The sequence below is a fragment of the Pieris brassicae genome, chromosome 5 (genome assembly GCF_905147105.1).
Source record: "Pieris brassicae chromosome 5, ilPieBrab1.1, whole genome shotgun sequence".
NCBI lineage: Eukaryota > Metazoa > Arthropoda > Insecta > Lepidoptera > Pieridae > Pieris > Pieris brassicae.
The window spans coordinates 12,315,172-12,387,260 of record NC_059669.1 but is presented as its reverse complement, the minus strand read 5'-3'; the positions used below and the strand labels follow the sequence as shown (position 1 = coordinate 12,387,260).

Sequence of the window (72,089 nt, the reverse complement as noted above, 5' to 3'; positions counted from 1 at the left end):
TACACTCTTTAATTAATTAATATTGTAATGAATATAGCGATCTTACGCTAGACAGTTTCATATCCTAAATGGTTCAAATACACACACTCATATAAATGAGGGTTTATTATGCAGTTCTATAAATAAAGGATTACTCGGCTTTATAAGTAACAAAACACATTGTATAATCGTCTTACTAAAGTAGAATTTCGTCCGGCTATTTTAGCTTTGACTTTGCTTTTAATTAGCAACAATAATCAGTCTCTGCTGAAATTCATAAACGGCTTAACGTGAAAAGTTAAATTGTGAGTGATGAGTAAACAATATTTCGAAACAAAATTATACGCTTAAGTATAATATTAGAACCCTTTTTTAATTAATATCATAATAATTATGATCAATAATAAGATCTTAAGAGTATTACAAGTTATGTAAATAGTTACTTTTACTTTTAAGATTATTGTATGCACGGCTATCGTTTTATTGTCATTATTTTAAGAACAACTTCTACGTAATATTAATCTAAAGTATTATGCTCATGTAAGTGTCATTTTTGTCTTTTTTGAGAAATAGTCTTTAAACCTAAACCTAAATTATCAAAGGCTCGATGTTTAAACTGTAATATAGCATTGAAATAATTAATAACTAAAAAATCTATAAACTGCTCAAATATAAATGTCTTTTGATTTTGTTCCCTTTGGAGTAACGACCTTGGGCCGTGTTCAGTGCACAGGCGCTAATTAAAGATTTACGTTGGCGTCTGGTAGATATTACGATGCTACGAGCATCAAAGGTGCACTGCCACAGGGATTCAAGGTTTTTTTATATTATTATAATTGAAGTGAAACTTCTATATCGGCGTTGAAAATAATTGCGTTGCGGTTTGGAGAAAGTTATACTAGTGTGGAGAGAATTTTTTATAATTTTTTTTGACAACTGTAATATAAATATAAAGTTGTTTTAAATTCATTAAGTTTGTTTCTCAATATTTAGGTAAGGTGAAAGTTAATTATACTGGAACAGTATTTTGATTATTTTAATTTGCAATACTTGAATGTTCGTTAATTTGGTTTTGGCGGCGCTGCTCATACTTCAAATATAAAAGTAAATGCGGCTTGACCAACGAGTTATAGATGGTGTAACGTATCTGTCGTGGGATACACTGAGCAATGTTTAGAAGTGATCCCATAAGTGAATAGAGCTTAGATCTGATGTGCTCAATTTGTGTATTTACAATATAACATTCTTTTTTAATTTTTCTAAGATAAATTTCTAGTTCGTAAAGAATCTAATAAAAATATAAATATCAATATAAAATAAAATAAAACTAAGTGTAGCTAAAATGTGAGAAAGAAATAATTCACAAAAACAAGGTATCTTTACATCAATAGCACCAAAGCCCTCTGAACCAGAAACTCTGCTAACCACAATTGACTCGTCTTCACTAAATTTACGTTCCTGAGCGACCTCACGGCATACACTTCACTAATTGGTCGGTAAATTGCCGAATCTCCAGCCAAAGTTCACCATGGAATTTATATTCATGCTCTATCTAGAAATCGAGTACTAGATCAGAAGTGATTTCTGAGAATTCGAAATATTTATTGATTGAGTGTTTATTTATATTAAGCAAAATAAGTGCTAAGTTTGGGATAGCGGAATAGATGCTGAATAATAAGATAAAGAAAATATTGCGAGGAAACCAGCACTTAGGGTAAATTTAGTACGTTTTTGACATTTCTTTACTCAGCCGATTTCATTGTTTCGCTTGGGTTACGCTAGACACATTTTGAATTTGATTATATTTTTATTCTCATTATATTGAATTATTTCTGAGTGAGTGTTTGTGCGCATTTTGAACTAGTTCAAGCCAAAGTATTTGTTACTATATTATTAGTCTAACCCCCCTTATTCTTTCTATACTAAATTGCTCCCTGGGAAAACGTCCCACCAGAATTCAATGCCGCTAGCGGAAGTTTCTTTGCTACAAACAAATTGTATAATACAAATTCTTGCACTTTTTTACTAACATATATTTGTTTAATAATATAGTCTCTATTTTATGTACACTTTTTGTATAGTAGTTAATTTTCATAAACTTGGATTAGTTTGAGCACGAGTCATGTAAATAATTACATAAAAACTACACAATAAAATACTCATATATTATATTTGGTTTTTATCTAAAATATTTGTATAAATTTGAAAACAAATAAAAGACAGCGAAGATCGCGAATGTAGTTCAATTCAACGTCTTATAGAACTGTCGCAATTTTTCAACGACTGTCAAATGTCAAGAGACGTCATTTGTCAAATTGTCACCGGCGACGCGGACACTATCTACTTCCTGTCACATGGCAAATGGAAATGGACGTTAATGTTTGTTAAGAAAATAGAACGGAAACACTTGGCAATATTCACGATGTGATGTGATAAATTATCAGAATGTTATACAAAGAAAACTATCTATTTTACATATAAATGTTTATATTAAAATACTACACAAGGAGTGTTTTCCCTTTAACAGAAACTGTAAGTAGTTTTATTAGACACTTTCTTATGTTAAATATCCTTTTTAGTAAATTAGGTTAGTTTCTAATTATTAATTTGTCTTAAGTTAGGCTAGATCGTAATGTCAAATTGTGTTTTTTTGCAGAGGTAATTTATAAAAAATAATAATAATGAACACGATGCACAGCCGGGGATCGAACCTACGACCGCAGGGATGAAGGTTCGAAGGCCAACACTGCCCTAAATTAATAAACTAATTTTATTCAAGATATGAATAAATTTTCCCACACTTCTAAGAATCCTTCACTAAACTAGGTCGAGATCTATATAAATTGTTTTAGGCCCTTGTTTACTTCATTAGCCTGCAGCATTTTTCTTAAACTAAAACGTCCTATTCAAACAGTTTGTTGGGAGACTGCAACTGGCACTTTTCATGCATTCATGAGAGTAGCAAAGGAAAATGGGTGAAGCTTAATAGGAAATAGGCCATGTCTGACACAACAGAACTGTGTCAGTTTTGGTTGGTAACACGTGAATGATTAATACTGGCTTTAATCAAAGCTCAGCTACTTACAGCTGAATACTGATGCGAAACCTTGAATAGACAAACGGTGTTTGGATTTCTGTTTTAGTGGTCAAGTAGGCTTTCTAGGAAATTGTGCTTGTTTCTATGATTTAAGTGTGTGTTGTGTACTCATATTTATCACCTCCTTGGATATGTGATCAATGCAGTTCTGGGTTTTATTTTCGACGAAATATTAAATGTTAAGGTAGCTCTTCCGTATCTTAAACAGCCTTACATTAAATCAATTAAAGCACATGATTAATAAACACTTATTTATACGTTTTTGAGTATTAATAGTTATATAATAAATAACATGCGGTAGCTATACTGATAAAGAGTAAGAAAATACGTCGTAGTTGCTGAGGGGCTACATAGTTGTATAACATATAATTAATTTCTAAAGTGCTGAGCGAAAACTGTATGAAAATTCTTCTAATCCAAAAAAGGGGAACATATCATATGTCATTGAAAGAAAACACTTTAGTACACTAAGCACTTTACGCGTGCTTTACAGTCACGGTGACAAGAAACGTTGGATAAAAGTAGAATTTTGTACAATAATTATAAGTTTATAATAATTCATAGCTTCAATCCGGTAAAAAAAAGAGTTTTCTTTCAATGTGAAAAAGTTATGTTAACAAAAAACAATACTATCATATGTCATTGCAATACCTCGCAATTGTTTGCACTTTCGTAGTGCAAACAGTTGCGAAACCTACATATGTTTATTATTTTATTAGATGGAAAAGACCTTGTTGGTTCCCTGTAAAGACACTAAGTTTTTAACCCGTATTTAGATTTATTTAGTCATTTAAAGTTAATCGTATTATCACCATTCGATCACAAACAAATCATGAAAATGGTTCTTGCTGTCATAAACTAAATCACGCTAATCAATACCTTCTCTCGGATATAATACGAGTATATTAAAAAGAAAAATTCAAAACATACAGTTTATTGGACGTAGTTTTTACTTCTGTGGTTCGATGGATTTTAAGAAAAAGTAGCTACGTGTTTCTACTTCTAACTCAAAGTATACTTTAGTAAGTTGAGATTGAACGTTACTTAAAGGATTGAAGTGTAAGTCGATGCGGACTTCAAAACTCGTAACTTTTAAGTACGTTTCTTATCTTAAAGTCAAGTTAGCTTAGAATTATAAATACAGGGTGTTAGGAACAAAATTAAATTTTGGATTAAGTAAATATATAATAGCCGATATTAAATTTTTGTTCTCGCAATACTCGCAATAAAATAGTCTAGAAGTTATTCAAAAAAGTATGATTTACAGTTCAAATTATTTGTTTTATTTGATAGAAGTGTATTTTTTTAATTTGTAAGTAAATGTATTTAATATAAAACAGTCAAAAACGTAATAAAGGAAAGGGTGGGAGAAAGGGAAGTGTTTAGGTATTAGATGCCTCGTGATATCGTATTATCAATGTGATGATTACCAATTAGGTCTTAAATAATATAAGTAACAGTATATATAAATGGCTAAAATATTAGAGTCTTTCCTCCAATATTTATTTTTTTCCCTTGAGTAGAGACCATGGGCCATGTTGTGTAGTGTACCTTCAATATTGGCAGCATTTCCAGCAACAACGACCAAACTTTTAGAACTCGTTTAAGAGTATTATTATTACTACGTAGGTTATCATAACATGACATTATATAACATTTTCAAATGTAAAACGATAATAAGGAATTATATCTAATTATAACTCATAAATTATTAATCTAACTATAAAAATGTCGATAGTAATCTATATTTGTCTGCAGATAAAAATGCATTAGTGGTTGTGTTATTATAAAAAATGGGTGTAAAAATATTGTCATTTTTATTTCTGAATTTTAGCCTAGTCTGGTGCGGGAAACACGATATTTACAAAGGGTATATTTTGTTATTTCCAAATTTATATCTTATCTAGTAATTGCAAAAGTGGCGTAACAATTACATTCTTCTTAGATGAGACCTTTGATTTCGTTACATATGTCATTTAACAGTTTATTGTACCTAAAAATAACGAATCTAGAAACAAATTTCCAACAAACAAACGGCCGGGCTACATTAGCCTCTAAATAAATTTAACATTTTCAGATGTTCCGTGTACAGTGTTTTATTGCGTAATACAGATGATCTACATACACTGTATAAGCTGGAGGTGGAAAGCAATCTGGATATATGGCAGCATGGCCTTCCAGGAGTCAGAGAGGCGGTCGTGATGCCCACACCCGAGAACAGAGATGTCTTCTTTGAAGGGATGGAGAGGAATGGCATCGGATTTTATGAAAAGATACATGATGTCGCTCAGTAAGTTTTAGATTCTCTCTTAGGCAAAGAGTTCTTTATATAACTTCTATTATAGATAATGGACGGAAGTGGTCAGCGTAGAACAGCTGCTGCGCTTGGTGAAGAATAAGAAGAAGTATGAGGAGCTGACCGCCAACCTCCAGTACTGGAGAGGCACTACAAGAAGAAGATAACTTTTTATATGTAATGCAGCATTACATATATCACCTTTACTTATACTGGGGCTAAAGGATTATATATATATATTAAAGGAAATCTTATTAAAATATTTTATAGTACAAGAAACATTTGTGCCCATAATATATATACACCTCATTCATTAATATTAACTTTTTATAGACACAATAAAATTCACGTCTCTGTCCATCTATAAAGGTCCAGTTGCTAACGGCAATGAAACCTACGCGTTTCAATCCCGGTGATGAATCTGTTGATATTTGTTTCTATTTGCGCAATTTACACTCGCTCATACTGTTAGTAAATATCATGCGAAATTCAATGTTGTCAGGCACAGCAAGCTGGTAAAGAAAAGTGAATGCAACTTATGCAATCTGACGTTATTATTCATGTTGTAAGTGGGGACAACATTGAGAACAGTGGCACCTTGTAGGTCTAGTCGTGATCGTTTGGTTCTGTAATTCACAAGCCAACTGCCCGACACACGTTGCTTCCTCACGATATTTTCCATCAAATAAAACGACCCAGGGATTAGATTCACACATTAAAGCCACCAGACCAACACTGTATTCATTAAATTACAGCATCTTAATACATATGCGGAGGCTTATTGAATATATTTTCAGAGCACTGAAGAAAAACGAAAATGACCAGTTGGAAAGAAAGATGAAGAGAAATAATGCTGTACCGTTTAGTAAATACCCCAGATATGCAGAGGTAGATGTTTACACATGTAATAAGTACTGTATGTAAAAGAACTCTATCCAAGTATATTTTTTTTTAATTCCTAAAATATATTCATTTCATTAGAATGAACCACATGTAACGAATTTAGTTAACATACAAGTTAAATTACAAATCTTATATTACCTTATTTATTTACAAAAATTTATGTAACGGTTTAACACAAATTGGTTACTACTTCTACGTCCACCGAAGCCGACACATGCAATGCAATAATATTATAATAATTTAGTAAAATGGAGTTAACTAATGAATCAAAGATAAAGAGATGGAAATAAACAAAACATAATCGGTTTACAATGTTCAGTTGGCTGGTTAGAGAGATACATTTCATGAATGTAAATGTAGATGGAATCAAATAGAGAGTGATACGCTAGATATATCATACGTGTATTTTAATGTATATTTTTGTAAATTGATGTTTAGGTTGACGAGTACTTAGAGAGAATAGCCAGAGAATATCCCGATATCGTTACATTGGTAAATGCTGGTCCCAGTTTTGAAGGTCGGGCCGTTAAATATTTGAAGGTAATGTTTGAAATACATGTGTAATTTCAAAGCTATATATATTCAGGCATGTAATTTAATTTATTTATAGACTCACCAAACCAAATATATAAATATTAGCACACGCGAGCCCGTCTGCCTCCTTGAACCTACCTCCATGGATACTCTCAATGCCAGAGGGCGTGCCGGTTAAGAACTGGTACGCTCTTTACCCAAATGGTTTGGAAATACTTCACTGATTAGCTGGTTCTCAGTTGTGGAACGGCGGACTTTGAGGTGATACAAGTGAAATTTTCAAAGTTAAATCCGCGCATAGAAAAAAAATCTTGTGATGCACACCCAGTGTTTGACGCAAGGCATTGATAATTAAAGTATGGCATTCATAAGTTCTTGTATTTATCTGATAAAATTTTCATTTTCAGATATCAACATCTAACTTTACTGACCCGAAAAAACCTATTTACTTCATGGACGCGACAATACATGCTCGTGAGTGGGTGACAACTCCGGTCGCTCTCTATTCCATACATAGATTGGTAGAAGATCTACAGAACGATGAAAGAGATCTCTTACAGGATATTGACTGGATCATACTCCCAATTGTTAACCCTGATGGCTACGAGTATTCACATACTGACGTTCGTATCCTTTAGTTTAACTTAGTAGATTTCCTACTCAGAAGATGGAAAAAAATATTATCAAAAATATTCTCTGGCGCATATGGGGTTAATTACCCCAAATAAAACATAACATAATTTAATAAAAAAAGATTAATACGAAATAAATTTACGGTTTTTTTACGTAAAAGTGGGCAACGGACAGGAAGCTCATCATATGTTAAGTTGTACCGCCCATGGACATTTAAAGGCTCACAAGTGCGTTGCCAGCCTTTTAACAATTGGTACGCTCAGAGTATTGGAATCAAACTTGCCATATACCAGTGCTTGGTAGTGGGAATGTAAAATGAAAGAATCTGTTGAATTGTGATTAGTCAACAGCATCTTTAGTCCAAAATGCGTTGACACGTGATGAGATATTATGTTATTGTCCAATAAAAAACGCTTCGTTTTGTCTTCCGTTTTTTGTATAACATTCTCACCCCTGTAAATTCTCTTAATACCAATATATATGTAACACATAAAAAGGGGCTAAGTTAGCTTTTTGTAGAAATTTACGAAATTGCCACTCGTTGCAGGATCGTCTTTGGCGCCGCACGCGTTCTTATCGTCCAGAAATTAGCGAGACATGCTACGGCGTAGACGGAAACAGAAATTTCGATATCAACTTTAACACCTTGGGTATATCCTCTGATCCTTGCTCCAACGTCTACCCAGGCCCTGAACCCTTCTCGGAACCTGAGACCCAGTACGTAAGAGATATTCTACAAGATGACAGGATCCAGTTATATTTGAATATACACAGCCATGGGAATTATATTCTTTACGGTTTTGGTAATGCAACTCTGCCACATAATGTTTTATCATTACATCAAGTCGGTGCTTCTATGGGAGCAAGTATAGACACAAAGAAGTTGGATAAAGCTGGATTTTACGCTGTGGGCAACAGCAATTTAGTTTTATATGGAAGTTCGGGAAGCGCACAGGATTATGGACAGGTGACATTTAATTCAATGACAATCTCTTTCTTTCTTTCCAACTTGTCTGAAATTCCGACTGCATAGATTTGCAGAGAAAATTATTTATTTATTGTAAAATATAACAGTTATATCGTCCCGTGGCGGGTGGATATTTTCTACGTTTCTTAATTTTCTCTTGGTTCTTGTATTTATGAAAGTTGTTTAGTCTCTTTTATGTTGACAAATATTTCATTTTTAGGATAGTATTAATTGTATATAATTAGTAGTATCTTTAAATTGAAAATGCAATGTACGTAAGTTTTTATCTTGAAAGTCTTAGTAAGAAATTCACGATTTACCTTCTGTCGTACACATTTTTAACGTAAAAAAAATTATATATTGAAATGGAATTAAGAAATGGTTTGTTTTCGTCTTTCGAATTTAACAATTAAAAATTGATATTAATAACTTCATTTCTGTAATTCCTGTAAAACAAGATATTATACTTAAAATTTATTTGCAGCTCGTGGTTCCATTCTCGTACACTCTAGAACTACCAGGTTACGAGTATAGTTTCGAAGTTCCTGACGACTACATTGACCAGATAAACGTGGAGACCTGGGCTGGTATTGTAGACTCAGCTCGTCTTGTAAAGCTGTTTTACGCAGAAAGAATCAATTCTGAGAGTTAATAAAATTTTATAAATATTGTAAGTCGAATTATTCCAATAAGTAAAAATAAAAATGCTGTTGTTAAAAAGGTATTTTAATTTTTTCTAAAACAAATTTATTAAATTCAAAGTCAATTCGATTTTGAGCATACTCTTAGGCTGTGAATTTTTCGCATTAAATAGTTTGCGTGTAGTAGAAATGCGTAGTAGTTCAACGAAGAAATATAAAACTTATATGACAAATTATTGCCAAAATTATTTTCGAATTTGAACAAAAACACTAATACAGAATGTCTTTCTACGAATAACAGATGTTACTGTGACCCTTTTCCAAGATAATCCTTTCCATTGCAAAGTGTCGGAGCTAAACCCGAATTGGATAGACCAAGCCCTTCACAAATAACCTTTTAAAGTATATTAAAATAAGTTATCTTCCTTTCTTTATTATCTCGGAATAATTACAGTTCTCATATTTTTTAAACTATTCATATTTATATAATACATTGTTGTGATGATGTGACAAAATCATCACATACTTTATTGGTTTATTAATTAATCTATTTAAAAAACACACAAATTCACATGACGGTGGTAAAAAAATTGGCCATAATTCAAACTCTTACACTTCTTAAACAAGTACACTTATGAACGTCAAAAACAAGTTAAATTCATTGTAAATTTACATTTACTACCAGTTCGCAAGTCAAGGACGTAGAGCGGGCAAAAAGAACTGGCAAGAAGCTTTCCGCCACTCTTTTTAATCATTAGATTAGGATCATTTAAGTAAGTATTCGTCAAATTTATAAAAAGCTTTATTGATTAATTTATGTTTAACGAGGGCTTTGAATTCATTTAGTGATAATTTCTCCGTGCACCAAAGCGTCGACATTCATTACATTAATAATAATTGCTTTACAATGTTAAGGTGATAGGTATACAAGTGTACAAGTAAATATTCAATAATGAAGAAACAAACAAAGAAAAGATAATTACCAATACTTTTTTATAGTTTCATCAATGTTAGCCAGGACTTTCGCACAACGGACGTCTATGAGCGTCTTAGTACGGAATTTGAGTCCACAATACATACATACTCGTAATTTGATCAATGTAGTAGTTTTTAAGATAAATAATGATCTATTCATGAAAGCTTTAGTTAGAATAAATAACACACTATTGGTAATGACTTGCAAAGCCTTGGTGCATACAGACGCATTGTGGTGTTGATGGGAGTCAGTGACCTTATTCAACATACGGGTTTAGAGATTCGGTCGGTGCCGGGATCCGCGGAAAGGCTTAATTTAGCTTATTAAGCATAAGCTGTTTCAGCATGTAATGACCTATTTACTATTGCGCAAAGGCTGTTATAAAATTAATAACCTATATCTATTCTCAGGGTCATCTTTATACCAAATGGAATTTTTTTTTTGAATATAAATGACGCGACATAAATAAGGAATAAAATAATATTTTTTGTAACAGTGCAGGGGTTTCTTATTTATTTATAAACACGTTTATAACGTATTAAATTACGTCTGTTGTGGTGATTAATCACTTGAGAATAAAACGAAGATGGGACGTATTATTAGTCTTTTTGGTGTCTTTGTAGATTTCTTTCTAAATTCTCATATTATAATTCAACAGAAATGTAATAAGGGATAGTAAAAATGTTATTGGCAGATTGGGATCCCTGCCAGTTTCGCTACTGGAAGTTTACAAATCAAAGGCGTAGAACGGGCAGGGACTGCCAAGAAAATGTCTACTACACTCTCACTGATGTTTTGTGGTCAGGTTGCACTGATTTTACTTGTCTATTCAGAATATCCCAGACATGCTCAAGATTGCCGATAGGACTTCGAGCTGACCATCTCGAGTAGAAGTTAGCTTGTAAGCAGGAGCACACATTTGGCTGCCAATATTCGGAGGCACGAAGTCCTAAATTACACTTATCACCTTTACCACATCGCAAAAGAATTTATAAAAATTAATACAATTTGACAGAATGCACTTCGCAATTTACACGAAATATACAGACTACGTCAGACCCTTAAATTTAATTTTAACTGAAAGCGACAATTTCCTTACGTGGCCATTTCTTTTGCAAAAGAGTTTATTTGAATTGATATATATAGAATCAATGAGTTAAAATAATCAAAGAACAAATACATCAGCAGCCAAGTATGCAGGTTAACTAAAACTGTTTATAACAATAAATACATTTATTTTTATAAATTTGTTAAAATAACTGTTGTATATTTACACATTCTTACGGCACGTGCCTTCTTGATCCAAGTTGCCCATTTTTAGGTGCACAGCCGAGTCTTGAACTTGCGAGATAATCGAACACAAGCTGTAGCCTGTTACTGCTTGATACAAATTCAGGGAAATGCTCCAATTATCAGGAAATGTTCTGATCGATTCAATTACCGTTAATTTTTATTGTTGGTTTGGTTGAAATTCCTTCTATTTGTTTTAATAAGAATAATTTAATTTGATTCGAGTTGTTTTGTTTTTATTCACCGTTGCTATATACTTGCTTCTATATATCGAGAGATCCAACACGGCTGAGGGTCTCGTGCTCCATGACGATGTATGCAAAAAGTTGTTATGCCATGGCTATAAAACTACTAGATCACCTTCTTAGAAGTTATAGATCACTGCCATCTAATACTTTCAAGGGGAAGGTGATAAAATTTGTGAATGCAAGGTGCCTTTATAGCTTAGGCGAGTATTTGGACCATAACTTTGACACCAATTGTACATAACTTAACTTTGACATTATTTTTTGTTCTTATTATAAGACATAGTATCAATTGATATGACATTTGCATGCCTATTTATATATGGCTGATTGTGTGGATATTTGTAGTTGATCGATCTAATTGTCTATCTTGGCAAATAAACGATTTATTATTATTATTCTTATAAAATTGTCTCTTAATTTAGAATCATTATTTAACGAATAAAAGTACAAGCCGAGGAGACATCTTGACTTTGCACAGTTCGTTCAGGGAATGCAGGGCAATACCGACTGAGTATTCAGTGGATCATTGTGGTGTTGGGTCTATGTGATATGTGGTCGAGTAGATTGTGATTAAAAGTCAGATTGGTGCCTCGAACCCGCTGCTTGTTATAATTTCATCTAAAATTTTTATTTGTAATGATAAAATAAATCACTGTACGATAATTATTTCTGTCTTATGTGCTTCCACTTTACCCACATGACGCCCACTAACCCCGCTAATGACGATGTCTATATCGATAGAGTGATGATATATCTCCATATATCTAGAATTTCACAGCGTCAAAGTTTTATATCTCAGCCAATACAGATTGCATAATATTTTTACATCTGTTTTCCAATTATGCTGGGAAAAGTTCTATGAATATCTGCAAATCAGTGCGATTTATCAGTAAAACTTTTTGCTAACTTGGCTAAAGCTTCGAAGTTTAATAGAATTCAATAGAACCTCCTTGCTGAGTACCATAAATAACCATAGACAGTAAACTTTGTACAGATAACACGAGTATTTGTCGTACAAGCAGAGACATATTTTTCCGCGCGAAAAAGAACGTTGCATTGGGTAAAATAAATTTACAATTGTATTTGGTGCAGTGCCATCTTTTGATATTTTTGAAAATTTATCAATTATTTAAAATTAAAACGGATGTAAATGGAAGTTTCTTACCTAAAACTAAGCGGTCGAGTTGGAAATTCAAGTTATTACTAATCTAAACTAATCACTAACTAATTGGTAAATATCATAAGTTAGGATTAGTAATATGTATATTCTATATAAATAAGAATAAATAATAGTTAGAGCTGGTGCATTCCTCGCTCAACCAATAAGTATCGCTATACAGCGAGAAATGCTGAACGCGGTAAATTCGTAAAATTGATTGTTATGTTTATTCTTTTATTACCACTTCGTGCATTACAATATCAACATTGAACATAATTAAATGAAAGGAGGAGAACTTATCGATTTCAAACAATCTCTTCTAGGCAACCACTGCGAGAAAAATGTATAAAATTAGATAAGGTATTATTTAGGGTGCATTAATACATATTACATCTGACATATAAAACTAAACAGGAACAAAAAACCGAATTAAACTAAAAAAGGATACATGAAAAATAAAAAGTCAATCTTTCTCGCGTCAGTTAGTAGTTATTACGAAAGTTAGGGATACGATGTGGACAGGTAATGTTTGTACGGAAGAAATTTAAACGAAGACAGAGAAGGAGCTAAGCGAATAGGGACGAGCAGTGAATTCCAAAGCCTTTTAGTTTTTATACTGGACAAACTCAGAAACATTCTAAACACAAAATATTTAAAGAGTCTTCGTTTAAAATGTTCGTGTAAATGCTTATATCCCGTTCAATATATATCTTCGCCAGAGAAAAAGGCTCTTATTAACTTTGATGTATCGCATTTCCCGATTTTCTTTATGGCTCAACCTAAGTGCGTTGTGTGTGGGTGTGTAGTATGAGTTGGTTAATAGGCTTAGCAATCAGTTATAAGGCTGTGTACTCACAATTCATTTTACGCCTTAAACATTTCACCTTATAAGGATAATATTAGGTCCTTACATATGAAATTGGAGTTTTGTATGGGAGGAACAAAAAGTCGAATATTTTAAAATATAATTTATTTAATTAATCAAAGTATGAACCATTGTTTTCTATGCACTTTTACCATCTCATAGGTAGTTCATTGACCCCTTTACTAAAAAAACCAGTCGGACGGGAATCAATAAAATCTGTGAAGGCGATTTGGACTGCCCCATCAGAGTTAAATTTTTTCCCTTGCAAGAAGTTTTCCAAATTTCGAAAAAAAATGGTAATCTGTTGGAGCAAGGTCCGGGAAGTACGGAGGATGTCTTAGACATTCCAATTGAAGCTCTTCTAATTTGGTAGCCGTCTGTTGTGCAGTCTGTGGTCTAGCGTTGTCGTGAAGTAGCAGTGGCGTGGAGCGATTGACCAGCCTAGGTTGTTTAGCCGCTAGCTTTTCCATCATGGTTTGCAATTGCTGACAATAGACATCAGCCGTAATAGTCTGGCCAGATTTGAGAAAACTGCAATGAACTTAACTTATGAGTAACTTTTTTGGGATTAATTTTCGCTTGATCCAGCCATTGCGCTGAGCGCTTCCGATTATTGTAAAGAATCCATTTTTCATCACAGGTAATGATTCTAGATTCTAGTACTGTCGAATTACTGGCCTTGCTATGTAACTATTTTATGAAATATATCACTAGCGCGAATATTGGCGTACTCTAAGCTCGTTGTAGCCAACAGACCAAGAACAAATAAGGTTGGATAAAAGCTTTAAGGAGAGGAAAGAGAAGATGGTACCCCAAAAAAAGGTGGATAGAAGAAATAGAAGCGTCCAGAGTCAGTTGGAAAAAGCTGGAGAAGGCCTTTACCCGTGAACTATCGAACGATCGACGGTACCTAAAGTAGCCAGGATATTGAATATAAATAATGTATAAAATTTAAAAAAAAACCAAGCTGTATATTTGTCATGTTTGGAAATTAAACGGGCTTTATTATTATTATTATTAAAGTCAAAACCATTTACAACGACATCGTCTAGAAAGACATACCTGTTATATTGATCAGAATCAAAGGTCCGGCTGAATTCTATTGTATTACTGTAATTTAGGTACTTAATAACAACGTCTTCAGCTCTTACGAATGTCAATTTTTACGACTAAAATATGAGTAGTCCCTGCGATGTCCTTATAGATGTTGACTGTATTATTATGACATGAGTTGGTAAAAATTTGAGGCCAAGAGGGTTGTGGCGTACTGAATTATTATTTAATAAAATATTAACAATAATTTCATAGAAAACCAATACATGTGAAATTGTATTTGAGGTATGAAGCTGGCATGTAGTGACGTACGATGCATACGTTATGCATACAGTTTGCTCTCAGGCTCTTCTGAATTGCTAAGAAAATCTGCGTGGTTTACAAATGTATACAAATAACAACGTAACTCTAAGCTAAGCCGATCTCTTATTGAATTTGTCTAAAGATTCAGTTTAATATTATAATACATACAAATAATTTTTTTAACTTTTTTATAACTTAATAAAATAAGCAGCTCGCTATTTTTTTAAAGTTTTTCTTTCCACTCGTTGGTTGAGAGAAGGAAATGTCTTGTAAAGCGAATTGTGGAAGATTTCCAACCAGAAAGGTGGTGCGGACGGATTGGCTTATTTTGGCTCGTGCAGTGACGGATGTGGGAGCGGGGATCAACCTAAATTTACCAGAGCATTCTACGTGGTAAACTTATTTCCAAACGAGTACGTATCGTAATTTTTTTTTGTTGGTACTGTAACTTTGAGTCGGGCGTGTACAACATACATAGTGTATGCAAAATGTTGTCTTAATTTTAATGTTTATTCTATAAATAGTTAACTTAGTAATACATTTACTTGTTTTTATTTATTTATATCAGGCAGAGATCATGGATCTCCACTTGGTACGGTACTGACATACCTCTCTCGCTTCATCCGCTTTCATTATATTCACCATACTCATCAGTTATAGTACTTTTAGTTTGTCCCTTCTCTAGTACCTCCTGGATTTGGTTCAGGAATGTAAGACAAGGCCTACCGAACCCGACTTCACCAACCACGGTTGCTTTGTGTATTCTACTTGATTACCGCTTTAATTATATATAATCTTTAAATATTTATAAAATCTTAAATTTGTTAGTGGTAATATTTTCAACGCCAACAATAGATCCCAACAAACAACTTCTCTTCTATAATTTATTATAGAAGATTCTTAAAGTTTGATTATGTAAACCTAATTTCCCTGCTAATTTTGCATATGTTACTTATATATTAAGTCACTATCAAATACATACAATTCGTAGGAAGAACTTCTAATAAATGTTACGTATGTGTTAAATGAAAATTAATCTGACATACATTTTTAAATATCGTATCGAATATTGATTACTAACATTGATTAAAACAAAATAGATATGACTGGTTAGAGATTAAAACTACAATTTATTATTATCTAAATTATATGGTAAATGAATTTTTGTTTATATATTTCTTTAAGTTCAAAATATTTGTTTTAACTTCTCAAAATATGTTACAATCCGTCCCCTGGGACACTCGCAGTATGAGACTATTACGAGTTGGTTATTTATTTTTTAAGAATTGCTATATACTTGTTTATAGAAGGTATAGGAACGATAACAACGACGACAGGGAGGCCAGGTGGACGAAGACGAAATTGCGTTGAGGGCGGGAAAAAGATCGCTGGAGATAGCAAAATATAGAAAACTTTGTAATGCCTTACTGTTCATGTTAAGACATAAGACGATATAAGTATCGTATTCGTGTTTGCATTTTTACGCAATAAAATAAAGCTATATTATTATTATGTAAATAAGAAAATTCCCAGGAGCTTCCATTCAGATTGATAAACTTGTATTCTAAAGATTAACACGACGGTGCGCCCAGGTGTGGATAATCAGCATTTACAAAGTAATGTAGGTTAAATTAATGATTTTGAAACGTAAACTTACGTTTGTATAACTAAACATACAGAAATAAAAAATAAGAATAACCAATATGAGTTACGACAAGTACAGCCGCAATTTGGACCGGAAACTGGACAATGAGTCGTGGCAATTGCAAGCTCTTTCATCTTGGACGACAAGTTTTAGAACGTTTACGTTTCACTCGATTACAAAGGTTGACCCAGTATTGCACAATTTATTGACCAGTGTATTGTGCCAGTAAAACCAAACAAGCTGCTTATCAGGCCTGGTCGTGCCAGTAAAGCCTCCGACTTTCGAATCAAAGAGAAATTTAATCTTTTAAAATTTAATAAGAGAAATAAATTTAATTTAATCTTTTTAATGAAGTCGTAAGGGTAGCCCAATTTAATAACATCAGGCGTGTTGGGAACTAACTTGCTTCGTATCCTTCTAGAAGTAAAGTTGGTCCCTGGCCAAAGCCATCGAGTTGAGCTTCTGTAACCCATCATTGCCACTATTACTAAGAACTGATCACTTGCTCATGCCGCAAAATGTAAGGCTGACATGTTTGCTATGATGTTTGGAGTCAAATGAATTATTGCCATCCATACTTCAATATTGTGGTAACATTCAAGGGAAGTTACCCTGAGTCTGGTATCAAAGGTCGGTCAGAAGTAAGTGACTTGAAAGCAGTAATGAGAGCGCCACCTGAAAAAGGTTAATGACTTTGTAAGAAACAGATTTTGTGGTCGCTTCTGTTTACAATTTATCTAAATGGTGGAAGATTTTATAGTCGAACACACTGCCTTAATCCACGCCTTAGCTATTGCGATAACATAAATTAAAAATTTTGCAAATTACAATTGAGGTCTCTGACATTTTGATACAATCTCATTTTCTTTGTTCTCCAAACCCTGACCCCTAAAAGTCTGCTGATTAGTGTAAAAGATGAAGAGTGCCTATATTAAAGTCATACTTATTCCAATAATATGTGTGTAGATTTATTTTTAGTCGCAAGCTTTACCCTCATTTTCATGCGGTGCAAAAGTTATCTAACGCACAAGTCTACGTTAAAAAGTCTTGAGTAAATATAGTTTCTTTGGAGGGTTCCAGTATCAAGCATAATTTCTTCCTTTTCTACCACATTCTGCGTATTTTTTTCAATTTTCTACGTGTACATAGCCTTATCTTAATATGTAAAGTCGTTGACCTCGATCGAGTTAGGAATGTTAACGTTCGACCAAATTAACTTTTGCCAATACTTGTACGCCTTTATTAACCACAGGGGCAAGCATGTTATTGAAACTATATTGATTTTATCGTAGATGTAACATACTTTTGAAACAGAATTCATGAAAATTCATAGTTTGTCATTCAGATCAAACCTGTAAAATGAGGTTTAGAAAAGTTTATAAAGCAACAAACGTGCAAAGGTGATTGTGAATTTTCTTTTGTCATAAAAATCATAGCTTCAACATAAGTATACAGTGTTCTTATAGTAGTAACACTTATTCTTATTTTTTTATTTATCATATACTTTTACACACAAATCTTCCAAGAGTTCTTTACTTACACGTTAATATTTAGTGTTAATATTTATTTTTTGATTATTATTTTGTGTTTATGTGTTTGTTTCGTTAGTAATAAATGTTATGTCGGTGTTTATTTACAATATTCTTAACCTTGACTTAATAATAATGGTTAAAAACTGATTGTTAGAAAATTTAAACAAATTTTAAAGTTTCGTCCCTGTGGCAGTGAAACATTTACATTGTACATTTCCTCGCTGTATTGTGATACTTATTCGTAAGTAATGTAAAATTCTAATCTTAAATGAGCGGAGATAATATCAAGTTCGTATACGTATACTCATTTCAGAGATTACTGTTTGATAACATATGTTTATCAACTCATTGATAGAGAATGGGGTCGGTTAGAATGGACGGCAGGTTTTTTTTAATATTGTTTCTCATCAATTGTGTGTTTGCCAAACATGAACAATATATTGGGTAAGTGTCTTATACATGTAAACCCATGAAAATAAATGTTTTAGGTACGTTCCATGACAAGTAACAAACGTCGGCTCATTTCAAGTATTTTTCATTCTCGAATACGTTCAAAGCAATTGTAATTACTTTACATTAAGTGTAACAGAGAAGAAAGGGACAAAATTTGATTATAGCTGTATAAAAAACGAAATACATAATACAATCGCTTAACCCAGCAACATTAATTTTTAATACATTTGCATAACTGTAATCTTATTCTAAAACCTGTTTTGTAACTCATAAAAAATCAGTGGCGCTACAACCTTCTTAGGTCGGGGCCTCAGTGAGATTTCTATTTCATGATAATTTTTCAATGTAGGAGGCAAGTAGGTGATTAGCATCCTGTGCCTGACACACGCTGTCGACTTAAACCTCAAACATTTAGTTTATGATCTAATTCAGTCAATTTTCAGTTACACAGTTCACGGTGTGGGACTTCGAAACCAAGATGATATAGTCTTCCTCACTCAGCTCCAGGTGGAGTTGGACCTGGATGTTTGGAGTGTTGGTATGGTTGGAGGTAGAGACGCCAGTATAATGGTCAAACCAGCGTTGAGAGACCAGTTCTTGAATGCGCTGGACAAACGTGGTCTGCGGCATTATGTTGAACGGGATAATGTATATAGGTATGTAAAATATATGTTTCCGATTAAAAATCCCCTTTGATGGGAAAAATTAACCGTAAATCAATGGTATATAAAGCGTTATATGGGGTCTCACAAGTGCGTTATGCAATAATGCTCCTACAAGGAGGGACTGTATTTCGTACTATTGCATTATAGATTATTTAAACAAAGTATGTATTCAAAGCTATATGTAATATTCGCTTGCTTGCATTGTATTCTAGAATCAGACTAAAATGTTGTTTCAAGAAGTTAGGCATATGTGTCCGTACTCGAAATTCGTCGCTTGAGATATGAATTGGAGTTTTGAGTTGACGATAAATGATTAATAACTAAATGATTCAATTAAGAATTTGTTTGTTTTTGCAATTTTTTAGGTTATAATATCTTGGTTTTGATGTAAGCAAAAATTTCACGTTATATTTTTTTTAAAGGTACACGTACATTTGTTTCCAGCCCACAAATATACAGTATTTACAATATTCTTAACCTTTTATAGGTTAAGAATAGGCTAATAATGAAAATTAAAACAAATTTAAAAAGTTTGGTCCAGTGTGGTATGGCAATGTAAGTACCTAGTATAGCCATAAATACTGAAACAGAGTAAAAAAAAATCTATTGCAATTAACATTTGTTAGTTTAATACATTAATATAAAACAATTTAAAACGTAAAAAGCTTATTCGAAGTTGTCTCCATTGGCTGCAATATAGTCCTTTAAACGTTGAGGCCAGATATCAATAGGAGCACGCACTCTTTCCATGGGATTGTGTTATGGACTCCAAATTATCATGGTGTTTAGAGCAAGCCGTACTTTGATATCTTTTTCATAAAAGTATGTCTCAGTTACTTCTTCATATATCCCACTAAACTATCACTGAAGTCAAATAGTGCCCACGTTGGACTCTGTCGACTAATTGGAAAGCTTCATCTTCATCTCCCGAGATAAAATCTTTAGCTTTCGGACAGGATAAAATCTTTAGCTACGAATTCTTTCCCTTACTGCTTTGACCACCTTTTTCGTACGAACACTACATGGACGGCCAGATCTTTTCTGTCACAAACAGAGGATGTCTCGTTGTACCTATTAATAGCCCGGTACACAAACATTTCAATACTAAGCGTATAAAGAGTTTTCAACATTGCATTTGGTTCTATACTTACTTTGTGTAATGTAATCACAGCGTATAATGTATTGGCGCCAAAATGAGAAAACCCAATGAAAAATGACAGATTCTAAATTCAAATGTAATATTTTTTTAGTTTTGCAACAGTATTTATGGACAGACTAAGTATATTTATTAATTGAAAACATTGCTGTATTTCTCGTAAGAGCCATAAACAAGAGTTAACTCTCTTTATGACCCTTTCATGGTTGACTTTGACTTTACGAGATCATACAGTTTACGACTCTCAAATTGATGTTCAGATTCTCGCACCGACAATATAGCGTTCTCTAGCTTGCAAAAAGGAAGAACTAAAAATATATCACTTGTAAATGCTACTAGCTAAGTCTAGTGCTTGGAAATGAGTCGTCCGGAATGTCACTTGAAATAAAACAATTAAGAACTGTATTAATGATATAAATAAGTTTTGATTTTATTTCATTATTTATTTACTTTTATCATCGGACGGTAGAATGCAAACAACCATCGGTATCACCTCGACGTCCGTCGTTCCACGACTGAGCGTTTCCTAAGGCAGTTTTTGCCGCGCAACCATACTTTGTGGAACTTGCTGTCTACTGAAGCATTGCCGAACCAATTCGGTTTAGTGTTTAATTCGTTTTCTTTCATGAAAAGAGATCTTGCAAGCCTTTTGTCATTGTCTTTGAGCGGCGGTATGAATTAACATCAATAATTCGTTTATTTGGTACATATACAGATATACCGTGGTGTACTAAGATGTATGTATGTACTATGTTGATACTATAAAAGGTTCTATAATCACTACACTCGAGTTATGTAACCTAACATTAGTTAAGTTACAAATATATTTTAGTTAATAATTAGAAGCGTAAACCAAATGTTAGTAATCATCGCATAATTGAAGCCAAAATGAGCCCTTTAGTTATTCCCACACTCGTAATATAACATTCTTGTATCCGATAATGTCCAAAAAGATTCAATACACTCTGTTGCAAGTTATAAGTATTGGTAGCCCTTATTTCACGGCGAGAATTGATTGGGCCAGGCTACCTCCTTTATATATCGACGTCGTGTCTCTAAATATTAGCCGTAAAGTAAAGAATTGGGGTGGGGTTTTAGAACAAAATGTATCCTGGAAACAGCATGTTAAAGAAGTTAGTCGCAAATTGTACGCTGCCTCCAGTATTCTTCGATGTAATTTACCTCCCTTTAACACTAAAACCTCACTGGCTCAATCTATCCTTTGCCATTACTGGACTACGCCAGTTCTTGCTACTCCGATCTAAACAAGGAATTGCTAAATCATCTAGATCGTCTAAAAAAGTTTATCCGTATCTATTTTATATTCGGTCTAAGAAAGTACGATCATATCTCTGCGTTCAGTAAGCGGCTGGGCTGGTTACCCATTCGTCAGCGTGTCTGTGAAGTTAGCAGAGAACTAACCAGCAGAGCAAATTTTTCAAATTTCAGAGAAAATTCAAATTTTTGGGCAAGCATAGTATACGCTCTTCCGAAAACTACATCCTTGAAATCCCATCACATAACTCTTCCTTTCTTGGCGACTCTGCAGTGAGCTTATGGAATCAGCTTCTCGTCCCCATTCGCTTAGTTTCTTCTTTATCTTCCTTTAAATTTCTTCTGTTCTACAAACATTACCTGTCCACATCGTATCCCTAACTTTCGTACTAACTACTAACTGACGTGAGACTTATCTTAAATTGTCGTGGTTCATATGCACTTTTTACCTTTTGTTTTTCATGTATCCTTTTTATAGTCTAGTTTGTTTTTTTTGTTCCGTTGAGTTTTATCTTATTAACTATGTGTAAGATGCATTTTTTGCACTTCTTGCCTACCTTATTTATTTCTTTTTTCACGGTGGTTGCCTGGAAGAGATTACACGAAAGCGATAATGCCGCCAGTTGCCCTTCTCTTCATTTAATTATGTCAATTGTATTATATTTCGGCAAGGAAGTATTAATAAATAAAAAAGGCAGGCATCAGTCTCATACAAACAAGCATTTCCTTCTATTATACATAACTGTTGCTTTTTTTTGTGAGTGCACAAACGTAATTACGTATGTAAGTTTTTGCGAGAAAAATATGGATTATTATTATTAATATTATTAAAGTACCACTTATAAACTCATATTATTAAAGATTAAAGCTAGTAGAGCTTCAAACAAAGTTTTCGTTTAACATAAATGTGAACATACAACAACCGCCAACGTACTCTCGTAAAAATTGTTCTGCAAAAGTCCGAAATATCAGTGCCAGTACACTGGGAGCTCACGCACAGAGTTTCAGAGCCGTTATTCAGCTAGGAACAGTTAGCAACACGGCCCAAATTTAGTTCTTAGTTTTCATTTAAATACAACGTGCCGAGATACATAACAAACGTTAAGTCCACATTTTAGGCAGACGAGTTTTTAATTTTCGTAATTACGCAAAAATCGATTTGCATAATTACGTATTATTAATTTAACTTTCTTTGTTTTAGAGCGCTTGAAGAGTTTGAAGAAGACTTTAAACAGTGGAGAATGATGAGAAGTAATGCCGCTGCAGCACCATATGATAACTATGCACGATATGCAGATGTAAGTTTCTTTAAAAAAAGGTTACAAACCGTGGTCAAAGAAACAGAAACAAACGGAGGCCAGTTTGGTTCTGTTTCTTTATGTAGCTCTGGCAAGTATGTGATCAGTCTTCTTTGTCTGACGTCTATTTTTACAACTAAGGCGTTGTGAGGTAGGTTCCTTTGTACAAGCGTGTGTTATTATTATAAATAAATGTCTATTGGTACACATATTCGTCATTAGAATGCACAACCTGTGTTATGAATCGCACGCTGATAAAAAAAAATTACAAAACAATTTCCACAAAAAATAAACTTTTAAATTGATTCGATTGTATGAAATTCGAAGTCAATAAAAACTTTACGCTTTACACCAAAAAATCACTGGAACTTACTAAGAATATAGAATATATCTTAATAATACAGTTTTAACCTAATTTTGTAAAAAAATACTATTTCTATAAAATTTTCAATAAGAATGCAATATTATCCCTAGGCTATATTTATTTCAGAAATATTTTACAGAAATGGAGCGGAAATCACACGATCTTAAGAAATTAAGCGACTGAAAAAGTTATATTTTAGATAACAAATGCTGTGCATTGCTGAGACAAAGTTCTGGTTTTTATAAGAGCAAAAATATAATTCATTATAAACAATGCATTATAATATTTAAGATTTGGGAACACTTGAAAGTAACTGAGTCAGAGGCTATGTATGTGTGTTACATTTATTCATTTCTTAATTCCAGATCGAGGCGTACCTAGACCGATTGGGGCAAGAGTATCCAAATATTGTGACTGTAGTGAATGCTGGCAATAGTTTTGAGGGACGACCTATTAAATACGTGAAGGTATTATCATTTAGCTTTCAAATTCCAATATAATTGGGACCTTCTTACGAATATAACAAGAAACAATATTAAATTTAAATTAAAAAAATACTACATAAGTCAAACAATTATAAATTATGCATAACATAAATTATGCCATATACGTCATTAAAATATATATATATATATATATATATATATATATATTCGAATATAGGAACTCATCCTGTATGTGAATGAGAATTCTCGACAAGAACAGGTTTCTTGCATCGGCTATCTATGGCGCGTCAGTGTTTAGATTTGTTTATGACGTTTTACGTGCAATTTTAAATCGTTTGAATGGTTTGATTGTTATAAATTTACAGTTTATATGTCACTGGCCTTAGTATATATATATATGTGTGTTAATGATTTAATTATGTTCGACGTCCTGGTGGATAGAAAAACTGTGCACAGTTTGTGTTTCCACCACATCAACTACCTTTATATTAAGAACACTTATACAACAATAAATAAATAAAAAAAAAAAAAACATAGATTAGATGTTGAAAACCCAAAACCTAATATTCTGCCAGAAATCGGACCTAAGTCAACCATAATCTTGCATATAAAGGCTGGCAAAATCGTTGGAGTTACATTAGAAAGTTTGATAAGACGACCGTAATTTTAAATACTACATAATCGGTAACGAATTAACTTTTAATACCTTCCTAAAAAAGGGACATATTTATTCGTTTGATTATTTGAATATTGATATGGGTAGTTGTAATAATAATATACAAATATAATTGACTATAGCCAAAAACATATACAAACATGAAATACTGTAAACGGGTACTAAAAAAAGATAATAATTAAAAAGACAACTTTAGACTATGATTATTTTAATAAATCCTACCCTATATTATATTTTTTAGTTATACATAGTTAATGTTACATGTTATTTTTGTTAATTACTTATGCACTTCTTGAACTTTAGCCTCTGTAGGTGATTTGGTTTTTCCATACAAGGGTTGTCTGGAAGACATCGTAATCGCAATATATAAATATATATTGCGATGAAATACTGTAAACGGGTACTAAAAAAAGATAATAATTAAAAAGACAACTTTAGACTATGATTATTTTAATAAATCCTACCCTATATTATATTTTTTAGTTATACATAGTTAATGTTACATGTTATTTTTGTTAATTACTTATGCACTTCTTGAACTTTAGCCTCTGTAGGTGATTTGGTTTTTCCATACAAGGGTTGTCTGGAAGACATCGTAATCGCAATATATAAATATATATTGCGATTACTTATTATATAAGGATTTATATATATATAAATCCTAGAAATATCAGTTTTATCTTTCAAAGTTTTATCTGAATAATTTTCTGTAAACCATGTAATCAACTTTAAAATGTTGTTATTTGACTGGCTCTTGTCTTCTAAAGCAGGGCATGGATATCCTGTCAGGCTGAAAATACAACAGTAATGACTGAAATTGTTTAATTTCAGGTATAATTAAATACTCAAGACCAAGAATACTTGAATAATTTCAAAATATATAGTCAGAAACAGTTGTAATTCTAGTTTCGTAGAATTCTTATTAAAACAACGAAAATAATTTGTTGAGTTTTTGAACAAAAATTTAATTGAAATAGCAAATTAAAACGTAGGAATTGGTATCTCTATCAGAAGTAAAAGTACTGTCAAGAAGCGTTCTTGGAAATGCTTACAATCTCTCTTATCCATAGAAAACTAAATCTTTTTACACCATTACAAAGTATCCTCGTCTCTATCTATAAATTAGTGTTTAGGTTCTGATAAAAAGTTTAGAGAACACTTTAGTCAAAATATTCCTCATAGTCTGCTTCAGTGTTGATGAATTATAGACATAGTTAATATTTGACCTCTAGAGTTCTATAGAAAAAAATACTTGGACTTTTCTCGTGACTGCAAGGATACATATTCCAGATATCAACAACGAACTTCGAAGATATAAACAAGCCAATATACTTCTTGGACGCAGCGATGCATTCCAGGGAGTGGTCGACTACTCCAGTGGCCCTCTACACTATACACAGGCTGGTGGAAGATTTAAGGGTTGAAGATAGAGATTTATTAGAGAACATAGACTGGGTCATTTTGCCAGTTTATAATCCAGATGGTTATGAATATTCTCATACAGATGTAAGTGTTTACGTTCTCCTATTTTTCGTTTCGTAAGTCTGTCATCTGCATGACAATCATAGATAGAAATAAATAAAATTAAGATGAAAGGGTACATGATCGCTATAGTAAAAAAAATGTCCGTTAACCGTTTTTATTATGCAAGGTTTTTTTATTTTTTATTATTAAGGACGTACTAGCCTATCGGGCACGCAGTCAGTCAGATATGCGCTAGGTAGCAGGGGAGTGTCGAAGTCTCCCCTTTCTTAAAAAGGGACATTATTAACTAAGATGGTTGGCGTCCCACGCCGGGCCCGGGTGACAACTACTCCAGAAATATCGTCATGATATTTATGGGCGAGTTGGAGCCCGCTGACCGGCGCCACCCGCGTTACCTCTCGTGCTATTAATTTCAGTGACATGTTTGACAATCTTGCCGCAAAAATTTTCCAGCTGCGATCTGTGCCTAAGCAACATGTCGGATAGCCCATCCCGGGATATCCTCATGCCAGTCTCGAGCTCCAGATCGCACCTGGCCCTTCCGAATATTGCAAAGTCAACAAGTAAATGAACCACCATTTGGTCGGTTCTGTCGTCACAGACACACACGGGGCTCGTCTTCAGTTTAAGTATGTGTAAATAGTATCCAAAAGCCCCGTGGCCAGTCAGGATCTGCGCCATGTGAGGTTGTCGTCTTAATTTGTTTGTATGCTGTTTTTGCATCTTTAAAAAACATTTTGTGACTGAGGCTGTTTTACCCTCCATAGCGCTCGTTCCAGGTGTCTATAGTCTGGAGTCTTGTCAGTCATCGCAAGTAGGAAAGCGGATACGCATCGTACCCTATTCGCAGCCCCGTGTCCCCGACGGCTTCCCCAGCGAGAGCGTCTGCCCTCTCGTTTCCCGGAGTGCCAATGTCTCGCCTTCACCCAAAAGAGTTCAATTTTAATGCCATTTTCATGTCACTATTCCAGGTTTTGGCAAATCTCGGCAACTTGGGGATGGAGAGAGCGTCCACCCGCGATAGCATCCAGTGAAGAGCGAGAGTCGCTGAGCACAGCCGCATTCCGTCTCCCCCTTTGTCAAACATGTCACTGCTTCCCTCAGTGCGGCTAGCTCCGCTTGGTACACTGTACGGAGCCAGCCTCACCTTTTTATTTCTAGTCTCGGTCCCGTTTTGCCACTCAGTCCATGCCGCTCCCACTTCCGCGGATGTTTTGCTCCCGTCTGTATATAATTTTATCACAGTGATGTGTTCGATTTCTTCCAGTCTTTTGTAAGTTATTTTAAGTCTTTTGACTGGGTGTGGGAGCTCAGTGTATGGCAGTCGCGTCTCTATTGTCTTGTCACATGTTACATGCGGTGACACCCCCTTCCGCGCAAGATATGCGGCCGCAGCCTCCTTAACGCGAAGGTCCAGGGGTAGTATCCCTGCAAACAAGGCCGCTGAGTTGAGTGCTGTAGTCTTGTATGTCTTTGCAATTTTTTGTGCGAAAGCCCTTGTTATGGGTCTAGTTTCTTTCTAATAAAAACTTTTTCTACTGCTTGCGCCCACACAACCGCAGCGTACAGGACTATAGGCTCAATCACTGCAGTGTATAGGGCTGCAATGACGTCTGGCTGCAAGCCCCATCCTATCTTTTCTACTTTCGAAACTTGTCTATATATTGATATAGTCTTAGTGTACAAGTTGTCTATGTGCCCTTTAAAAGTTAATGCAGCGTTGATTTTACGCCCAGGACCCTTATTTTGTTTAATAATATTATTGGCACTTTATTCATCGTGAGGCGAGGAGCATATGCAATTGGAGTGTTTTTCCTAATTAATTTATTGTTTGTTTTTTGTTTCGTGTGTGATTTTTTTATTGGTTATACATTCTTGTACATTTAGGTTCACTCGTTAGGATATGATAGTGTTTTGTAAATTAATAAAATATAAAGATAATATTTATTTTCACTATTTGCACGTCAAATTAAAAATAAGAAATATATTACAGAATCGCATGTGGCGACGCAGCCGGTCGTACAATGCATCCATCAGCGCAGAATGTTATGGTGTCGATCTGAATAGAAACTTCGATATTTTCTTCGGTCAAATCAGCGTTTCATCAAACCCATGTTCCGATATCTATCCTGGACCGTATGCCAACTCCGAAATCGAAACACAGCACGTCAGAGACATGTTCTATCAGTATCTTGATAGAACTCAAATTTACATGAACATACACACATATGGAAGCTATGTTCTTTATGGTTTTGATAATGAAACGCTGCCGTCTAATGCTGCACAGCTGCACCACGTTGCATCAGCTATGGGTGCCCATATAGATGCAAAGAAGTTGCCAGAAGCAGTGTACTACAGTGTTGGCAACAGTGCATTCGTATTGTATGCAGCCTCTGGTACTGCGCAGGATTATGCTCAGGTAATCTGATGTTTTAATTCGAGCTGTGTCTGGCGTGCAATCCTGCTGGAGTTGCGTGTTTAAATTGCAGTAATGTATTTTCTTTGCGCTATCAATGCTTGTTTGAAGGAGCATATGACGAAAACCGTCATGTATAAAACTTAAATTATTCGCGACGTGTGGATTACCATCAAAATTATTCAAGGAATCTAGCTACATGAACTACGTAATCAAAATGTTTGAGCGCTGTCAATAATTATGTGCAGTAATGTTATTGTAATGTAACTATTTGTTTGATACTAACAATTCAAAGTACCTTTTATTCAAACAAAACAAAAAACTAATTAGTGTTATTCAAAAGCGGATCATTATTCATGAAATTGTTTATTAAAACCTAAACATAATGAAATGTACAGTATTTATACTTTTACTAACCTACATAGTAATAATAAAATAATTAAAAAGAAAATTTAAAAGTTTGGTATCTGTGGCGATGTATTGCGATACTAATTCGTTGAGCGAGGAAAGCACCAGCTCTGTGGTCACCGGCACTATCTACCAGGCGCCAACTTAAATTTATAATTAGTGCCTGTGCAAATCCCCACGGCCCAAGAGTCTATACTCCTAATGAAACAAAATTGAAGTTGGAGGAAAGACTTGAATATTTGAGTTTATTAATTTCCGCCTGCTCTACGGCCGGCCCAGATTTTTTGCTTGTCCGAGGGATGTGAGACGGGGCAAACGTGTTCATGAATATATTTTAATGTTTTTATTTTCAGAGCATTGGAATACCTTTCTCGTACACTTTGGAATTGCCAGATTTTAATAAATATCATTTTCTGGTACCAGCGGAATACATTCCACAAATAAACGGGGAGACATACGCTGGAATCGCTGAGTCAGCTAGAATGAGTTATCAGTTCTATCGCCATAGATTAAATTAATTTATATTTAATAAATTTTAATAATTTATTATTTTTATATATTTTTATTAACCCTATACATTGTTTGTAAGTTTTATAACCTACGTTCTTGTAACAAACGTTGACAGATTGTTTTATGTAAAAGGAAGCAAACGGGTAGAAGTCTCACCTGATATTAAGTGATACCGTCCATGGACACTCACATTGCCAGGAGGCTCGGAAGTGCGTAGCCGGACTCTTAAGAATTGGTACGCTCTTTTCATGAAGGACTCTATGTCGAATTGGTTCGGAATTACATACGTGGGCAGCTGGTTCCACATAGTGGAGGTGTGTGGAAAAAACTGCCTTAAAAAACCTTCAGTTGTGCAACAGGTGGAATTTCGTATTCCGCCTCGACGGCTGATGATGAAACCCAGCTGTAATCCGAATAACGCCTCTGAACATGGTGATTAATGTCAAAGACTTCCGGGTTTTTATATATTTTTTGCGATGCATTTAGAGGATTTTTTCTTATTTAATTTGTATTGTTAATAATTGTTTTTGTGGCCTCAATAATAGTTTATCTTAATTATGTTAATTACAAGCAAAATCTATCTTCTCAAGATTATGATAAGATACGATATTAATTATACCTGCAGTGATTTTTTTAAGTGCAAGGGGCATGGACTTGAAGATATTGGTCTCATTTCTTTTAATTGCCTATTCTTTGGCAAAACATGAAAAATATAATGGGTGAGTTATATTATCATTAAAGCTGCTTGATTGCTTGCTTGCTAAGCTTGTTTGACTTAGATCCTAGCGCTTCGATTCAGGAATATATTATTTGTAAAAACAGTCGAAAAAAAATTTACCTTTTCACGAGACATTTTCATGAACAAGTCTATAAAGATAGCTTTTTTTTTAATTAGTATGTTTTTAGCCTCTAAAGTGCCGGCGGCGGTTTTCTATATGTAATATTGAGTTCTATTTGTTAAACCCGGCTTGATTTGTCCTTAAATTAAACGTACGTTTATTACATAGTTTTTATTTTAATAAATCTTTGGCAAAATTAATTATTTAAATCAAATTACCTCAGTGTTATGAGTGTTATGAATGAAACATTTATTAGTGCATATCTTATACTCGATATATGTGACTCAGAAATAATACAATATATATCTTTAACAATTTAAAAGTGTGACACTTTAAATTCATTATAAAATCTAGTTAAACTAACGTATGTGTGTAAACTTTCAAATATTTTTCTTTATTTTACTCACAAAAATACATACATTATCCTTAAAGTACTAAACTAATACGATACTATCGAAATATGGGTCATAAACAAATACAGTAGGAAAAAAATAAGAAGTTCGTTTTTTGTTTAAATCAGTATTTATTAAGAAAAAAAATATAAAATAATCATGGCAAAAATAGTATCAGCGATCAAAGCCTTATTTTGTACTAATAGCTAGATATTTTAATTATTAACTAAAATCCACAGATAACATAAAATGTGTATTTTTTTTATTAAAACTAAACTAAAAAACGATGTATTTCTTAGAATTAAACAATCTGGTTGTATTATACTACTTCACATTAAAAACGACAGAAAAGTAAAACCTCTAGTTTAAAAAAGTATTATTTTATATTGCATTCAAATTATTGACTTATCAGCATCAAATTTATTTGGACCACATTGGCAGTGGCGGTACAGATAACAACTTGTTTATGTATCATAATTCGAAGGAATTTAGTTTAAATATTATGTAACAGTGGAAAACAATATTTTGATTCCATGAATGACAAATACAATTATTATAATTAATTTTGTTCTTAAAGTTCGAAACCTAGGCTGGAAACGGTCCACGGAAAGGTACCAAAAGGATTTTTTTATTTTAATATTTTTAAAAGTAATAATACGAATGTAAGTATTGCCATGCAGGTCAGTTATAGGAGTATAGTACTAATGGTAAATAATTGAAGTTAATAATATGGCTGGTTTTCATTGATTTAGTTAATTTTTACACAACGCATTATTATTACGTATTATAATTGTTAAAAATACTGATTTAGAGTTTGTTTTAAGGAAATAAATTTACAGAAATGTTCCAGAACTTGCCTTGGTCTAGTATGACCAAGGAACTTAGCGAGGTTATTTTCGAATCATTACATTTATTTTTAATCATACAACCCAAGAAACATAATATAGTACACATAGTTCCTAATTATTGATAATTTAACTAGATACACGGTATATAACGTTGTTATTCGTGATCGGAACGACAACGCCTTACTTGATGCTGTTAGAGACGACTTCCATTTGGACATCTGGAAATTTGGCAATCCAACACGCGATGCAGCAGTAATGGTCCCACCGGAATATCAGGCTCCATTTACAAAAGCTTTGAATAACAAGGGAATACAGTATAGAAATAAAGAGGACATCTTAAGGTAAACATATATGTTTTTGTCGCCGATTTGTAAATGAAGACATTCCTTGAAAGGTCGGCCACACACCTGCTAGCCCGTGCGTTGCAAGTGTCTTAACATCAGGTAAGCCTACTGCCAGTTTGCCTACTTACATTACTAAGATACCTACTTCGAATGTCAGGAGGGTGATGGGTAAAGAAAAAAGTAATACTTAAATTTCGTAAACACTTTCACGTGTTTTTAAAGATTAAAAAATATTGTTCTAGCGCATTAGGTGAATTCGAAAAGGAATGTAATCTTTGGAATCAACGACGCGACTTAGCACAGCCATTTACGTATTACGCGCGGATGGCCGAGGTAAGCCAGGAATTTAGTACTGTATTTATAAGCTATTTCGATGAAGTTCTCTGAATATCTGTAGCGCTGTCGCCGTCTTAGTGAAGTGAAGAAAGTGGTACATTTTCAATATCCGATAGTAAAACGTTTCCTTACGTAATACTTGAACACTCTCTTAGATCATGTCATAAAATTTAAAAAAATCCAGCCGGTTTCTTCACGATGATTTCCTTCACCGTTCAAACGAATGTTAAATGCGGATATAGAAAGTCCACTGGTGCACAGTAAGGATCGAACCTAAGGTCTCAGGGATGAGAATCGCATGCTGAAGCCGCCAACACGCCACTTTTACACTTATACACATTTTCATTTTTATCTTATTCTTTGAATTCATAGTAACGGCACTATAATGCTATTGAGTTCCATTTCAATCAATCTTTCTGCTTATAATTAGTTCATTTAATAACGGTTACTATTTGGTGAGACTTGGCGCTGAGTGTTCGTCAATTCAAAAATTCTCTAAATATGCAGAAGATAAAGTATACCTAACCAATATTTTGGCTTCTCAAATTAAAGAAGAAAGATTATCACGGGAATATCCTGATATTGTGACATTAGTAACAGCTGGTCAGACTTTCGAAGGCCGATCCATTAATTATGTCAAGGTACGTTTTTCAACAAAATAAGCCTTAAGATATACTTTATATTATGTGTATTTTATGTGAGTAGCGGAGAGTTTATTGCCAGTTCTTCTCTTCCGTTCTACGCCCTTGGTTTGAGAACTGGCAATAAATGTAAAATTAGAAACATTTAATGTATATTTCTTTTTTTTGACGTTCATAAGTGTACATTGTGTTACCTATATGAATAAATGATTTTTGACTTTTGACTTTGACTATAATATCTCTCTATCCATATCAAGTATTCCCCGATATATATATATATATAAATTTATACAAAATGAAATCTAGTCTCGTTCTACATAAACACCTTTTAACCTCCTTTCCATTCCATTCCATTTTTATGTTAAAAAGTAAAAGTCAAATCATTCATTTCAGTTAGGCTTATTAAAAAGGCACTTTTGAAGTGCCTGGAAGAGATCGCTTGTAAGAAGCAATAAGGCCGCCCGTTGCCTTCTCAATTTACATGAATTCTCAATGTATGTATCAAATATGTAATGAAACTAAGTGTTAAAAAATAAAACGTTTCAGACTGTTTTAAAACTACTGACTATGTTTTGCGGCGTGTATTTGCGCTACAATCTACAATCTTAAGGTTGTGCGTCTGTTTTCTTCATACATTTTTCTTAATAGATAATCAAATGACTTATGCCTGACATACCGTAAATGTGCTGATTGCAAGTGTTTATTGCGTACATAGATAGAATAAGTCTCTGGTGCACAGCCAGGGTTTGAATACACGACCCTCCACCTCAGTTTCGCGTGTAGAATAACAATCGTATGCCTAAGTCAAACATGTTTTAAAGATATCAACAACGAACTTTGAAGACAGAAACAAGCCAATATACTTCATTGACGCAGCGATGCACTCCAGAGAGTGGTCGACTCCTCCAGTCGCTCTCTACACCGTGCACAGGCTGGTGGAAGATTTACGGAATGAAGACAGGGATCTTGTACAGGATGTTGACTGGATTATACTACCAGTTCAAAATCCAGACGGCTATGAGTTCACACATACAGATGTAAGTAGACAGCTGTGTATAAAACTATATAAAATAAAATAGTCAGTGGTGCTACAACCTTTTAGATATGGGTCTCAGATATCTGTTTTATGATTATTACTTAATGTAATACGTAGGGGATCAGCCTCCTGTGTCCAACGTACGTCGTCGACATTTTTAGTCTATATTAGTAATTATTCATTACTCAGTGTTCATCAGCATTCCCTTATGGTTAAAGTCCTTCGCCTGAACTTTTCATTTGTATTCTTCATCCATCCATTTCTCCCCAGAAACCTTTACAATGTCGTCAGCCCATCGCCTTCATTATATTCCCACGTTTCCTTTTTCAGAAGGTCCCTTCCATCGAGTGGCTTCTTACTACATAATAATACACATAACTTAATATACCTCTAATTTTAATCCAATAATACATAACATAATCTTAGCTCTCATCTAATTTTATCACAATCGTCCTATTTCCTGAGGCATATAACGAACCTTTCAAGTACGTCATAATATTTTTAAGTCTCTCTATGTATTTAACGTGCAATTAAGTGTTAATAAATACATTCATTGAACTTAGCCATGAATTATATAAATATGCGCTTATTCTTTAAATACAGGAACGGATGTGGCGCAAAAACCGATCACTCAAAGCGAGCGTCTCAAATTGCAGCGGTGTCGATCTCAACAGAAACTACGACATATTCTTCGGCGAGTCCAACGCCTCTCAGGATCCATGCGCCGAGTCGTTTAGCGGCCGTTATCCGTTTTCGGAAATAGAAACCCAGAACGTTAGAGATATACTCCATGCATATCTGGACCGTATTCAAATTTACATGAATATTCATAGTTATGGAAGCTACGTGCTTTATGGCTTCGATAACGCCACTTTGCCGGCTAATGTTGCGCGCATACATCAGGTCGGTGCAAGCATAGGTGCTCAAATTGATACCAAGAAACTACCTGAAGCGTATCATTACCATGTTGGTAACAGTTATTTTGTTTTGTATCCGGCTTCGGGGACATCGCAGGATTATGCGCAGGTTAGATCGGTGTTTGGGTAATAACAATTTTTAATAGAAAATACTCGTTACTTAATAAGGTGGTGAAGGAATTATCTCTAAAAGTAATTTATATTTTTTCAGCATAAGTACGTGATGTGTACATCAATGCGAAGTAATTATTGATTTGATTTTCTTATATGACAAATACACATAGCCAGCAATTTAAAATAATATATATTGCATAGTATTTTATCATGATATTAAATATAATTGTACATATAATAATATTTAGCGTTTCTATTGAAAGTAAATTTCATATACTTTCGTTTGTAGTAAATGTATGACTACAAGTACTATTAGAAGATACAGGTAGCACATAATTGGGCCGGGTTAGAATAGTTATTCATACGCCGTTTTTCATACTTTATAACGATTTCAGAGCATATATACTTTTTGTCTGGAAAGGCTTTTGCGTCATAGATATATGGAATATATTTATACTTTAAAATATATGTATGTGCCGTATCAAATTTAATTAGCAATATCCAAAGGCTATATCTTCAAGGGATAACGCCACAACCATTTTGCTTATGCATTTGTTTTTTTAGGTACAAGCATTAGGTTAGATAACGTTATTTGTAGGTATTTGAAGACGATACAATTTAGAAAAAGGCGTATTAAAATACATATATTGTTAAATAATAGGTATTTGAAGACGAGACAATTTAAAAAAGGCGCATTAAAATACATATATTGTTAAATAATAATACGATACAACATGTACCAGTAATGATACAAGTTATTTTCAGGACATCGGTGTACCATTTTCGTTAACACTGGAATTGCCTGATTTCCAAAATTATGGGTTCCTAGTTCCACCAAAATACATTCCTCAAATAAATGAAGAGACTTGGATGGGTATTGCAACTGCAGCGAGGCTTTCCGTATTGTTTTATAAAGAAAGAATAAATTAATGGTTTGAGTTTTGATACATTACTACTTTTAATCTACTAGCAGTTAATATTGTAATAAAATTATACTACGGAGAACCGAATAAAAGAGACAAGCCATAGAGCAGTTCAGACGTTTTTTGTTTCTTCTATTTTGTGACCTATAAAATCCATGTCATATCTAATACACATTATATACTAGCAGTTTTATACAATAATTTGTTTTCTGCGTATTGTATTAATTATAATAACATAATATGAACCAACATAATAATCCAAATCGTTTGTGAAAAAGGTTCACTGGGCAGTCAGAAATATCTAACAATTATACTATGCTATTTTGGAAGAAATAAGAAATGAACTTAAATGACAGCCGTGGGCGATATTATCTTTTAGGGAATATATCCTAAGGGCCTGCTCACCGAAATTTTTTGTCTTACCGTGGGTCAACTACGTACTTACTTTAAATTAAGTTTAGAAAGCGCTAAGATCTGCGACTATAATATGTTTACATATTGGGAAAAAATACTCAGTTTCTAATACAAAGTATATGATTTTTCTGTTTTTAATTTTATATAAATCACTTGCTAAAGATCAAAAATAGAATTTATAACGCCTGCCGCTTTTGATTAGCAATGTATATTTTTTAGTTAAACGAATAATATCGCGTGTTCTCTAGCTATTATTATATTTGCAAAATATCATAATTGAAAAACTATCAAACAAGGTCAAATTTCAATCGCCAATTGATAAAACTCTATGCCACCCAACTCTTTAGTTTATGGGTTCATTGGCTATGGTATCTACCTGTGCCGTTCGCGACATATTTTACCTGTTACTTTGTTGACCGTGCGCGGTGCGCGACGTTGCCGCACTTCGCATGTGACATTGAGCTCGCAGCTGTCGTAACGCAGGACAAAGTTTTTAGTTTTCGTCTCCGTGGTTTACATCATAAGTAATTTTTTATTTTAAACGTGAAACTAATCTCTATTTTAATTACCAACTTAGTAAAACAGTTTTTTTTTGTAAATCGGTTTATTGTATTGAAGTGTAAATAGAACGCATAGTGATTTTTGTTTATTTTGTTTCTACACAATGTTTTTATCGTACGAAGTTTTAGCGACATTTGGTGTGTCTACGGTAAATATGTTTTAATAAATGAATATTTGAATATCAACAGGATAAAATCGTTGTAAACAGTTAAATTTAAAATTGCTAGCAACAGTACAAAATAATATACCTAATAGCAATACAATGGAATAAATACTTAACAGGTTATTATGACCTAATAATTGCACCTACGTACTTTTATTGTATGCGCGTGAGTTTTAAATCATGTCAAGCTAAGTAAACTCTGATTACTCTTAGTAAATATTGTTTTAAATTCGTAATTGCATCATTATAATTAGATTGTAATACATTTGGCAATTTAAACAATTAAATGTATTTAGAAATAAGTGGTTATAATTTTTTGCAGCTGGTATCGTTCTCCATATCAGCAGTATTGTTGCTGATGGTAGCCTCTAAGAAGGGCCTATTGGAGCCCAGGAAATTCCAACCTCTGTCAACCTCAGAAACCGTCACTCCTGTACCATCAGCCCCTGAAATGGCACCTTTGAAAACATAACAGCGAAATATGCTACATTGTTTATATCTTGGTATATATGTATATAATACATATAACAAGAGCTTCACATATAATAATTACGCATTTAGTAACCTGGTAATCTACAATTCTAAAATTAACAATATTTAGGTATATTATTCGAAAATGTCGATAATAAAAAAATTAAGTACCAATAATAATTCTATAAACAATCGATATGTAGGTATGGTGACCAACATGATTTAAATTTATAAATATTTAAATAGCATAGCTCACCTACGTTTATAAACTAAATTAAATGTATTTATAAAATGTGTGCCATTCGCAAACTCAGTTATAGTGATTATCGGAAAGATTGATGTAAAATTTTACTTTAGAAAATGTGATTGTGTAGCTTTTGATTATTGTTACTGATTCTATAATTTCAGTATTTAACTAACAATTAATTTGTTTTTTAGATAAGCTATTAAATTTAAAACTAACAAATTTAGTGTACACAGTTTAAAGTATGCATTCTTTTTCTCTCATGTTGTGTTTATGCTGTGTTGGAAAGATATGTGTGCTTTATAACAACTAGACGGATTTTTTTGGCGTGAAGAAGAGGGTGAAGGTTTAAGTCACAAACAGAATCTAAAGTATTAATCTGTTACCTTAACACATTTATATAATATGTACTTAAGGATAATTATTTTTGTTTTACATTAAACATTTGATGTAATGTACATGTTTCATTCGTATGTACCACGAAATACTAAGTTAATGTTTGCCTTTGCAACGGCTCATAAGGCGTCTGAGATCAATCTGAGAAGCATGATTTAATGTTCAGATGTCACCTAGGAATTGGAGAAGACCAGGAAACGTGGGAATGTATATCTAAAGACAAAGAATGTGATTGAAAATTGTCGTAATACCATCAAGTATTACGACGCATGTTGACTAGAGATGGTGTAGAGGTAGTCGAGAGACGCCGTTTCTCGTTTTACATTGTCACCTCCCAATAGCGGTTCTAACAAGAGCAAAGCAAATATCCTCCCAATATTGTCAACTCGCCAACGTTAGTTCTCGGACTGGCAATTATATGGATTGAACAGTTCCTGAGGTAGATTTAGGACAGTTAGTGGTTCGACTTGTCGAAGGTTAGAGAAACAGTACAACATCCTCCCTTATTTTGTTTAATTTATAATGTTCAGCGTTACTCACAGTATTTTCGAAACAATTCGACCTATTCTTCGAAAAAAACGTACCAATTGTTAAAAGGTCGGCAACGCTCTCGCGAGCCCTCTGGCCTTAAATGTCCATGTATCATGATATCACTTAATATCAGGTGAGCGTTCTGCCCGTTTTCTTCCGTTTCTATAAAAAAACAGTGTTGATTTACGTTGGTAGGTATAAGTGCAACTCACAATTGCCTTAATCAATAAGACAACATATTAAATAAATTAAAAGAACAACATAGGGTCTTAAAATGTACACACTTACACATGAATTATATGAGAACATAAAAATTTAAGACTAGCCAGACAAATATTAAACAAGCCACCGCAAAATATCTTATGTTATTTATTCAATAAAAAATCTTTCTACTAGAGATTTTAAAAATCGACACAATGTACAACTATTTAAAAATGGTATTATTCTATTAATGATTATTTGCGTGAAACATTATAATTATATCAATTTGATAACGTAATAATATATTTTAATTATGTAATATTTTATAACCGTAAAAATAATATAAGAACTGACTAATGATACTCAAACTAAAATTCAACATCATTTATTCATATAGGTAACAACACAATGTAGTGTACATGTGAACGTCAAAAAATAAATATATATGAAATGCCTCTAATTTTACATTTACTAGCAGTTCTCAAATCAAGGGCGTAGAATGGAAGAGAAGAACTGGCAATAAACTCTGCACCATTCTTTTTAATCGCCAAGTTTTTTTGTTTTACACAACGTTTTGTAAGGAGCTGCAACCGTTACACCATGCTCAACATAATATCTTAAGTAATTGATAGTAATAAAATAAATTAAAGACAATGATTTGTCCTCTATCAGGAGGAGGCATGGTGAAATGCTCCTGGCACGCACTTACATTCTCGTGGGAACAACACGCAAATTCATAGTCGATATTAATCATCATGTATGTTACTTCTACGTAAAATTCATTTTAAAACAAATTTCCACGCCATTATGTTTGGCAGAATATGCGAACTTTAAATTGTACCACCATAACATTTTTGTGCCATATTTTAATAAATTATTATTGTTATAAAAATAACTAAAACTGAATGGAATCTGATACCTCATTAAGAGCATGATACACAAACCACGGTAAGTAGGAAACTGATAGTTGCATCTAAAACAATGTTAAATTCGATGGTAAATAAAACCATATATTTTTCCAAATAAAAGAAAAATAAATATATTACAGCGTATATATAAAGGAAAAATATTATGAGAGCAGCAATGAGCCCTTAATGGCCCTCAGTAATTATCTGATTCATTGGACTCAAATGCCACTTCAACCTCTGTATATCCGCTTTGAATGGAGATCAAAAGCTTATGCATAATTGCTATCACAGAACTACAATTATTACTAATAAAAATTAACCACTAAACTGTAGCTATATAACTTACAATATTTCTGTGAATAAAAACCAGGGGAATTAGTAAATAGTTATATTTATTTCCAACACACAAATATATAGTATTTAAAATATGCTTAAATAGTCAGAGTAAAACAACTTAAAAAAGTTTGTTCCCTGTGGTAACTTGCGTGTTGTTCCCTCGAGAATGTAAGTGCGTGCTCCTATTTCACCATGCCTCCTGCTGATGTCATGTGGAACATGGTGTAATTGTTGCAGCTTCTTACAAACTTGGCGATTTAAAAGAGTGGTGGAGAGTTTATTGCTACTTCTTTTCTTCCGTTTTACGCCCTAGATTTGAGAACTGGCAGTAAATGTGAAATTAGAAGCATTATTTCTTCTTTTTTTAACGTTCATAAGTTTACATTGCGTTACCTATATGAATAAATTATTTTTGACTTTGAACTTTAATGCTGGCAGCATTTCCTCGTTGTATTTCGACACTTATTCGTTGAGCGAGGTAAGCACCAGCTCTGGGTTCACCGAAGAATTATTATCAAAACAAAATTTGTGTAGGATCTGATGTTAAGTGACATTTGTCTAAATACTGCATTCGGTAATAAATGAGACAGACACCTATATAATTCTGTAAATAATGAAATTGGATAATTTATACTTACATTATGAAACGGAAAGATTCTAAAAATTGGAAGTCTTCCACGCTTCGGTTCTCAAGACATTTTCTTTTGCGAACTAGCGAACTGTGGAATCGACTGGGGTAGTCCCTGGGAGAGGAGAGAAAAGACCATAGGTACTCCTCCCTTAAACAGCGGTAACCCACTCAATAAAATGGGTGTCCATGGACTGCGTTGATGGCCCTTTTTGGGTGTGATGTATAAATGTATTTGTACCTACTATACTGAGCGTTTGCTGTAAAAAATAGATTTTTTGTTTGGAAAAATAATTTTCAATTTTTATATCGAACGATTACAAATGTTTACCCATAGAATGCTAGATAATATTTAAACCGCGCAACGTTTAATAGTCCAAAACTTCATTGAATGAAGTGTGTGTTTACATTCATATAAATTCATCAAGTATTTGTATACGCTGATAGCATATATATATATAATAATTGTTCGCGTATATATATATATATATATACGCGAACAATTATTGTGTATAGTTCTTCATATAAACGTACGTACTGAAATAAAGCCATCTAAGGTTTATAACCAGCCACCGAACAGTTATTGCTTTGATTATATTCCATTCAACGCGATGATTTCTTTTTTCGTTTGATCGAATTTTAAATGCGCGCATAGAAAGAAAGTCCAGTTTACAAACATAGCCGGTTAACAAACCTACCACTTCATGAATGAGAGTCGCACGCAGAAGCTACTAGGTCATAACTGCTTTAAAACACTTTCTTTACTGATACCTTGAAACGCAATTCAAAAACATATTTGTACAAGAAATGTCGTGTAAACTATGAAATTGCATACCAACGTAAGTTTGCAATTGGCTAGAACATACACGTGCTGAATACTAATGCAGGATGCACTTTGATATTCCACATAACTTCTTGCATAGATAGTACATTATAAGTTCTTCTATACTCTTGGAAAAGTTATTTGTTTGTTTATTTTTAAATATATTTATGAACCTATTTATTGTAAGCAGGTAGCCTATAAAACGTATGAACTAATATTTAGTAGTTTAACCTTAAAATAAGAACCAAACTAGTAGCATTCCAGAAAGCAATGGAAAGAAGCGTAATAAAAATAAAGAAAATACAGAAAATACAGAAAATGAAAAACGAAGAAATAAGACGACAAACGTGATGGATGCCTTACATAATGCCCTAAAACAGAAGTGGCAATGGCGGGCATAGTGGCGGGGATAAAAGGTGGACTATAAAGACTATATGGAAGACCAGAGGGAAGAAGGAGAAGAGTGCGCCCCAAAAAAAAGGTCGATAGAAGATAAAGAAGCATATATTTCGCCTACTGTTCTCAGCTCTGGGGGGAGCTCTACAGTACCAGCTTCTTCCACTTGACCGTATTCGATGAAGAGCGGTTCGAATCGTCTACGACCAATCCATCTTCGAGCGCCATGATCCCTTGCCGTTGCGTAGAGATATGGGTCACTCTGCGTTTTATACCGCATTTATAGAAAAACTAGTGTTCAGAAAAAAAGCGAAATAAATCCATGAGCTTTACCCGTGAAGGGGTTCAGATCGACAGCACTGAAGGTGGCTAGGATGACATGAAAAAAAAGCATAAAATGTAAAATCTAAGCAGTAAAATATTTATTACTATAAACCTAAAACAATTAAGAACAAAGTATGATTAACGTTTGAAATTAATATAAACCAAATTACTTAAGGTTCTTAATTCGTCATGTTATAATTAAGAATTCGTTTGCAGAAAAGCTTCATGTTGAAAAGAAAACACCTTTTTACCCGATTGAAGCTATGTATTATTATAAACTTATAATTATTTTACAAAATTTTAATTTTTTCCTGACGTTTTGCATGCTTTACAGCGTGCGTGGTCACTGTGACCGGTAAAAAAGTGTTTTCTTTAAATGTGTCAAAGCTATGTTAACAAAAGACAATACTATGAACTTCATGTTGTAATCAATATGCGACTCATGCCAATTAAAATTACATTTATTGTATTAAAAATATCGAAAGTAACATGTTATTACTGTCACAAAATACTACTCCAAACTCTTAATGTATCTTATATAAAGTTATTGGAAAATTTATAGATTCTTTGAAATCAAACCTAGACATCTAATCCCATAAATTCATTAACAAATGAGCGATTAGTTAATTGTAACAATTAGGTAGAAACTTGTCTAATTAAGATAATGTTTTCGGGCTTTATCTTATCCATTATTCTGGATTGACTCAATCCGGGCCGTGATTGATGTTAAGGAAAAATGTCTGTTTTTAATCAAGATGTATATGGTCGGTACTATTTTAGTGGCCAGTTAACGTAAAACCAATATATATGTAGTAAGGTAAAGATATTCCAGCATATGTCGGATGGATTTTTAGACTTAATTCCATAATTTAGACTGAAGGATACGTCTAATACGTAATCATAAGTTAGGTTACAACCCAAAATGGGTCATGCTCTCAGAATGCATCATGTTTTATCCTCTTTATAGACGAAATGTTGATTAGCCTTCTGCGTCTACACTTTAATACCTACTATATTATTAAAAAAACGATACAATTATCTTAAGTCTACATTCTTGCGCTATTAAATTCAGAAAATGTAACAGAAAGTAAAATTATTAAGAAATTTAAATTAATTATGGTATGTACTTAATCATATTGAATGATTAAAAAATTAAATCATAATGACCAATTTAAGTGACTAAATATTCCGACTAAAAGCTAATTTTCTAATCTTTCATTCCCTAATTTCTATGCTTTCTGCCTCTAAATGATTAATGGAAGTGACTAAGTAAGCAACAAGCTACAAAGTACGAGTCGTTTAAAAGAGTTCACTGTTACTTTAACCTTTTATGTAACATACTGAGTCTTTCTTATTTTAAGGGTACAATGTTCAAGTGCACAGAAGCTAATTAGAGATTTAAGTTGGCGCCTGGTAGATATTACCAATAACCCCAGAGCTGGTGCTTTCCTCGCTCCACAAATATGTATCGCAATACAGCAAGGAAATGCGGTCAGCATTAAAAACACCTCCACAGGGACCAAACTTAAGTTAAAAAGTTTTTATTATTACTATGTAGGTTAAAAATATTATAAATACTGTACATTTGTTTGTTCGAAATAAATTGATATTTAAATTTTATACAATTTATTTATCTAATTGTTACCTAATTCTGATCATTAACAGCTGTAAACATTCTCAAATCAGATATCAACTATTCGGGCATAAAATTTAGTAACTTAGTTGCAACCTTGATAAGGTAATAGCGATATTAGGACGATTACGGCCGAAAGTGGAAGCAGATTTAAGTCCAGTCAGGTTCTGAAACAATGAGTGGCCGAAACAAATGATTACAGTGAGGTCAGAGTAAACATGGGGTCACAAAGGCAGCACAAATTTTGGCCAAGCCATTTGCATAACAATACAGTGCGGTTTGGAATTGCAGTTTGCCAATACCCAATATAATAATAATTGTTTTTGCTATTATGAATAATACAAGGTGAAAACTGCCTTATATTCTATTGAATATTTAAAGGATTATATCGTACACGAAATTTGGGCTGACATTTATATATTTTCGTCTCTATTCTCAAGTTCGTAAGCAAAGTTGAAAAAAAAAGCTCTATAAGGAATGCTTACCGCAATTGGTGAAACAATTCTTTATTCACGGGAGTGTTTTTAGGATTTTTTTGGATTTAATCTGAAAGGCCTGTTATATTTCATAAAAAAGGTACACTGCCACAGGAACCAAACTTTTTAAATTTGTTTTAATTTTCTTTTTATTAATTTTAATTGTCAAAATATAAATTTAGAACAAACAATTAATTTATACAATAATAATTATTGTTATTACTATATAGGTTAAGAATATTGTAAATACTGTAAATTTGTGTGTTAGATATAAATATTGTTTCATATTTTTGTTTCATCTCTCCTATTGACATTATAACTATATATAAATTAGTAATATGCCATAGTCAATGCTCCCTGATACATTCGCAATAACGTCCATAACGTAGAGGACGTCGCCACAATAACAAAAAGGACAGCTGGAGCCCACGAACATAGGCTCCACCATCTCGTGAATGTCGAGGCTATTCAACTCCTTGACACCATGGGCCTAGTGAGAAGAATGAAGACTGTTAATGCACGTTAGTGTTTAGGGCTAAACAGTGACTGAAACAAAAGAACACAAGAACAGAGTGTCTTCCCTTTGATACATATTGTAAGTAGTGTTATTGGACACATTCTTACGTTAAACATCCTTATTAGTAAATTAGGTTAGACTTAAATTACTTATTAGTCTTAATATAGGCTAGATCGTAATGTTCCATGATGTCTTAGTAAAGACACAAGTATAAAAAATGTTATAATGATTTAAAGACGAGGCTAAGCGTGAACTATTTAAGATGCTGCCCTCTCCGGAAGAACAACCTACAAATTGTTTGCACCCTAATTTGTTTTGTTAAATTCATTTTTTCCATCTACCATTTTGATTCCGTTGGCCCATCGCTTTGTTGGTTTGCCCTTATTCCTTTTTCTGGACCAGTCCATTCGGTTACTGTTTTAGACCAGCCGTCATTAGTATAACGGGCTACGTGGCCTGTCCATGTCTTTTCGACATACACAAGTCGTAGTCTCGTTACTGTGAGCCATAGAGTAAAAACATTATGGAACACCCATAAATCATATGTGACATTGATCTTGCATGGAAGATCTATTGACAAATTTCAGTTCTATGAATAAAACTTAATAGATTGAATAACACCCAAAAACAGGGGATCACAAATTCCAATGTCGTCCGGTAAGGCAAACGGCAGCGACTCGGTATGAATAATTCATTTTGAGTGTTTGTCTTCTATGAGCTGGAATAGTGCATTGATAAAGGATTGAATACACGATCGAATTTCTTTGCTTAGTCATAAAACGCATATGTTGCAGTCTGTAGCTTTTTCGTTAGCTACTTACAAGATAAGAAAAGGTTTGGTTTTACAGCTGGACTCTATTTATTTTAAATTGGTTTACCAAAACGGCAACAGTTCTGAATTTATACCAATAATCCGTGATAATAAATATATAATTAAAAAATTACAGCCTGGCGTTTTTTTCATAGCAAAGTGATGTAAATACTTCGGACATAAGGTACCTAAACATCCAATATAACATTTTAAGAAATGGTTTTAGCGACATCTACAATATACGCCAAGAAATCAGTCGCCAAAGAAGTTATTGTGGCTACTAAGGATTGCACCGTCCTCCACATAATATGATCTTAAATAAAACAAGGAACGATGTAGTCTCACCTCAATTGGAGATTCACCCATGGTTTGAAGAAAAGTTAAATTTCTGTAAAACTTAATGGTTTACTTAGTTACTGGACATGATATTTAATTATTATTGGCTTAGAAGCTTAGAAAGCAATAATAACAACAGCTTGCCAGCCAGCGGACTGTGAAATGTAACACACACCGTCACAATTTATATGTAACTAGCTGCCCCCGCGAACTTCGTTTCTCCCTACTGTGATTTTACTTAGCATACCTCGTTAATATATATGGAACATTTTACACTACTACTTTACTTACTAAACATTTTTTTTTGAAAACTTTGTCTTGTTATTTTGTTTTTATAAAATATAGGAGATAATATTAGTGAGGTAAATATTAAGGAATGTATGTTGTATCATAAAAAAAAATTTTTTTTATAAGAATCGGTCGAGCCGTTTCCGAGGAGTATGGGAACGAACATTCTGACACGAGAATTATATATATATATATATAAATATCAGGAGTATCTGTATGGTATATGTAGTGTATGTATTAGCAAACTGCACTTAATATATATGAGAGTGATACCTAACAACCTAGCAATATATCTGATTTATTATTCTGAAACAGAATTTTATTATATACATCATCATGATTTAGAATCTAACAGAACATAATCTTAAAGAAATAACTCTACAACTTATATTAAACATACCGAATGTGGAGATCACATATCGAAATTTCTGGAGCTCTAGAAGATGCCATTATTTATAATTACGTAAATTAATTTGATGGCAATTGGCGGGATTAAAAAAAATTTCAAAATTCTTTATTTGTAGCTATATGTACAATAGAATTCAGATTGAGGCCTCCCTGGTAAGTCAGACACCTGTGACAGGGAAGCTACGCTCTTCTTTAAATTTACAGTTTCAACAAGGGTAACCAACACAATTTGTTTTAAAAAACGAGGGTACTGTAAAAATAATAAATATATGAATATATTGTGATGACTATGTAATTGTGTGAGTTTGTGAAAGACTAAATAAATATGTGTGCGTGTTGCATGAAAATATGGATTAAGGAAAAATTATATTAGAGGATTTAACAAGGCTTCTGTTTTGTTGTAGTTGAGTGTACCGAGCCAATGGTTTAAAGTTGTTTTACATTTGTGGTATGTAAGATTATGCAAGCTAATGGTTTTATTTAAACTATTATAGAGATAAGCTGAGGGATTGTTGAATTGATTACGTGCAAAGATAGTGTTGAAAATTGTGTAGCTAATTATATTATGTTGGGTCCTTTTTTGAGGTATGTCTGTTCTATGTGGAGAGGTTGCGTGTCTCCTAAGGACACAACGGAGAATATAGAGCTGGCGTATGGTCAGTAGTTTGCAAGACTTGTACAACTCTTCAGTTGGAAAACTTTTATTTTTTAGTAACATTATTTTTAAAATAAATCTTAAATACTAATTACTTATATTCATACATTAATAATATTGTTCTTGTGAGCTGTTGGTGTATCGAGCATTAGCAGCTGTTAATATCAGAACCACCACGTGACGTCAGAAGTTGGTCAATGTGCAAATGAAATCTGACTATAATATAATCATGTATTTTTTTCATTCCAATCAATAATTATTACAATAATATATTCTCTATAGGGAAATAATAATTTTAAAGTCATTTGTGTGGAAACAATTATGATAATGCCGTCATCCACCGTGACAAGAGCACTATTAATCTGATTTATTTGTATAATTAACTGTTTAAAATCCTTTGCTCTTTGTTTCAGTTTTACGTTCATTATTATTTTATTTACTGATAATTTATTGAAATTAAGAGATGCGGATTTTCCATTAATACTGGTTGAAGATTGTAACGTGATTGCCTTTTTGGGATTTCAGTGGTCACAAATACTTTCTTATTGTGTGTGACATTTTTAATGGAAATTTCTGAATTGTTCAAAGGACGGTAATGTGGTTTACATGTAAGTAACACAATACACAAACACACAATTTGTTATCTATTATTTTATTACGAACACTATAACTACTGGCAATAAAAAATATACCATAAAAGAAAACAATAAACAAATATTTCTTTATTTATTCATACAAAATACATACACTGTCCTAGCAGTACTACAAGAAATCTCACAGAGAGAATTTCACACTAGACGAACTATTTTGCATCAGGGCTCGATACGATAATAAATAAGATTAAAAAATAACTATAATATTAAATACATAACATACATACATAAAATCGCTAGTGTAACTCATTCTGGAAACTTTATACGTTCCTTTATTATGTCAATAATGTCAGAGATAGCATTCAGTAAGCGCAACGTTTTGTTAACGAGAAAGATGTAACCAATCTTTGAGATGACATGTATCAATGACAATGTAATAAATAAATAAAAATATGAAGGTCAGTCATAAAATCAAATTTTATATTAACTACCCATTTAAAAGGTATAGAAAAGAATATTTTTTTTAGTTATATAATTGTAATTATAATTTGTCGCGTTAAATCGGTGTCAATCAAAGAAGGATGACAATTGTCGATTTGACTTTGACACACGAACCGGAGATGGTAGGTCCCGGTGTAATGGCGCAAGGGAGTTAAATTTTAACCACTGTTGCATGCGCACTAAATATATACTGCATACAGTATAGCATTTACTTTTTTTTATTCATCATTGAAGGATTCAGTGTTTGGAGTGAGATACGCCACCGTTGATGGTAAGTGCTAGTTTTAGTCTTATCGATTATTGCATTCTTTTTTTATTATACTGACACACGACAGCTGAACCACCTCATATTATTTCACCAAGGGAAGGAAGCATCCTGAATATAGCTTCCGGATACCCAGGCCCAAACAATAATTGTTAACCAATACGATTTTTTATATAAGGAAGCATTTTGGTTTATCTAATTATAAAACTGCTTGTATAATTCTATAAAATTTAATTGATTTTTTTTAAATTTTATAATTTAATTTTTCGGCAATTGTTGAAACAAATGTCACGAATTGAGCGCTTACAAAAAAGATTTCTGTGGCAGTTTTTCTCCAGTGGCATCTCGAATAAAAAAAAGTTGCCCACATACGAAACCAGGCTAGTACACATTAATATTTTGTCATTGGAGAATCGTAGAAAATTTATTGATACATCTTTTGCGTTTAAGATATTTAAGAATCGTGTTGATTGCACCAACCTTTTAATTAAATTTTAATTTCGTCTACCGTTTAAGGTATCTAGACATGCCATCATCGTATTTTTCTCCCTATCAGAAGAACGCGTTTTGGTCAAAGCTCACCGATTTCCAGATTTAGCATTCTGATAGACGACGCAGGTCTATCATATATCCATATGTCCATAGATGCTCCCCTAACACTTCACATCAATTTTCCTTTAGTTTTTTATATTTCTGAAGAGCCAATGTATGAGTGTTATACTCAGAACTCACTAAGGCACTAAACAACAAATCCATAAGAATGAATTGTAATCTTAAAATAATATAACTTTATCGTTTGTCTTTTAAAACTCTAGAGGAGTGCAAAGTTAATATCAAGATTTGCAATTCTAATAAAAAGAAGCTGAAGTGGAAAGGAGGAAAATATAATTTGTGGGGTTGCCATCTTTTCAAATAATAATTGCGTCTGAGTCTGAAAAATGAACTCTTGAACGGGTGACGGAAGTTGGGACAAACGGGCGTAAAAAACGTAGCGATTAATTACCTCCCAACACATTTATAAACATAGAAGTGGTGTGTTCACCTCATTTCCCCTGAGGAGGGGGTCATATAGTCAGGGTTCCAAACAGTTGGGTTCAAAACTGCATGTCACGACAAAATTGGGGCTTGTGAATTGGTCACTCTGCTTTTGTCACTCAGAATAAAGTAAGTGTTTGTCTACGATTGATTTGTAAGAAATTCTAGACTTATCTGGAATCTCCCGAAATCTGTATGGACATAAAGCCTGATCATGTACTTGGCTAATACACATTGGTAATATTTTGAAAGTTTTTATGACTCAGATGGGATTCACTGTAAGCAATAAATATTATTTACGTAGAGTAAGAGTATGAAGAGATATATCTCCTCTATCTAGTATGGAGCCGGAGTAAAACTTCACAAGTCTTAAATAATACAAAATTAATCTTGTGTAGTAGTAGTTATTATATCTTTAGGGGCTGTCTGCGCCCTAAGGCTCGTATCAAATAACATTGAGCAGGTTTTTACTCACTATATGCGATAGAATATGCAATGAGTTTTATCAGTATAATTGTGTTGTGGAATAAGCTCGAAAGGTTTTATGTAATAGGAGGTAAAAGGGCAGGAGACTCATCTGATGTTAAGTGATAGACGCCAATGGACACTCACATTGCCAGAAGGCTCGCAAGTGCGTTGCCGGCATTTCAGGAATTGGTAAAATGTTGTAAGGAATGCTGTATTCAGACAAACGAACGAATTGTATAACCATTTGAATTTATTAAAACTTAACCGCTCGTTTAAATTAAAGGGGGAAGAGCTAATTACGCTATCCTTAATATAATCACGGGAGCAGTTACCCTTTCTTTAAGCAGATTTTTGTCCAAATTGAGAAAACTCTTCTAAAAAGGATGTTTTATCAAACAATTATTTCTAAAGATGTTTCTTGGAGCATTTTTATCACTTAGCATTGTTTTTATCTTGCTTTTTTATGGTTTGACCTTTGAATTTCAAAGAATAATTTCTGTATGTTAATTTATTTATAAAGAAACAAACCACTGGCGCTACAACCTTTTTACGTCTGGGTCTCAGATGTCTGTATCTGTTTCATGATCATTTGTTAATCTATTAGGCAAGTGGGTGATCAGCCTGACGCAGGCCGGTTTCCTTTTGGGTTCGCAAGCCGGTTTCTTCGCGATGTTTTCTATTACCGTTCGAGCGAATGTTAAAGGCGCACATAGAAAGAAAATTCAATGAAGCACAGCAGGGGATCGAACTTACGACCTCTGAGATGACAATCGTACGCTGAAGCCACTAGGCCAACACTGCTTTTTGAATAATTATGTTATGTACGATTGTTCACTAGGAGTTTCTTATAACAATGTAACTAATTGAAAGCGGGTGACGCGTAACCCACCAGTGGGAAATAGACACATTACTGCATCTATTTATTGTCAATTTTATGGGATCTGTTTGGGGTGATACGTCTTCTATGCTTGATACATATTGACTTTTGATTCTTTGAACTGAATTGTGAGCACAGCTAGAGAAATATATTGGCCAAACCGGTGTTGGGTCGATTGTCATGCATTTCTGAAAGTGCCGGTTCTCCGTAACTCCGAATATCGATAGCAACGGTGTTTTTGTATCACACAATTTCAAATTTGCAACATCAGCGTAACATATATGAAAGAATATCGAAATTGAGTCATAAAAGTTCCTTGTATCGCTCGCTGTTGGAAGATCGGCGCTGAACACTTCATTTCTGTAAATAAAAATATTTTATTTAACTTTTCTTTCAATTTCCTTCTTTAATTGAATAATTGGAATAATTTATTATTATTATTACTAACTAAATATATATATAGAATATATATATAGATCTGTATTACATAATACAGATACTGTCTAACAATTTGGCACTGAGTACAGTCATTTATTGTAGTGTTCCTACTGCCTCGAAATCTGCGCAAAAGTGATACCGTTATTTTACGATATATCGCCCAGAAGTCATCAGTATGAGCATGGGCAAACATGCCCGAGGCACGAAAAAAAAAGTCCCAAACAAGGTATAACTAGTTAATTAAACGCACCACATTATATATAATGCATTTTATATAGTATAAGGTAAAATTCATAAATATATGACTATTACGGTGAATCTGAATTTATACGCTTTCAATTTCAGTTTACTCACCTGATACATATTCGCTTAACAAGGCTGATTAGTTACCAGATTAGCGTTTATCAAAGCTTTTTTTTTCAGAAAAAATCTGCTGATTGAACCGTGGAAATAATTAAGGATAACAATGTTAATATTCTGTAAGAGGTTGTTCTGACCATTTAACACTTTGTATAAGACCGTAACACCAGCTAGAGATCTCCGATCGCACAAAGACGGTGGAGAATAATGAACTGCTGAAATATGAGTCTTTTCTCCAACTTCTATTGTGTTTCCTTTGGAGTATAGACTCATGGGCCGTGGAATTCAAGTACATAGGCGTTAATTAGAGATTTAAGTTGGCTCCTAGTAGATAGTTCCGGTGACCCCAGAGCTCAACGAATTAGTATCGCAATACAGCGAGGAAATGCTGCCCGCTTCAAAGGTACACTGCCACAGGGACCAAACTTTTTATAATTGTTTTAATTTTATATATATTAATTTTTAATTATTAATGTATGTAGTTTGTCCCAAAGTTCTGTCACTGGCACATTATTTTTAAATTTCGAACATGATTTTATAAAAAAATTATTGCATTCTATTTTTGAATGTTTGACTATTGTTTTAAAACAAAAAAAATGGAGAGTCTGAAGTCATCTTTAAAAAGAGCAGTCACTGAAATCGACATGAATATGGTCCATGCTGCGATAGACCACTGGCCGCGGCGCTTAAGGGCTTGTATTGAAATTACTGGGAGGTCATTTCTAATAATTGTAAGCTATGTCTATTTCTTGATTAACGTACTATATATTGATATATCCCTCATTAAAAACTGATCAATACTTTTGTTTTTATCATTATTTCCATTTATGACAAAACTTTGGGACCAACTTGTAAGAAACTTGTAAATACCGTAGATCTGTGTGTTTGGACTCTTGATTTTTATAAATTTGAAATTTCATAATACCATAAAATTAATAAGGTTCTATGGAATCCCTGGTTCCATTAGCCTAATAATAACGTAGGGTAGACCGACGTCGATCAATATCGGTTAACAAGTTATGAGTTGATTGCATTCATGGTTAACTTGTACGAGACACAGTTAATTAAACGCTCTACGTACTGTGCGAATAATCGTTACTGTTAGCATACTGTTAGGCAAAATTAATTAGTTTGACGCGCGATAAAGATATGTATATTAAAACTTCTATCTTTTATCGCATTTACCATGGATAGTGGTCTGAGGAGTTGTTCGGATACCTGCAGGTAGTTGCATCATCGGACGTGGATGTAGAATACGAAATTCCACTCGTATCACCACATCTATCCACAACTAAGCGGTTTTTAAGACTATTTTTACCGCGCCCCACCACTATGTGGACCCAATTGGCCACTGAAGTATTTCCGAACCATTGCGAATTAGGATTCGTCTCTTCCATTCTCTCTAGATAAACATAAATGTTTGTTTGTTTAATTTTAAAAACCATGAAATAACGTCGCGTTCCTTAGTACAGTGTTTAAGCAACGGCCAACGTCTAAACTATTTACTTAAGACTAGTTACCCGACTGTAAGCGGGTTGGAACTTCGATAACGCTTATATTACTCTAGCTTCTATTGTTTTACGAGTTTCTTATATATTAGTGTAGACTGTAGTGTAAGTTCTGTACCCCCATTAGACGTACTGTCAAACCAACAAAAATAATTATTTTTTGCGGGTAATCAAACCTAAAACGTCCATAGTGTACCAATAATATTTAGTATAGAAATCTATAATGCATTACTTAGTTTAAAAAAATTACAAATTGTTGACTATGTTCTTCAAGAATTACGTAAGCAGATTTACTGCAATTTTCTGGATTCATTATGTATCTGGAAATCCATTTCTGGATCTATTGGATTAGATAGATCCTGTATTTAGGATGCACTTAGGCTATACTAATAATCACTTTACGTTAAGTATATGTAAAGAGGCAGAAAAAAGTCATTATACAATTGATATTCCTGCTAACAATGTGATTTTTTTATTTTATTAAGGCTTAGGCTCACCTGATGTGAAGCGATACCGCCGCCCATGGACACTCACATTGCCAGAAGGCTCGCAAGTGCGTTGCCGGCCTTTCATGAATTGGTACGCTCTCTTCTTGAAGGACCCTAAGTCGAATTGGTTCGGAAATACTTCAGTGGGCAGCTGGTTCCACATAGTGGTGGTGCGCGGCAAAAACTGCCTTATAAATACTTTTTAGTTTATACAGTGATACCCTTCACTGTATAAACTAAAAAGTACTGTAGAGTATTTTATACTAACGCTTCGATGCACAAACAAAACAGTAAACATAAAACACGGCAATAATATGGCAGAACGCAATATGCCCTACTGCTAAGTGATCTCTTCTAGGCTAACTGTATCTAAAAAAATTGTATCGCTGTGCTGAAAGAGAAACAAATATATATTTATGTATATGATATACACCAAACGTGTGATAGCGTAATTTACCTACTCCGCTGGCGCAATGACACAAAGTCTTAACCTTAGAGGTTAAGACTAAGAACGCTACCGTCAACTATTTAACAATGCTGCATGCGAAACGGCCACTTGAAGCTCTTTTGGGCCACTCACATTCTCTCCCATTCTCTCTAGAGACAACATGAAGAAGATTCTCTAGGGAGAACAAGAAGAAAGATTGGGCACTCTTTGGTTTGGTGTTGTTGGGTACATTTCCTCAATATCCTTATTTATTAAAACCCTGCAACCTTGAATAGGAAAAAAGAAAAAAACATAACAAAAAAGTAAATAATAATCTCAATTACAAAACATTACACTTAAAGGGTTGTCAGTTGTCAAGCTTCACGGCTCAAAATGAAGTTAAAATGAGACATTTAATTTAAACGCTAGACATTCCCAGTTTAATTTTCTTCAAATATAATTATAAAACACTTCCACGATGAGCACACAACTTCATAAACATAATGTTACTTTTATATTTGCACTTGGAATTGTATAATAATTTTTAAAAACAGGTGACCGCTGTTTGCAGGATTGGTTTTCAGTATTACTTTGAATTCTTTTTGGGGCGAGGCTGTACAAACATGTGCGATCAGCTGTAGACTTTCGCCGATGCACTTATGAAGATTATTATTATCATAATCTTTTCTTTTTGTGTGGCTTTAATGAACGTAAATTTTCCCTAATTTAACTTATGCAAAAAGATGAAAATAGTTTTTTTTATATGAAATCTTTAAGTCTGTTACACAAAGGGGGGTACCACACGTTTCCGCTGTGGAGAATCCCCCTCTGAGCGTCCATCATCGGAACAATCAGTATTCGGTGGTGGATGCACAGGCTGCCCTTCGTATTCTGGGGTGGGCAAAAACTGCTCAAAAAACTATAAGTTTCGATCTCGGGGCAAACGGAAGAATTTACCGAAGGCATCCCCTTCCACGCTCTCAGTGGACTTTACCAATGTTAGGGGGCTCAACTCTAATCTTAACGCGGTTCACTTTCACCTCGAAACTGCGAAGCCGGCCTTATTCTTCCTTACTGAGACTCAGATATCCTCCCCGGCTGATACTTCCTACCTCTCCTACCCGGGGTACAAATTGGAACATTCATTTGTGCCGCGGGCGGGAGTTTGCGTGTACGTCAGAGAGGATATCTGTTCTCGTCGCCTCGGGTCGCTTGAAGGAAGGGACCTATCTAGCCTCTGGCTGCGCGTAGACTGCGATGACCATCCGCGATTCTACGCATGCCTGTATAGGTCCCATAGCGGAAATACCGAAACTGACCGACTCATTGAGCACATCCAAGTGGCTACAGATTCCCTGCTCGAAGGGGTTCCTACCGCTGAAATCGTGATACTTGGCGATTTTAACGCTCACCATGCCGATTGGCTCGGCTCGGAAACCACCGATCACGCGGGAAGATCCTTTCACGACTTTGCTTTAGCTTACGACTTGTCACAAATGGTCCCTGCGATTACGCGAATACCAGATGTGGATAGTCATAAACCCTCTTTGTTGGACCTTCTGCTGACCTCACATCCGGAGACCTATCAAGTCTCTGTTGACCCGCCATTGGGTTCATCGGATCATTGTGTGGTCCGGAGTACTGTGCCTACTACGCGCCCTCCTCGGCCCCGTTTTTCGGGTTGTCGCCGTATTTGGCACTATCGGTCAGCAGATTGGGATGGGAGGCGGTCTTTCTTTGCGTCCTACCCTTGGGGGCCTATGTGCTTTTCGTCGGAAGCTCCAGATTCCGTCGCTGCCTCTGTCGCCAAAGTGGTTCTGCAGGGCATCGAACTCTTTATTCCATTTTCTGCGGTGCCGATCGGTGGCAAGTCACAGCCCTGGTTTAAGCGTTCTTGCAAGGCAGCATCGCGTCGAAAGCGAGAATGCTTTAATGCATGGGCGGAAGCGGCGATATCTCGTGATGCCAATACCAGCGAACATAAAAAAGCATATAACTCAGCCTCCAGGTCCTTCAAACGGGAAATCGCTAAGGCAAAGTCAGAGCACATCGCCAGATTTGGCGAGAGATTGGCCCAACTCCCTTCGGGGACTCGAGCCTTCTGGTCTCTCGCCAAAGCTGTACAAGGGAATTTTTGTCAGCCATCCATTCCACCGCTGCACAGGGAGGATGACTCGCTCGCCCACACTGCGAAGGAGAAGGCCGACCTCTTGGGCTGTCTCTTCGCGTCCAACTCGACTTTGGATGACCGAGGGGGATCACCACCGACGATTTCGCGGTGTGATTATTCAATGCCGGAAATCACATTCCGGCAACGTGCTGTTCGCAAGGCACTATCTTCCTTGGACATTCATAAGTCGAGCGGGCCGGATGGTATCCCTCCAATTGTGCTGCGTACTTGTGCTCCTGAGTTGGCTCCGGTCCTGACGCGCCTATTCCGGTACCTGTACTCGCTCGGCACTGTCCCGAAGTGCTGGAAGACCGCTTCGATACACCCGATCCCTAAAAAAGGCGATCGCTCTGATCCGTCCAACTATCGTCCAATAGCTATAACCTCCTTGTTCTCCAAAATAATGGAATCCATTATTAATGGCCAGCTCTTGAGGTATCTAGAGGGCCACCAGCTGATTAGCGATTATCAGTACGGCTTTCGTCGTGGTCGTTCGGCTGGTGACCTTCTAGTATACCTTACACATAGATGGGCAGAGGCAATTGAGTCCAAGGGGGAGGCGCTAGCGGTTAGTTTGGACATAGCGAAAGCCTTCGATCGGGTGTGGCACAAAGCACTGCTCTCGAAGCTTCCAGCCTACGGGCTTCCCGAGAAATTATGCGACTGGATCTCCATCTTTCTGGCCGATCGGAGCATCAAGGTCGTCGTCGACGGAGCATGTTCCGACCTTAAACCCGTGAATGCTGGGGTCCAACAAGGCTGTGTTCTATCCCCGACCCTGTTTCTTCTGCATATCAATGACATGTTGCAACTTAGCAAAATTCATTGTTATGCGGACGACAGCACTTGGGATACTCTTTACACTGCCCGGGCAGGTATTTCTCGGGCAGTTGTCGATGAGTACCGGAACAAACTTGTGTCTGAAGTCGAAACTCTACTACGTGGAGTTTCGGACTGGGGTAGACTAAACCTAGTCCAATTTAACCCCAAGAAGACACAAGTTTGCGCGTTTTCCGCGAAAAAATACCCTTTGTCGCTACTCCTCTTTTCGAAAACACTCTTCTTGTAGCCTCAGCCAGCATCGGAATACTTGGCGTTGACATATCGAACGACGTTCAGTTTCGCGGTCATTTGGAGGGAAAGGCTAAATTAGCCTCCAAAAAGCTTGGTGTGCTCAGTAAGGCGAGACGGTACTTCACTCCGGGCCACCGCTTGCAACTCTATAAAGCGCAAATACGGCCCCACATGGAATACTGTTCTCACCTCTGGGCGGGCTCCCCAGTACCAGCTCCTTCCACTTGACCGTATCCAACGAAGAGCGGTTCGAATCGTCGATGACCAATCCCTCTCCAAGCGGCTCGATCCTTTGGCGTTGCGTAGAGATGTGGGGTCACTCTGCATCTTCTACCGCATTTACCATGGAGAGTGTTCAGAGGAGTTGTTCGGATTAATACCTGTAGCTGAGTTTCATCATCGGACGTCGAGGCAGAATACAAAATTCCACCCGTATCACCTCGACGTCCGCCGTTCCACGACTGAGCGTTTTTCAAGGCAATTTTTGCCGCGCACCACCGCTATGTGGAACCAGCTGCCCACTGAAGTATTTCCGAACCAATTCGACTTAGGGTCCTTCAAGAAAAGAGCGTACAAATTCTTAAAAGGCCGGCAACGCACTCGCGAGCCCTCTGGCATTGAGAGTGTCCATGGGCGGCGGTATCACTTAACATCAGGTGAGCCTCCTGCCCGTTTGCCCCCTATTTTATAAAAAAAAAAGCTTTTAAACGACTTCAAGAACTTATCTGTTTGACCTGTAGTAGAATAAAAAAATATTTGATTTCGGTTTACCAACTTAAAGTTCAAATTTCATCAAAACCTATTTAGTGCTTCTTGAGATAACCACAGATTTCTGGAGAGCATAAAATTATATAATGTAGTTAAATAATGTTTGGTCAAAGCACCACGTCATTGCTGAAGCGCGGCACCCAAACTTAAAGTCGTCATGATGATCGCCAACCTTCAAAAGAAGATGGCACTGAAATAAAAAACATTTTTATTATGGCATATAAAATATAGGTATCACTTATTGCACGTCATTAAATTTGAATCGGTAGACATCCCTACTCATCGCCAAAGAAGACAGAGGGTACACTCTCTGTCTTCCGAGAGAAAAAGCCAACATAAAAAAAACTCTCGGTACTCTTTTAATATATAAGAAAAATGTTATTCGGTGTTGGTGATTATGTTTTCTAAATTACCTTTATTTTAAAGTGAAAGCTATACCAAGCAAACCAATTGAAATTGATTTGTGTGGTCTGCTCGTACATGTTCTGTTATTGATTTTTCAAATTAAAATCTTTACCGCAACCCGTGTTGACCATTACAATACTATGTATAACATATAGAAATTCCAACCCCAAAAGGAAGTAATCACATGGTTATATACGCAATAAATTCATTTTTAACAGAAAAATATTACTGGACCAAAAATACACTAAAGAGTTTTAAATAATAAAAAACTTTATTATTGACATAAATATTGTGACAACATTTCTCTAACGATAATTCCAATACTAGGTTGTGAGCCACTGAGTTGTGGTTTTGTTACATGGTACATGCTGCGTGTTTAAAACAATATTTTTCTTCGTATGGACTATTTTGAAAGTTGGTGTGACCTGTGACATAGATCGGTCCACTGACGGGGATCTATGCTTAATTGTACACAAAAATACATCAGGGAGACGAATTTGAAGAGATATTAAAGTAATTTTTTTATAAAACCAGTAGTATCATGTTCTTGCATAATAAAATTGCATCACTTTAAAAACTTGATATTAAATCCTGCATACAAGATAGATGGCTGTATTTTATAGCGAAGTAAGGAAAAAGTTTTATAAAAAGTAAGATTGAGTTGCTTATCTTTTATACTAGAAGTTTGTGAAGTACCATCCCGTAGGAAATACGATAAATATATTTATAATTTTTATCTACAATTTTTAATGCCCTCCTATTGCGGATTTTTTGAAGTTTAGTTCTATAAGTTTTTTTATAAATTTATAAATACTTCGGTAATCCAAGTATTACATATCCAATTTTTTTCTTGTCCCCGAACATATAATTTCATGTACCTAACTAAACATAACAATTGAAGATACAGTATTAACCCTACATAGAAATGAATAAATGCAAACTCAAACTAAAAATAACTTTATTCATATAGATAACCAAGTATACTTATGAACGTCAACAGAAAAGTTGTTAAATTAATTCTAAATTAACATTTACTACCAGTTCGCAAGTCAAGGGCGTAGAGCAGGCAAGAAAAACTGGCAAGAAACTCTCCGCCACTCATTTAATTTCCAAGCTAAAAGTCATACAAATTGTTTGAACTGGAGCAAATCAATCCCAAGGATAAATAATTTTCCAATTTATAATAAGCTTTGTTGATTAATTTACGTTTAACAAGAGTTTCGAATTTATTCAGATAATTCTCTATTTTCGCTAGGGATTTTGTTGTAAGAACGAATGCAATTTACATGTAAGAAGTGCTTTATCTTCTGGAGTCTGGTTAGTCGTACAATAAGATTAGTTCTGTTTCAAGTATCATACAGGAGAAAGTCACCAATAAAAAGAAACAATCGCTACAATCTAGCCAACTTAAAGCCCGCTAGGCCTCTTCGGCCTCTACTCCAAATGGAACAAAATTGAAGTTTGAGGAAAGACTCTTGAATATACAAGCCGTTTATTATTTTCCGCTTGTCCGAGGCAGGTGAGACGGGATCTTACAAGGGATCAAAGACTTCCCATCCGGTCGCTTGACCTCGTCTCTAGCGATGTCTGTTGGCTCCGAAATGACTGGAACATTGACGGAGGCAAGAGAGCGGCGTATGATGTCGTTTAGCGCGATGTGGCGAGAAAAATGACCTGCACTCTCTTGACTATGGCGGCCATGGTGTCCAAGGCTACTTACTTCAAATCCACAGGGTCATTTGGAGAGTACACAATTTGACATGACTTGCTAAGTAATATTTTTCCTAATTCTTTGTCGAACCATGTCGAACCAACCAATTCTTTCTGCCGTGCGTGGAGTTTTCAGCTGTAAAATATTTTCAGATATCTAATTGATTAAAATATTTGTAATTATTAAATAGCTAAACAAATTTACACTTACTGACGTAAATTGACAATTGTTTTCCGGCTCTTCATATAATATATTTGTGATATACTTTGTATTTTGTAAATTCAAAATGTACACGAACAATATCAAAACAATATGATACAATTATTTTAATATTTTTGTCACTTATACACAGATATTCAACACAAATTCACTCATCTCTTGTTAAGTAAATAAAATGAATGAAGAGTGAACGAAGCATTACCCTTCATTTTCCCAGTGTTGCGTAAAATTGATTAAACTAATGAAAATTAGACACCATTTGGACTATCAAGGGGTACCGTGGAGTCAATTCGTCTGAGGACAAGAGGACCAAATTGAAAGATTGATAAAGTGCTCTGTTCGCCTTTTCTCTTCAATTTACACAGAGGAAAAAGTTAATTGTATACGTGGATAGGGCACTATATTTACTTTTTTATATAACAAGGAAACAGACACATCACAAATACAAGATGGGCTTCAGATTTCTGTATCTGTTTCATGATCATTTGTCAATCTAATAGGCAAGGAGGTGATCAGCCTATGACACACGCCATGGTCTTTTTGGGTGTATGGCAAACCGGTTCCCTCACGATGTTTTCTTTCACGTTCGAGCGAATGTTAAACACGCATATTCGACGTAAGTCCATTAGTACACAGTCGGGTATCGAACTTACGGCATCAGGGATGAGAGTCGCACGCTGAAGCCACTACGCCAATACTGCTCCAATAATGCTACAATATATATAAAAGTTATAATTAAAGTAAAAGAAAGAGGGAACAATAATAGTCACGAAAATATAACCGAAATCCGAATGAATTCGACTTAGGGTCAAGAAAAGAGCGTAGCAATTCTTAAGCGGCAAGCTCACTCACAAGCACGCAGTGTAAGTGTCTATCACTTAACATCAGGTGAGGCTTCTACCCGTTTGACACCTGTTACATAAAAAACATAAACAGTATTTCGGAGTACATACAAAAAAATTACAACGATTTTAAAAGGCTTGAAAGTAAAATGTATCGACTTTGAAAAACTGACACTTTCATTTTCTATGTATGGCTTGAAACCCGATGCTCAACAAATAAGTATCGCAATACAGCGAGGAGGTTACCACAGGGACCATACTTTTTAAATGTATATTTTTTTTGCTTTTGTCTATCTTTGTAGCTTTTAAATTCCTTATAACTGGATATAACATTTCATACAAACGTAATTAAATAACATAAGTCACTATACTAACGTAAACTTACTACTTCCACATTACTACTCGTATAAGCCTTCAAATCATAAAAATAATTAATTTATATATATAATACAAAAATTAAATTGTCTAAATCTATTTAGAACATTAATTAAAATTGCCATATCATTGGATTAACAGTTGCATGTATCGAGTACAGCGGCGACACTGATCGATGTTACAGTAAAATCTGAAAAGTGATAGATGATTCCACCTTTATATTTGAGATCCACTTTTTGCTACTAATATTAAAACTATTGTCTAATTATCTTCTAATAATTTTGCTTGCTTTACGGGTTTCTAAACTAGTTTCTAGTATATTAATTACACATATCTTAAGGGGTGTAGTGTGCAATCCAATTGTACTCCAAGATCTGGGTTTCTTAGTATCTATGGGATATGTGTGATGGCTAATTCAAAGGTTATTTGCGATACCTAGGGCAAGAACCAGTCTGTTGCACAGACCCCGTTATCCAGGACATTGCGACTACTGAATGCTACGACACTATTGATATATTTATATGTTCGCAGAGTGAATTCACAGTAGCGATATAGTGTAAATTATGTGTTTAATATTATAAACGTATTTTATAATATTTTAATTATTGAATGTCTCTCGACATTATCGTATTGTCAGGACAATGTATGTATTTCTGTAATAAATAAATAAATAAAATAAATGTCTACAATGTACTGTGTCTACAACATACTATCGTACTTTAAGATGTATGTGGATTTTCGTAGAAAATTATTGATTTATTATTTGTATTTAACAATCAGGTTGATTCCCCCAACATTTTAAATCAATTTAAATTTCGTGTACCGTCTAGATACCCCAGGCATCTCATCATTCCATTTGTCCCTCAATTCCGAATTTCTGGTAGACGAGCAAGGTATGGATATCCATAGTTGCTCACACTTTAAAATCGATTTTCGTTTAGTTTTTGTAATTTTAATTGTTTTGTTTAATATTTGTTTTATGATATACTCTTCGTGTATATCACGGTAAAAATCTTTTCTTTCGCCTTATTCTACGTTTGTAGAAGAAACGATTGTTAGTACAATAGAAAAAAGTTACATACACAAAAAAAATAAAGGTTATACATTGAAACTTTATTATAATGCATTATCTAGTTAGATATTTTTTTTTTAAATATCTCAAAAAAGTTATTTCTACATAATTAAAGAAATTGACATTTTTTATTTTATAATGTTGACTATGCTAACTTCGAGGTGTCGGTTTTTTGTGACGGTGTTGCCGCGTCGTAAAAATTAACTCTCGTCATTTTTCCCTAACGCGCCTAAAGAATAACTGCAAAAAATATCTAACAACGGAAAAATATCAATACGTACTGTTGATGGGTATCTGTCAATGTTCACCCGTCAATTCGGTAAACTCTTCCTTTAAATAAATGTATTTTAATAATAGTTTCGAATCGACAGGAGATATATCGGATTATTACGTATTTTATGTTTTAATAATTTAGTATTTAAATTTAAATATTTATGCGTGCGTTCGGAAATTTACTTTGGGTAAACTAAGGAAAATAGAATATGTACTTAAATATACAACAAAACAAGGCATAAACTTAACACTTATTTTTGTTTTCATCTCATCTGTAACACGACATTCATTGACCGAGGCGGTACGAGGCTCAGCTAGTACGTAAATAAAACACCATTATTAGGAATTTGTACAAATTCGTTACTTATGTGAACAAAAATTGCCGTACGAACAGAATTCATTGATAAAAACACCCTTTAAAATACACACGAAATAGGCTGACACATAGTTTCTAGATTACATAAAATTAGAAAATCAGAATTACTTTTCGTGCCTCTTCGGTACTGGAGGCCACCCGTCAGTCTCGGAAAGCGTGTCTTGTCTTATATCAGATGCAACAACTATTCCGCAGTCGCAATAGCGGTCCACAACATGCCGTTTACCCTGGATTTTGCCCATTATAATTAATTGATGGATGTGGTATCGGGCAAGGCGCAACACTTGGCCCAGGTACGCCAGGTACGAACTTTCCATCGTTTAATGTTCTGCATAAGTTTATTCGACATTCCAACCCGATTTAGAACGTTCTAGTTAGAGTCTTTCCAGCCCATAAAATTAATTAATTTAATCATGTCAAAGCTTACCCAAAAGGAAACAAATGAATTCAAATAGCTTTTCTTGTTATTATTTGTCCAGATGAAACGGCAAGAAAATATTCCACCTCGAGGGAACGTAAGAAATAGCACCAATATTTGCCATGTTCAAAGTTTCCTTCGATAAAGTTTTTATTCAAAGACTTGCATTGGATGTTTTTCTATTTTAAACTTTTATTGAAATCCAGCACTTTTGCATGTTCGGTGTGGAAATAAGGAATTTTGAGATTCTCTTATTAAAGTATCATTTAGATTTACATGACACCTATTAGACTAAGAACAAAAAATTATATTAATATAAACCTTGGGCTCACATGGCATCCATTTCTTTGATATTTGAAGTGAAACTTCAATATATATAATAGCATGCTACTCTAGCTACTCTCGCTCCATGGCTATTTGCCATGGCTATCAGTAGGGAACAAGCAAGTGAGAAAGATCGAGAGAGAGGGAGAGTAAGGGAGAACGAGAAAGAATACACACTATCGGTTGATGTACTCGTTTAGTAGTTACATATGAGAACTTTAGATGGCAATTCTGTCGCATAACGCCTGGTGCAGTAAACGCAGATTTTTATTTATCAATATTATCATTAGCACGTATACAGTGTGTAAATATTGTAAATATAGATATACAAATACATCGAGTGATCATATACTGGTACATGATCATCTATTGGAGCTTTTACATAATCATTATTGTATTTTGATGAATAATTCTTATTACCATATATATATGGTATGTATGGTATATATATATATATATATTATAGTTAAAATATTGCCTTTGTGCGTTAGCGCTTGGTTTATTTCCTGTAATCTAGCAATGCTGGCTTTGATCCCTTCTCATTAAATTATTAATTTAACATACAGAGTTGATTAAACTAATATTTTATTTCTCGTAAAACTAGAGAAAAATTAATTTAGTGTGCACGATCAAATTGGAAATCCGCTTACATAGAAACAGTGACTTAGCAGATTCAAATTATTTCAGGACACTCCTGTAACTTTTTCATTATACGTTTATTAAATAGAAATGCAAGCTGCTTTAGTAAGATACATTTTGTCCAGTTAATAACTATTATATCTTTAAGGCCTTTTACATTATTTGGAGTTATGCTTCTTTGGAGTAATGCTTATTATTATATGTTAATGAGGTGCCAATTGACAAATTTAACGCCGAAAGTGGTAATGGGTGGGTCATACGCTCCGGCGAGATTCAACGCACATTGCCAAAGAAACCCTCGAATGGAATCCTCAAGGCGAAACGAGGAACGAGGCCGCTCAAAACATACCTAGAATTGAAGCAACATTGCGGAGGCGAAGCAAGCTGGAATGATGTGGAGTGAAAGTAAGAGTTGCCCAGGATCTGCTGGTTTTCTACCACTGTCGCACTTCTGGGACATAGGACTTTAAGTCAAGTAAGTCAAATTATATTGATCCGCTGAAGCCTTAAAAATCAAAAGCATTAGTCATATGGATGACACTAGTATTGATCTGCGACATGTCTTTGCTTTCTAGCCTAACAGTAAAGTTCTCCGTACCCATCCACCCACCATGTAAGATATATTTTTGGTTTCGAATTTTTATGTGGTGATGTCACACTTCATCACTAAGTTTGTGCTTCGCATATTCCAATCAATTTAAGTTAGGAAGTGTTATGGCCAATAAATGGTGTTAAGTCAGTGAGCGATTAGTAACAAATGGCAGCACTCTCAGCACCTAAAAGGTATTATAATTTCTTCAGCTTGAATTATATGAAATAAACATTGATTGAAACATAATGACCCTATTTTGTATTTACGTACTTATTTGGTTGAAACTCTGCACTTCTAAAATAAGCCCGTTTAAGTCATTAAATTATCGAAGAATTTGTTAAAAATAATGTTAAATAAAATTACTAGCGAACCCGAACCGACAGACGTTATCCTGGACACAGGTTTAAAAAAAATCTACATAATCTTATCAGGCAAGCAATCAGGCAGGCAGGCCGAGATGCTAAGCAGCAGAGGACTGTCGAAATCTCCCCTTTTCTGAAAAGTGACTTTCTTAACTCTCGTGCCATTTATGTTAGTGACATATTTGGCTATCTTGCATCAGATTTTTTCCAGCTGCGATCTGTGTTCAAGCAAAACATCGGATAATCCCTGCCGGGATACCCTCATGCCAATCTTGAGCTCAAGACCACACCTGGCCCTTGCAAACGTCGCACAGTCAACAACAGTCAGTAAATTAACTACCGTTTGGTTAGTTCTGTTGTCACAGTCCTACAGCCGGACAGTGTCTTCAGTTTGAGTCTGTGTAAATGGTGACCAAAAGCCCCGTGGCTAGTCAGGATCTGCGCTATGTAATTTTAAATTTAAACCATTCTCGAATTCACCAGCCATTCTGGAGTTTAATTACAAACACAGCGGATGCTCCTCTGCGAACGCTCTTGTTTCTTGGTCTGTTAATTTTCTGTTTAGCTTAAAGCCTATCAATACATATCCATACAAAGGAAAGTAAAATAAAAACAATAATAGAATTTAAGTGTTTTTTTTTTATTTTTTATACATCTGAATTAACAACAGTAATTAGAATTTAAAGCATTTAACAGTATTAGCACTTTATTTAAAATACAATGAAGTAGACTCGAGGAACTAACGTTACAAAGTAGCAACAAGTAGTTTTAATATAATGCAAACGTAGCCGTGTTTCATTAATAACAATTTTCCTTAAATCTTTAAGTGTAGTCGAGGAAGAACCTCTAATCAGTTATTTCTGCTCTCGAAGCTCTGTTTGTCAAGTTCTGAGTTCAGGCTTGCCAAGTCCGTCAGTAGATGTCCTAAAAACTACGGGTGGTACTTACATTATATAATCAGCACTTATTGAAGTGAAACTTCTTTATCAGCATTGGAAAAAATATCCGTCACATTTTTCTTGTTGTGTATCGTGTCCCTACCACAGTTAATTCGAAGAGATTCGAAACCATTAATTACAAAAATATATAATAACGATAACAATCTATAATATAGACTAATAACGGTAATAATTCTATTACAATTAATGAAATTCTGTAATAATCTTAGTAGTAATAAGATAAAATGAAATAATTGTATTATATAATAAAATATGACAATAAAAGCCTTTTGTTAAACGTTATCTAATTTTACTTTATTTAACCAATTTCTGTAAAGTTGCATAGAGTAGATCATTTTTCGAAAAATAAGGTCATAAAGAAGTTTCACTTCTTATGTGTGTACACTAGTACACGGACATTTTTATTTCGTAATCGTACCGCATAAATATAACAAAAAACAAATATACTAAAGATGAAATACGTAATATACACAAAAAGGTTGAAACTTTGCAAAAGGAGAAAAATCAATAAAGAGTATTAAATACATTTATCTAATTCATATGTGATGTGTCTTGGTGTGAAAGTGAGGGTGTGTATGTGCGCTGTGCTTATGATGCAGGTGATTTAGCGCTTTATGCTTAATACTCCTTTTAACCGTATTTCGCAGTAGCTAAATCTTCTTGTTGTCTTCCTAACATGTGCGCAGTACTCACTTCAGTCAATTTTGTTATTTGGATGTTAGTTCACTGTAATTTTTCCGACATAGCTGTCATCTATCATTCGAATATTAAGAACATTTATAAATTTACGAGTTGCCATAAAGTTGTAGCGTTGTGATCGTGCAATCAAATCTGATACTCTGTGTACTCCCATTTCCAGGTTTTAATGACACTGTTGTCATATACTGGTGATATGGGAGGTTTCACTCGATCAGGAATCTGGAAAATAATAGGTTTAGTATTCAGAACAAATAATTATAAATTACTCTATGACAATTGACAAAATAACAAGAATTATCGCCTCATTAGAATTCTCTACAAATACCACAGAGTGAACGGCACTCATTCAGAGCTTTCTATATTCAGTAATGGGCGGATCAATTCAAATCAGGTCCCTTATCTGCATTAGGAAAATAAGTATCCTCGATTAAGTGATTCTCCAGTTAAAAAAAATTATCTCCACAAACATTAAATTCTATAACATATGGTATAATTTTATAAAGGACTAAATATGTTGTTAAGATTAGTTTTTTTTTATTTTGTTTGACCATACAAATGGATGTTGCGATATTTACGTTTAAAAGAATAACTCTCAAGTTTCTTGTAAAATCAGTAGAACAAAAAACTTGATTGATAGTTAACAACAAGCAATAATTGTAGCAGGTATTTCTCTACTTTGGTGGAAAATATCGTACAGAGAGGCGGTAGTTTCTCGTTTTGGAGGCCAATAACAATATATTTTAATATTCATAGAAAAGTAAGTATTAACCTGATGTATTCCCGGTGGGTTGATGTCCGGGACAGTTGGTACCAAATTAAGAGGTTCATACTCATCAGAGACCCCGCTATCTGGCGAGTCTGGTACAGGCTCTAAATTGTTGACGTATCCCTTCGGAGACCTCGTCTTGTGGACGCAGTAGTCTCCAGTTAGGGGGTTCTGGTAGGCGACGACAGTTCTATAGGATGTGAAATTGTTATTAACAAGGACATAAGTTAATAATACTGTATTCTCCTAGTTTATGACAATATTGACTTTTGTTCCACGTTTTGAAATGTTGGTTGATTTATAAATAGTTTTGATTCGACATTACGCTTAGATAGAAGAAATTATCAGTAAAATATTGGATGTAAGTTTATTTGTATGTCTTTTTGGATTCCCGGAACGATGACACCAAGGAAAGGATTTTGTGTCAATAGCGCTAAGCGTAACACCTGTATGCCTAAATTGCTTTGAAGATGCGGTTGTTGGAACTATCTAAAAAGGAATAACTCTCTAAGTATTTGATTAGGCACACGTTGTGTCCTTGCCCTTAAAGCGAATTAAATTTATTTAAAAAAAAATGCCTTATAAATCGAAAATTGCAATTTAATTTAAAATCAAAATAACACAAGTAAGAAATAATATTTGATCTATAATATTAAATCTCGTTTTCAACATAAAAAGCACAACTTTTGAGCTTAAACGCAAAGTTCTGATAAATATTATTTACCTGAGTTGATCAGCTTCACCTTCCTTTTTGTGTGTGAAGAGAACTTTTGTAGGCTTCAATATTAGAGCAATCTGATATAAGATTTATGAATATTAGTTTCTATATTACTGTTTTTAGTTTTTATATTACTCAAAATTATATTTTTGTAGACATAATTGTATTACTTTAGAAAAAATTGTCATCACGCTGTTTAGTTTATCAATTTTATACCATACCAGCGGACCAAATTCTAGATGTCTGTGTACACACATCTTAAACACAAAATATCAAAAATAAAAAACAAACAAAAAATATCCAAATGTAATCTGAGCTATTCTCGAATCCACTTAAACTCATCAAAATTGGTCCACCCATTTATTGAATTACGGCTTTAATAAAGATTCGATCGTATTGGTCGTGGCATTGTTAATGATGAAATCGGCATTATTAGGTAATAGCAACTCTAAATAAATACAACAATCGATGACAAAGCTGCTAATTTTCAATCATCCCTAACCATAGATAACATTACGCAGTCAGTGGCGTTTCGTTATACATTTTTTAAACGGATTTTACAAATGAACGGCTAGACTGATGTTTTGACATACATTTTTAGTTTTTCTGTTTGTTGCGTTTTGTTATACCACGTTTTATGTACGTACCTCGGGAACCGAATAAAAAGCCGTTCCTGAGGGATAAAAAATTCAAACTAACTTAATAAACTTATTTGTTTAAAGTTCATAGCTAAACTAAGATTTTAAACGCTTTCAAATTTTGTTACCAGTAATAATTAAGTATATGATCATTTATATCCCCTACGATCAAACTGAGATAAATGTTTCCTTTTTTATAGACAGTTCAAATGAGTAGGAAGCTCACCTAATGTGATACCACCGTACATAGACTCGGAAGTTCTTTGCCGGCCAATAATTGGTACTCTTTGAAGGACCCTAAGTCGAATTGGCTCGGAAATACTTCTACTTAACAAATAGTAATAATATCATTCCTATTAAACGTAATTATTAATGTATTTTAACTTAATTTAAATAAAGTAAGTCTACACCCGACTAAGTCTACATGCTATTATAGCAAATGTATAATATAATTTGAATATATAACGGATTAAGCACAGCTTATTCTGAGCTATATTCGGTAGTATACTGATCAAATTATCTCATACCCAATCCGCCATTTTGCTGGTAATTTTTGTCAATTTCAAAATTATCATATATTTTATAAAAGATAGCTTATAACATATACTGTAGATTTAACATTATTATGTGGTAATCTTCAATGAATAGATAATTAATGAATTCAACTCAGAAATTTAATTAGATAGTAATAATTACTCACTTGGCCATTTTGCCTCAATCTGTGGACTCGGTACCCATAATAACAACATGTGAATATTATGAGTAACAACTGAAATGAAGGCAATCGATATTAACTTATTTATAAAACAAAAATGAGGATTTGCAGACTGTTAAAATATGGATACTCGTCTAGGACACGTTTTGCGTCATCGATACGATAAGGCAAAATTCAAGGCAAGGTAGAAGAAAAAAGGTTGCTGAAGGTATCGGAACGGACCGGCATCACATCCGCCAAGGAAACTAGCGCAAGATATCCAGCAATTCAAGTTGTTAACAGTCAGTCTTTAACAATAAAGTAACACTAGAGGAAGAAGAGAACTAAGGTTTAATATGTTCGATAGTATGACAGAATATAAGCTAGCTTAAGGCTTAACATTATTAATGTATTAGAAAGTGATATAATATAATTATTACATTTATTTACTTAATCATTTACTAAAACTTACCAAAATAACTAATAGAATGATGTCTATATACACAATAATCATTTTAGTTGTTTGAAATTACTAAAACAACAATTTTTCACCATGAAACCTTTTTTTTCACTTTCATTTCTTCCAGTTTTTAAATAACTGAACAACGTGCAGCAAACACTGACATTCCATGGGAATAGTGGCCTCGGATTGGTCGTAATAACAAAGCGTATTCCCGATTGGTTGAATCAATGCGGGTTTATTTTAACCCCCAATGGAATGTTGCAACAACTTTTGCTTCATATCTTGGGAAAATTTGTCAAAGATTATTGAAAGAGATGGTCTTAAACTACGTGTACGGAAATATTTCTGTCCATAAAATATATGAAAGAGTTGAATATTTAGTCATATACATTTATCATATCACTTCATCACTTACTTAAATTAGTTTTATTGTAACTGTGTTTTTTTACTTAGTAAATTATTTGGAATATGCCCGTAAGAAAGCATTCGAATTTTAGTAGATTAAAAATTAATTGAGTGATTAATATATAATGTATTAAATGGATTATTGTCATCATATAAGTTTGCTAATTACTTAATAACACGTAGCACTTAGTTTTGGCGAGTTTATTGCCTTTGGCCAATTTTCTAATTAAAATTTTAGACTTCATGCTTAAATATATTCATATCAACAATAGTTTATTCTCATTTTTGTTCGTGATACTAACGATTTGAGCAGATCTATATTAATTCATAGTCTGTGGCTGGCAGAGACTTTTGGCGCCACACTTGGCGACGCATGTCTGCGAATTGGAGATGAAATCATTTTCTATCTCCTTCAAAATATGTCAAGTTGTAACTATATTTAAAATTAATTTTACAACTTCTATTTATGCCCTTTAAATTGAGCTTACCCATTTTATTGAACTCCATGTAAGTAGGAAAATATGAGACAAGGAGAATAATAATAAAACTTTTGTGTGGCCAAATTTTAACTTAAAATATTATTGCTATATAAAATAGATATAAGATCTAATATTATACCTTTTGCTATCTTTTAAACTTTTCAAAGTACATTTTTATCACAGTAGTTAAAAAAGTAACAATTATTGTGTCACCCGGAATCGAACTAGATTTAGTAGTAGTTTATGAACCCTGAGACTCAATTACTAAATTATAAAGACGGGAGTATGTATAATATGTATTCTCGTGATATTATTATAATTAATAAATTGCCTATTTGCAGGGTCGAAACAGTTATATTATTTATTTATTCATACGTACCGTACGTTTAACATACGTTACATTAAACAAAACACACATAACATAATACATAAATATTATAAGAGATGCAACGGGTGGCCCTATCGATAACAAGCAACCCTAATAAGAGAAAGACTAAAAAATAAA

At 34.1% G+C, this 72,089-nt stretch overlaps 4 protein-coding genes and 1 long non-coding RNA gene across 5 annotated transcripts; 4 read left to right on the top strand and 1 right to left on the bottom strand.

The window, feature by feature from the left end:
- Positions 1 to 4,833: 4,833 nt before the first annotated feature.
- On the top strand, positions 4,834 to 9,121 carry LOC123710443 (carboxypeptidase B-like). The gene is made up of 7 exons (XM_045662315.1): positions 4,834 to 4,946; positions 5,154 to 5,366; positions 6,170 to 6,260; positions 6,714 to 6,815; positions 7,217 to 7,432; positions 7,990 to 8,409; positions 8,894 to 9,121. The coding sequence occupies exons 1-7, from the start codon at positions 4,870 to 4,872 to the stop codon at positions 9,059 to 9,061; spliced, it is 1,287 nt and encodes a 428-aa protein (XP_045518271.1). The 5' UTR covers positions 4,834 to 4,869; the 3' UTR covers positions 9,062 to 9,121.
- A 9,338-nt stretch (positions 9,122 to 18,459) lies between these two features.
- On the top strand, positions 18,460 to 29,312 carry LOC123709774 (carboxypeptidase B-like). Its single transcript, XM_045661314.1, has 7 exons — positions 18,460 to 18,565; positions 19,018 to 19,230; positions 22,872 to 22,968; positions 23,698 to 23,799; positions 25,745 to 25,960; positions 27,933 to 28,358; positions 29,117 to 29,312. The coding sequence occupies exons 1-7, from the start codon at positions 18,480 to 18,482 to the stop codon at positions 29,279 to 29,281; spliced, it is 1,305 nt and encodes a 434-aa protein (XP_045517270.1). The 5' UTR covers positions 18,460 to 18,479; the 3' UTR covers positions 29,282 to 29,312.
- A 320-nt stretch (positions 29,313 to 29,632) lies between these two features.
- On the top strand, positions 29,633 to 32,029 carry LOC123709879. The gene is made up of 3 exons (XR_006753770.1): positions 29,633 to 29,992; positions 31,487 to 31,693; positions 31,939 to 32,029. It is a non-coding gene; the product is annotated as an uncharacterized LOC123709879 (long non-coding RNA).
- A 226-nt stretch (positions 32,030 to 32,255) lies between these two features.
- On the top strand, positions 32,256 to 36,009 carry LOC123709521 (carboxypeptidase B-like). The gene is made up of 5 exons (XM_045660917.1): positions 32,256 to 32,292; positions 32,540 to 32,673; positions 33,495 to 33,710; positions 34,313 to 34,735; positions 35,506 to 36,009. Exons 1-5 carry the CDS (start codon positions 32,256 to 32,258, stop codon positions 35,668 to 35,670), a joined length of 975 nt encoding a protein of 324 aa, XP_045516873.1. The 3' UTR covers positions 35,671 to 36,009.
- Positions 36,010 to 67,153: 31,144 nt separating this feature from the next.
- On the bottom strand, positions 67,154 to 70,821 carry LOC123710138. Its single transcript, XM_045661864.1, has 5 exons — positions 70,710 to 70,821; positions 70,244 to 70,312; positions 68,912 to 68,982; positions 68,191 to 68,377; positions 67,154 to 67,640 (listed from the first exon to the last, which is right to left on the bottom strand). Exons 1-5 carry the CDS (start codon positions 70,749 to 70,751, stop codon positions 67,548 to 67,550), a joined length of 462 nt encoding a protein of 153 aa, XP_045517820.1. The 5' UTR covers positions 70,752 to 70,821; the 3' UTR covers positions 67,154 to 67,547.
- Positions 70,822 to 72,089: the final 1,268 nt, after the last annotated feature.

Bases quoted from the DNA above. Each gene is read 5' to 3' on its own strand.
- LOC123710443 (XM_045662315.1), top strand. From the start codon at position 4,870: ATGGGTGTAAAAATATTGTCATTTTTATTTCTGAATTTTAGCCTAGTC. The intron at 4,947-5,153 runs GTATATTTTGTT...TAACATTTTCAG, and splicing joins AAACACGATATTTACAAAGG to ATGTTCCGTGTACAGTGTTT. The intron at 7,433-7,989 runs GTTCGTATCCTT...CACTCGTTGCAG, and splicing joins ACGAGTATTCACATACTGAC to GATCGTCTTTGGCGCCGCAC.
- LOC123709774 (XM_045661314.1), top strand. From the start codon at position 18,480: ATGGGGTCGGTTAGAATGGACGGCAGGTTTTTTTTAATATTGTTTCTC. The intron at 18,566-19,017 runs GTAAGTGTCTTA...GTCAATTTTCAG, and splicing joins AAACATGAACAATATATTGG to TTACACAGTTCACGGTGTGG. The intron at 25,961-27,932 runs GTAAGTGTTTAC...AATATATTACAG, and splicing joins ATGAATATTCTCATACAGAT to AATCGCATGTGGCGACGCAG.
- LOC123709521 (XM_045660917.1), top strand. From the start codon at position 32,256: ATGTTAAATGCGGATATAGAAAGTCCACTGGTGCACA. The intron at 32,674-33,494 runs GTACGTTTTTCA...CATGTTTTAAAG, and splicing joins GATCCATTAATTATGTCAAG to ATATCAACAACGAACTTTGA. The intron at 34,736-35,505 runs GTTAGATCGGTG...AGTTATTTTCAG, and splicing joins CATCGCAGGATTATGCGCAG to GACATCGGTGTACCATTTTC.
- LOC123710138 (XM_045661864.1), bottom strand. From the start codon at position 70,751: ATGATTATTGTGTATATAGACATCATTCTATTAGTTATTTTG. The intron at 68,983-70,243 runs GTGAGTAATTAT...ATCTTATATCAG, and splicing joins GATTGAGGCAAAATGGCCAA to ATTGCTCTAATATTGAAGCC. The intron at 67,641-68,190 runs GTTAATACTTAC...ATTATTTTCCAG, and splicing joins ACCCACCGGGAATACATCAG to ATTCCTGATCGAGTGAAACC.